Below are 69,278 nucleotides of genomic sequence, written 5' to 3'. Positions count from 1 at the left end.
CGCCTATGATTGGCTACTGCTGCTGTGATTCACAGGGGTTTGAGGGGCGTGTTATCTGCCCCATCCAGAGAAGATGGCCATGCTTTAATAAAACAATATACTTTGATTAAACCCAGGTGTATAATACAAAATTAAAGTTGACTGTACAATTATTTATATATATATATATATATATATATATATATATATATATATATATATATATATATATATATATATATATATATATATACAGTACAGACCAAAAGTTTGGACACACCTTCTCATTCAAAGAGTTTTCTTTATTTTCATGACTATGAAAATTGTAGATTCACACTGAAGGCATCAAAACTATGAATTAACACTAACATGTGGAATTATATATGGAATTATATACATAACAAAAAAGTGTGAAACAACTGAAAAATGTCATATTGTAGGTTCTTCAAAGTAGCCACCTTTTGCTTTGATTACTGCTTTGCACACTCTTGGCATTCTCTTGATGAGCTTCAAGAGGTAGTCACCTGAAATGGTCTTCCAACAGTCTTGAAGGAGTTCCCCGAGAGATGCTTGGCACTTGTTGGCCCTTTTGCCTTCACTCTGCAGTCCAGCTCACCCCTAAACCATCTCGATTGGGTTCAGGTCCGGTGACTGTGGAGGCCAGGTCATCTGGCGCAGCACCACATCACTCTCCTTCTTGGTCAAATAGCCCTTGATGCCTTCAGTGTGACTCTACAATTTTCATAGTCATGAAAATAAAGAAAACTCTTTGAATGAGAAGGTGTGTCCAAACTTTTGGTCTGTACTGTATATATATACAGTGGGTACGGAAAGTATTCAGACCCCCTTAAATTTTTCACTTTTTGTTATATTGCAGCCATTTGCTAAAATCATTTAAGTTCATTTCTTTTCCTCATGAATGTACACATAGCACCCCATACTGACAGAAAAACACAGAATTGTTGACCTTTTTGCAGATTTATTAAAAAAGAAAAACTGAAATATCACATGGTCCTAAGTATTCAGACCCTTTGCTGTGACACTCAAATATTTAACTCAGGTGCTCTCCATTTCTTCTGATCATCCTTGAGATGGTTCTACACCTTCATTTGAGTCCAGAAATTTTTTATTATACTGATTGGACTTGATTGGGAAAGCCACACACCTGTTTATATAAGACCTTACAGATCACAATGCATGTCAGAGCAAATGAGAATCATTAAGGTCAAAGGAACTGCCTGAAGAGCTCAGAGACAGAATTGTGGCAAGGCACAGATCTGGCCAAGGTTCCAAAAATTTTTTTGCTGCACTTAAGGTTCCTAAGAGCACAGTGGCCTCCATAATCCTCAAATGGAAGATGTTTGGGACGACCAGAACCATTCCTAGAGCTGGCCGTCCGGCCAAACTGAGCTATCGGGGGAGAAGAGCCTTGGTGAGAGAGGTAAAGAAGAACCCAAAGATCACTGTGGCTGAGCTCCAGAGATGCAGTCGGGAGATGGAAGAAAGTTGTAGAAAGTCAACCATCACTGCAGCCCTTCACCAGTGGGGCTTTATAGCAGAGTGGCCCGACGGAAGCCTCTCCTCAGTGCAGGACACATGAAAACCCGCATGGAGTTCTCCAAGATGGTGAGAAATAAGATTCTCTGGTCTGATGAGACCAAGATAGAACTTTTTGGCCTTAATTCTAAGCGGTATGTGTGGAGAAAACCAGGCACTGCTCATCACCTGTCCAGTATAGTCTCAACAATGAAGCATGGTGGTGGCACATCATGCTGTAGGGGTGTTTTTCAGCTGCAGGGACAGGACGACTGGTTGCAATCAAGGGAAAGATGAATGCGGCCAAGCACAGGGATATCCTGGACGAAAACCTTCTCCAGAGTGCTCTGGACCTCAGACTGGGCTGAAGGTTTACCTTCCAACAAGACAATGACCCTAAGCACACAGCTAAAATAACGATGGAGTGGCTTCACAACAACTCCGTGACTGTTCTTGAATGGCCCAGCCAGAGCCCTGACTTAAACCCAATTGAGCATCTCTGGAGAGACCTAAAAATAGCTGTCCACCAACGTTTACCGTCCAACCTGACAGAACTGGAGAGGATCTGCAAGGAGGAATGGCAGAGGATCCCTGAATCCAGGTGTGAAAAACTTGTTGCAGCCTTCCCAAAAAGACTCATGGCTGTATTAGATCAAAAGGGGGCTTCTACTTAATACTGAGCAAAGGGTCTAAATACTTAGGACCATGTGATATTTCAGTTTTTCTTTTTTAATAAATCTGCAACAGTGTCAACAATTCTGTGTTTTTCTGTCAATATAGGGTGCTATGTGTACATTCATGAGGAAAAGAAATGAACTTAAATGATTTTAGCAAATGGCTGCAAAATAAAAGAGTGAAAAATTTAAGGGGGTCTGAATACTTTCCGTACCCACTGTATATATATATATATATATATATATATATATATATATATATATATATATATATATATATATATATATATATATATATATGTGTGTGTGTGTGTGTGTGTGTGTGTGTGTATTAAAACTGGAACAAAATGCTGGAATATAATTCCTAATGCTGACATGGTGTGAGACTCTAGACTCCAGTGTTATCTATAGAAAGTCGACTGCTGACACGTAAACACCAAATATTTATTATCATTATCAGGGCAAAGGGCTGTTGTCCCTTACACAGTCTAATCCCTGTGTCACTGATGACAGTGATGATAAATGCGAGCGACTGATAAACGCACTTAAACACACACAAACACACACACGCGCATGCATGTGTATAAACATGTGCCGTCTCCTTCCAGTGTGAACGTGTAGGTGAGATTACTGAAAAGCGCTTGTTATTTTTTTCTAGAATCAACTCTCTGGAGAGATAAAATTGTAGAACAGAGAAAGGCATTGCACAATCTAACAGAGGGAAAACAAGTTCCACTCTGTCACGCTGAAAGTGTCCACGTGAGTCTGCGCGTGTGTGCGCGTGAGTGTGTATTATCATTTGTGCAGGCTTACGTGGAATTTCTTGACGTTTTTATGAAGCAATACAAAACTCTCCTCTAAATAACACCACTCTGTTAGAGACAAAGTCAGCATTTTCACTGAGTAACCACACACAAACACACAGACAGAGGGGGGAAGAAAGAGAGAGAGATTTTCATTGAAACTAGCCCAGAGGTCGTATATTTCTTTCTTTTTCTTCTTTTTTATAAGACCAAAGTAACATTCCTTTTATTTTATAATAAGTGTATATTTTTTATTAAAAAACAAGGGTTTAATGAAAGTATATTGGATTACTATTAAAGTGTTGTTATTATTGGTCATAATCTCTGGGTGGGGCTGTGAATCACTGCAGCAGTAGCCAATCGTAGACATCCATGAGCTCATGTATGTAGAAAAGGGCGATAGCACAAGTGTCTTAATGTGTTAGAGGTGATTCGGTGTAAAATTCTGCATTTAACAAACACACACACAAACACACACACACACACACACACACACACACACACACACACACACACACACACACACATACACACACACATACACATACACATACACACATACACACTCTTACTCACAAGCAGAAGTTGAAGAAGTGTTAGAGTCTGGCATTTCCCCAGGAGACCCAGGAATCTGTGGCCAGAGATAGAAAAGTCTAGACTAACCTTCTCAGCCTGCTCCCACATTAACAATGGGTCAGGACTGCTACTACTGATATATATAGATGTGTGTGTGTGTGTGTGTGTGTGTGTGTGTGTGTGTGTGTGTGTGTTCATTAGTATAAATGAACAAATCATCAATCCAGCCACACATAATTTCTTAACCATTTATATATGAGTATGAGTTATATAACAGTATTTCAGTCATGTATCAATCAGACACTATTACTGGCTCCAGTACTGACCCTAATTGCTACACGGATACCGAATTAGATCTGAAAAAGTCAAATCCGTATTTCATACCATCAAACCAGGTTATTCTTGACACAAATGACACGTCTTCCATTATTACCACAGGACACAAATCGTCATAAAGCACACAACAGTCATGCCTCACGTTATGTTATGCAAACCCTGGGAATAGAGCTTGACCTGAGAATCCTGAATTACTCGCTTGCCAAAAGGATTTCAAGAAGAGTTAAGGATCAGGTATCAGTGAAGGTTCTGACCTCTGATGACCTTATCTAATGATATATAGACATAAAATTATAATAATAATAAATACAATTAAGAAATACAAATAAAAAAACAGGATTAGTGCAAGATTAGGGAGTGTTTTGTAACTGGATTAGGATATACCTGTATTCGTCCCACAGTCAGGAAATTTCTGAAATACCACTGACCACAAATCAAAAATCAGATACCAGATTAGACACCAAAGTTTAAACAAATTCCTGATTATTTCTGGGGGTTTTTTTTTTTTTTTTTCAGACTGTCATCTGACTTCTGTTTTTCATGTTTTCCTTTTGGTTTTCATCATTCGATTTACATTTATTGATAAATTTAATCTATATTATGTCTATTTTAAACTGTAGTTAGAAAAAATAAAAATAAATTATATATATTTCTAGTTATTTAATTCAATACTTTTTCCCTTATCATTCCTAACCTAAGAAGACATCAGATGTTCACAACATATTTTGTATTTGATATTTAACACAATATTTTACATTTTCACATTAAAATGAAATGCAAAGTATGTAACACAACATCAAAAACTGTTTTTTTTTTTAGGTTAAGTCAAGTGGGCAAATGTATTCATTAGACATATATATATATATATATATATATATATATATATATATATATATATATATATATATATATATATAGAGAGAGAGAGAGAGAGAGAGAGAGAGAGAGAGAGAGAGAGAGAGAGAGAGAGAGAGAGAGAGAGAGATGAATTATCTATTTGTTTGTTTGTTTGTTTTTTCGTTTTTACAGATTTTATGTATATATATATATATATATATATATATATATATATATATATATATATATATATATATATATATATGTTTCAATTAGAGAAAGTTGTGACTGCAATCAAGACCCAAGAACCTCATCTTTACCTTCTCCAGATCTAAAATCACCCTTGTCCTTTAAACAACATTTAAATCTCCATATTATTATCACTCTTCCAAAGTAAGTGACCATTTATTCCAACACTACAGGTGAATAATAGGATTTAGGAATATGAGATCAGCAGACAGACAGACAGACAGACAGACAGACAGACAGACAGTTTTAACTATTTAAATGAAAATAAAACACACAATTTTATATATTTAAAAAAAAAAAATGTGTTGTGATGTGAGAAAGAATGGATCTCTGCTTACCGTCTCCGGGCTGTGATTCCGACGCCTGCCTGTGAGCTCTACAGCTGATCCACTGGGAGTCTCGCACTGACTCACTGCCATGCTGTCACAAGCCACGCCCACTGCGTGTAAACAGGAAGTGCGTCACGGTTTCACATCTGGGCGTGATGGGATTATATGAATCAGTAGGGTTTATTATTTCTTTAATTCGCATTCTATTGAAAAATATAAATCCAGCAAAATGTTATTTTATGATACAAACTTTCGAGACTTACTATAATCCAGCAGCTGTGGGCGGTACCTGGAGTCACGTGTCCTAAATAAACTAGTGATTGAGAAAAGTGATTTAAAACTCCAACTCCGATGGTGTTAAAACCAGGATTTCGTGCTGTTTTTGTATACTTAATCTTTAATGTGTAATGTTTGAAGTTCTCCGGTTGATACTCTTCTATTTTCGTTTTCTTCTATTTAAGTTTCCTCTTCTTCTTCTTCTTCTTCTTCTTCTTCTTCTTCTTCTTCTTCTTTCGGCTGCTCCCATTAGGGGTCGCCACAGCGGATCATCTGTCTCATACTGTCATGTCACGCTGCCATACCACCCTGTCCTCTACATCTGCCTCTTTCACACCAACTACCTGCATGTCTTCCCTCACCACATCCATGAACCTCCTCCTTGGCCTTCCTCTTTTCCTCCTACCTGGTGGCTCCATCTTCAGCATTTTTCTACCAATATAATTCATGTCCCTTCTCTGCACATGTCCAAACCATCTCAATCTCGCCTCCCTCACCTTGTCACCAAAACATCCTACATGTGCTGTCCCTCTAATAAACTCATTTCTAATCTTGTCCATCGTCGTCACTCCCAACGAAAACCTCAACATCTTCAGCTCTGCTACCTCCAGCTCCACCTCCTGTCTTTTACTCAATGCCACTGTCTCTAATCCATACAACATTGCAGGTCTCACCACAGTCCTATAAACTTTCCCTTTCATTCTTGCAGATACCCTACTATCACAAATCACTCCTGTCACTCTTCTCCACCCACTCCACCCTGCCTGCACTCTTTTCTTCACTTCTCTAACACACTCTCCATTACTTTGCACTGTTGACCCCAGGTACCTGAACTCCTCCACCTTCTCCACCTCTTCTCCCTGCAACCGCATCACTCCACTGCCCTCCCTCTCATTCACACACATGTACTCTGTCTTACTCCTACTGACTTTCATTCCCCTTCTCTCCAGCGCATATCTCCACCTCTCCAGGCTCTTCTCAACCTGCTCTCTACTCTCACCACAAATCACAATATCAATTTAAGTTTCCTATTTCTTGATATATAATATACATAGGAATCGACTCTTGAGTCGACTCTTCCTTCTCCCAATGAGTCGACTCATCCGACTCCTAAACGGCTTAAATTTATATTTATTAATATATAAAAATTGTACATTAAATACGTTATGATTTTCACTTATAATTTAATAATACATTTCCAGAAAAGCTGTATTGTATTAGGCTAGAAGGAAAAAAGTCAAGAAGGCAGCTGTTTTAGAGACTTGACTTATGGCTAATGATAAAAAAAACACTATATATTTGATTCATTTGTTCGAGAATGATTCAACTGTTTTCGGATGTGTGCAAGATGGTAAACCAGTGACCCAATAAATTGATCTGGTGGATCATAAAAAATGCAGATGCTAACGGATTCATGCGAGCAATCTAGGCTGCCCTGGAAAAACTTGACCTCTCTACAGCGGAAAGCCAAGACACACTTTTAGCTTGTTGATGGTGCTGTATATTTGACACTAAAATACTTTTTAAGACACATGTGGTTCTTTCCCAAACTGTTACCGCAAAGATGCAGGCACACGATTGTATAGGATGTCCTTGAGCATGAACTTTCCCTTCACTTGAACTCGTAGACCCAAACCTGTTCGAGCATGACGATGCCCTGTGCACAAAGCCAGCTCCATCACGGTATAGTTTACATGGAGTGGCTTGGAAGCTTTGACCTCAATCCTTTTAAACACCTTTGGAATGGATTGAAACTCTAACTGCACCCCAGGCCTCCTAACCTCAACCTAGCACGTTTTTACTAACACCCTTGTAGCTGAATAAGCACAAATTTCCACAAGCACACTCCAAAATCTCATGGAAAATATTCTTAAGAGTGGAGGGAATTATACCAAAAATGGGGACTAAATGTGGAATGGACTTTTCAAAAAGCATTTAATCCTATATGTCAGGTGTCCACAGATTTTTGTCCTTGTAGTGTATGGTATTCTCCTGTACTTAGACAAAAAGTAATCGCTGATTCCTTTTAGATAGAAGCTGCAGAAGCAAAATGGAAAGCTGGTGTACATGTTTTCAGGATTTATATACCAGTTGTACGAATACATCCCCCCCCCCCCCTTTAGCCTGGATCTTTACTCCATCATCAGAGCTGCCTGTTAGTGGAAATCCAAAGTGAATAGCAAACGGTATGGTAAAGGGAAACTACAGCCACATTGGCATCACTCAGCCACATTTGTGGAACAATCTATTAAGTAGAGTCAGAGATACACCATGTAGCACAGCGAGGGCAATCCGTAGCCTTCGGAAAATGTGAAAGGAGCATGTTCTATCGTTATTTACTGCATCGATCCGTCCATCCTTGTCAGTATTTGTGTACAAATTGCAGAAAATGTCCCAGTAATTCCAAACACCCCAAAGCAAAGTTTAGACCTTTTATTCCAGTTTAGTTCTACATTTATATATTCAAACACATTCTTAAACATCTTATACTGTATATGGACTCATATGTTCCATATACAGATGCCTTCCTGTTTTGATGAGTTCTTCAAGTCAATAGTTCAATTATATGTGCATAGTGATCCATCCAGAGATCCACACGCAGCTCAGAGCAGCACCATCTACAGATTGAGAATAGAAACTCTTTTCTCTAAATTAAATATTTCCAAGAAATCCAATCTAAATCTGATTACAGTTTATCTGACAAAAGGTATCCCTCTTCCTCTACAGTGTACAGTTAATTGTAATGATCTCCAATCCAACAGTTTCACTCATTTTCATTATTCAGCCCATTTACTTAGCTAATGCTTTATTTGATCTCATTTAAAATCAGAGTAAAATTTTCCAGGCTACTTTTTATCAACCTTTTATCCTGTTATTATATCACTTATCATAATGAGAGAAATTGCATTTTCACTTTCAGCTCGGTCTGCGTCACTGCCATTTGTCTTGCCTGTCTCCATATTTCTTTCTTGTGATTTTTGTCCTTCCATTAACCATTTAGTGCAGTAGTTTCTGGGGGTCTATATATAGTTTTTTCTCTGTATTGAATATCATTTAAAATGTATTTAAGTACAATACTTCAAAACAATACATACTTATAAGTAAAATTACAGATTTTAAAAACTACTTTAAAAAGTAGAAGCACATACACACAAAAAAAAAAAAAAAAAAAAAACTTACTTTCCCCCTTTCGACCAACTCTTGGCAAGGCCCGACCTCAGGCTCTGCATCGAAGGAGGAGATTGTTGAAGGGATCGATAATCATATCTATTCGACTTTGTTCCAAATTCAAGACATTAAGTAAAATACCTTGTTTATTTATTTAGTTCTGAACTTGATTGGGATCTTCAGATAAATACAAAGCTGTACCATTGCCTATTTATTTTAAATACTGATCAACAGTGGTGTATTAGTCTACCATCGCTGTGATGAGTTTTTGTGATAACCCACATATCTCCAGTAAACACTTTCTCCTGGTCAGTAGATGTAAAGCCAACGGAGGAAGTACCCATTGAGCGCATTCATCCCAGGACACCATACACACACACACACACACACACACACACACTAACACCTAAAGGGCAATTTAGAGCCTCCTGCTTGCATCTAAATATATATTATTACAAAATCAACCTGAAGTGTGGATCCAGACAAAAAAAAAAAAAAAAAAAAAAAAAAAAAAAAAAAAATGCACATTTATCTACAGATAGAAAAAAAAACTTTATTCCTTGTAAAGGTGTACAAAACTTTATATCGAAATTAAGACCGACAACAAAAATCCGTTCCACGAAATGGTGCCGCACAGAGGGATGTACAGGACTCTGACGTTTTAGCAAATGACAGACGATAAGCACAAACTAAACAGTCTCTCAGGTTCTGTAGTGAAAAGCTCACTCAGTTTACCTCAGGAGGATCTTAATGCATTTATTGCATATCAAATAAAAGGTTAAAATACTAAAAAGTCAGAGTTCCCGTCTCCGCTGGATGATGTAGATGTATTGGGGTACAAACTCAAGATATATATTTCAGGCTTGCTTTTATTTTGATAGAAACCTGCTAGATCGTTAGTTTCCAGTGGAGGTTATGCTGGCATGAGCATATGGTTTCCTTTTTGATTGAGCTGTAAAGCGCTAACGCTGCAGCCTCGTCCTCGTAACTTATGAATTTCACTCAACATCTAGGCTACTGCTTTTTCTCAAAATAACATCTTTTCCATATCCCGAAATAAAATATGGTGGCTTTATATAGTTGCTTCTGTTCAGTGTCCAGACCGAGGTTTGGATGCTCCACCAGCTGTTCTATTTGGGATGGTGGTGGGGACGTAGGGAGGATCCCAAGAACAGATGAAAAACCTCACTGAGGCATTAGATGCCTTACGTTGTATTTGGACGTGTCGTTGTATTGAGTCATGGGTTTGTCTGCGATCCCACACGTACCCACGCCAACTTTTCCGTTCACGCTCTCCGGTGAGGCAAATATACTGCGTTTTACCTAAGGGGAAAAAAGGAAAAAGAAATAATGGACAGAGTGAGTAAAAAATGAGCATTAATAATTGGCAACAAACTTTTTTTTTTTTTTTTACATTTTTTATGCATCGGTTACTTACTTGCCCCTTCTTGTTCTTTGAATAAGCTTTATTGTTGAACATTTGCCATTTGGATTTCTGGTCTTCTCTTTCTTGTTCTAGCTCTTTTATCCGCTGCACTTTCTTCTGTGCTTTTTTCTTCTTGTATTCCCTTTGCTCTGCCTGCAGCTCCTTCCTGGAAAGGTTAAAACACACGAGGAGCGCGAACGCATTATTTGACACTGACATGCATTTACACAAACCACTTTTCAAAAATCCTTCTTTTTTTTTTTAAACTAAATTTTAATGAACAAAATTCCAAAGCTAAAATTATTCTGAATATTCGAGCTTCCTGGTCAGGTCTCTTTGGCAAGAGGGATGGAAAAAGTTTGTGGACACATAGGCAAAAGATTTATTTATTTTTTTTTATTTATTTTTTTTTTTTAACAGCCCATCCCACATTTTGCAGTGCAGTTGTAATAATTGCTGCTCATTTTGCATTGCACTTGTGATGATTGCTGCTCATTCAGTCACAAGGCTTGTTAGTAAAATCAGGTACTGATGTAGTTGGAGGAGGAACAGCAGAACGACACAAAGCAGGATGCAGAGTTTTGGTCACCTGCCTCCCATTCTTTCCTCCCTAAACCCAAAATCTCTCTACAGTTCCCCTATCTTTTCTCTCCATATAAATTAAATCTTAATAATAGAATTACACACTGATTTTTTTTAAACACCAGAAAAAAAATGTATGGTACTAGAAGTCCTCTACCTATGAAGAAGCCAGATGAGACAAGACCAGAAAAAACCCAGACAATGCAAGGATTTAAACCCAACTCACTTGGACTTGGGTTTTCTTCCTTCGTCCATGCTGCTCTTGGCCTGCTCGGCTGCTTTGAGCATGTGCAGAGGCACCACCTCGGCATTGCCGTAGCCGGTGAAGGTGATGGCGGCCGTGCCATTCTCGCTGTCGATCTCCTCTATCTCTGCCTCGTACTGCCTGCAAAGGACAAAGCACTGTAAGCGCATGAGTACGGGCATATCAAAGCACACGCTCACAACAATTCACAGCTAAAACACAATTCAGACCTCGCAGAACGACCACAGTGTGATGTAAAGAAAGGAGAAAGAACAGATACTTACAGGCATTTTTTCCCCTCCTGTCAAAAAAATGTAATGCGAGTGTGCGTGCATGAGATACTCACTGTCCGTCCTGGTTCCACACGGCCATGCAACTGTCTCCTACTTTCCAGCTGTGTTTGAGTGGCACTGCATCTGAGCTGTTGCTACTAGCAACGCCCTCTGCTGGCTGAGCCGCCAACAAGTCTTTTGTCAACTCGATGACCTCCTAAAAAAATTTTTATTTCACATTGTTACTCAGCGCTTAAAGTGCAGACTCTTTATTTATTTATTTATTTTTTTAAAGTTAAACAAACCTGCCATTTCCTAAAGTGTCACCATAACATCTATTACATATTAAACAGAGTTAAACAGAGCCATGCACAAATATTAGCACCCAAAATGAACCCCGACTTAAACCACATAGAAAACCTGTGAAGTGAACTGAAGCGAAATAATGGACCTCAGAATCTGAAGAATCTGGAGAGATTTTGTATAGAAGAATGGTTTAGATGCCTTGTATTCTTCAACCTCGACGGGCATTATAGCACTCAGCAGCACAAAAAATAGTGCCGAGAAGGCTTCCAATGATTGTAGCATTTATTTTATTGTTTTTGTATTATTATTATATTTTTTTTATAAAACCGTTGACTATACAGTGGCTACTAACGATGAGGCTTGGATTATGTAGCTCATATATAAATGCCGTAGAAGATTCTGCGATTCGTGACTATGGAAATGCACTACAGGGTGAACATTAGTATTAAACTGTGACATTTATCCTGCATTATGTTTTTTTTTTTTTTTAAGCTTGAACCACGCTGACTGACATGATGGACAATGCTGCACCTCTCACCTGAAGGTCTTTCTGTAACTTTAACAGATCTTCATTTTCAGGGTCTGTGGAGAGCGCCGCTTCCACCTGCTGCAGCTGAGCCCTGTAGCTGCTCAACTGCTTCAACAACTCGTCCGACATCTGAAAACAATATGAGCAGAATTAAAAAGAAGGCCGCTCTGCCCGGTGCACACCACACACCGATTTCATAAATAAATTGCAGGCGTTCCAAAGATCAAGTCTGGCGAACTCTGACTTGTGAACTCTTCTAATGGGAAGACCCCTGTAACCGTAGCGCAGAGTCACAAATCAACACTACTGGTTTGCTTAAAGTCGCTCCAGTTAATCGTGATCCATGCGATTGAGCAACACAAAGAAAGCCTGGCATTCAATTTTTATTTAACTGCAATATAATTGCAAAACATGTGCTACAAAGTATCACTCATTTCGTTATTAAAAGATTATAGTTAGTTAAGGTCTACATTTGGACAATATGTGATAGTTTTGTGCGCCTAAACTGTAGAGCAGTGAATTAACATACAGTTTATGTATAAATGACTGCACTCGCTATTTGTGCATGTTCTATGCTTGTGTATTTGTCTGGTTTATGCATTTTCTGTATGACTATTGTACATCTAACACCATACAGTAATGTGTCCGCCTTTTTAGGATTTAAAACATTCAAGCTGTACTAGGTTTAGAGATTTGATCGTGTGGTGCGATTCTTGCAGTCACCTGCTAGCTCCTGTTCGGTAGGTTGCGTGATGTAGAATGATGGCTGATGCTCAGTGTTCTGGCGTGTTAAGCTCTTGGTAGAGAGCAGTGTAAAAGTGTACTGTGACGCTACAGAGACAACTTATCATGAATGAAAGTCTGTGAATCTCCCCCTAGTGGTGAAGCGTGGAAATACAACCGAAGGGGAATGCGTTCCTACACTAATATTTCCTACAACATTCAAAACATTACTACAAACGTAAAATCCGTGTGGTGCTAACGAATATAATTTGTGTATGTATGTGTATATACTTAATTTAATTCACACAGTAATGACCCCTACGATTGACTGATAAAACAGGAGAAGACTGATCGAGCCCAGCAGTAGAAAAGAGCAGTACAGACAGATCACACCAGAGCCAGTCTTAGAATTAACTCAGTAAACAATATTTGAACTGGACCAACACTTACAACCAGACACACACTGCCAAATTAGTTCTATTCACAATTATGCTATTACATGGTCACTTCAAGTGACCTCGAGTCTGCAGGTGAATCAGCAATGTCCAAAAGATTTCCCACACTACTCTACTACCACATGACCCTCTCACTGTATCTGTTTCTTCTTAAAATCCTTATACATACACATATCGTATACCTATAAATCTATTATCGATATATTCATACAATTAAATTGCTTTAGTAAATATTTTACGCCGTACTGCTGCAATCAATCAATAAAAGGATCAAGACATCTATTTCACCCATATGAGGATGGGTTCCCCTTTGAGTCTGGTTCCTCTCAAGGTTTCTTCCTCATATCATCTAAGGGAGTTTTTCCTTGCCACTGTCGCCACGGCTGCTCATCAGGGACAAACGCACACCATTCACCTTCACTGTTGTTTTCTGTAAAGCTGCTTTGAGACAATGTCTGTTGTGAAAAGCGCTATACAAATAAACTTGACTTGACTTGACTCTATTCTTCTCCCTTATGTTGGGTCCTACTAGAACAGCAGCTTCATATTCGGGGACTTGGTTTTGTTTCCATGTGTATTATATGTAGTTAGAATGACATTCAAAGCTTACTTGACTTACGGCCTTGGTTGTCAAACTCAATCATAGAGGGTGCCAAAGTTAAATACTGTGTCTAAGTAGAGGGCCAAAAAAGGTAAACATTCAATAAACGACGAAGTCAGATAGAATACAGAATAAGGTGTGAAAATAAAACACCAAATAAAAGCAGTACATTCTGCTCTTATGCACGATTGCCCGAACATGGCTGTCGGTTCATTAATGTTTGGGGTTTTGGTTCTGAACTGGGGCAACTCTCAGGGTAGAGTAAAGGTGTGCATCATTGAGATGACTCCTAGGTAGGATGACTCCATCTTCAAAACAGAGAAAAGATGTTAACACATATGTTCGAACAGCCTGTAAGTAGAGACGGGGCATCTTTTTTTAGGAATGAGTGCCAATAGCCAAATATAATGGATCGATGGGCTGGAAGTGGAACAGGGGTCTTAAGTTTGACATGTCTGACTTATTGTTGTGTTTGGTGGTTTTTGCCTCTTTATTTATTTATTTTTTTTTTAGCTAAAGTGACTTTTTCTTACACAAATACGTGCGCGTTCAATCCCTCCTGCACACTCTTACTACCTCCAACAACTCCAAAATCCCTCAAGGCTATCAACCCAATTTTATATTAATGTATTTCTCACCTGCCATTGTTGTGTACGAGAACACAACACCCGCCCCCTGCACCGTGAGTGACAGCAGGACTAACCAATCAGCGCGCAGATCGCCTTTACAACCTTTCTTGTGGCAGTACTATCACCCATTATACTTTTCCCCCTTCTTTATTAACAACACACCGTTGTTTTATATATTTCATAAGAAATTCGTGCAATTTTCCGATTATAAATATAGCTGCTATATATATATATATATATATATATATATAAGAAAACTAATATATAATATAAGAAATATAAATTAGCAGCTGAGACGGAGAAATGCTAACACGCCGCATTACAGCATTAAGCGCAGGCCCGCGGAAGGGAACAGAATCACGGGCTTACCGGGGTATTTCCCCCCTTTCACAATTCTTATTTCATTCGCAAAGCTCTTACCTTTCAATATAAACCAAAACACCACTATCCGAAATATTATTGTGCCGCTAGAGTCGCTCCGAATCGCCCATGTACTCGTTCAACCAGGAAAAATGGACGCGTCCGCGGTGCGCCGTCTCTCTCCCTCTACAACAAACGAAAACGCTATGAACAACCGGAAGTGACGTTTTTACCCCCTCACTTTTTTTTCCTCTCTCTCGTCGACACCGAGTTCTCGCGATGGCGGCGAGGACGAGACAAAATGGCGGCGAAAAAAACAAAACACATCAACAGCTATAAAATATAATGACCATGATAAATATAATATATACTAACATAGAACTATGTACACAGAAACCATACCAAAGATAAAATAAAGGAAAAGGTCATACCAAGGAAGTAAACAACTTGTCCTAAAGCATTTACAGTGATGCAATTTTAAGAGCACGCAGTTTTCAAAACAAAACATTGACCAACACGTATTTTTAAGTTAAGCTCAAACAGAACAGTTAAGATATTTATAAAAGATTAAAAAAAAGTAAAACAAATGCTTAGTGATTAAATTTTTTTTTATTTAAAATGTATTTTAGATCCAAATGAAGAAAGGATGACGTAAATAAATGTGTTGCGTTGAAGGTTTTAATTTCTCCTTTTATATTTATTTCTTTATTTTTTATAAAAATGGTCACCGAAATGTGCTCTGCGTTAACCGCACGGTAATAAAATTTGTGCCACTAAAATTAATTAGTGTTAACCTCGTTATTAACACGGTACTTTTGACAGCCCTACTTAAATAATAATGTTTTGGCAGTTTGGGCATTGAGATAACGGGCTTTTGCTTGTACTGGTGGTTTCATTACATTAAATACTATTTCTGCTGAATCTTCTGGATTATTTTTTATAATATTTAATGCAACAGTTCTTTTAAAGTGAACTCTATTACCAAAATAAACATTTGAGGTCTCTCTTATGACTATTAGAAGGGGTGACAAGGGAAAGAAAAACAATACCAGAGAGGCAGGAAACAGAAGAAAATCTCTCTATAGGATGTCAAGTAAGGAATACTAATCTTCTTTTGTTATATTAAATTTAGAATTATAATTTAGTAGACATTGAACATGAGCGAGTGCATTCAGAGTCTTTTGTGATTGGACAATGATTGCTTTTAAGTATTGCACTACTGCAACATGGTGATGAATGTGGTAATGAAAAGGAGAATCAGGTTGATAAAAAAAAAAAACAATAAGAAAAAAAACGTTTATACTTTTGATTGTGGCAAATAAAATAAAAAATCATCAACAATATCATCTGTATTTCCCATTTTCTTCCTGATGTGGCTGCTTTTCTATGGAGTACACATAAAAAGCACAAATAACAGAATACATTCAAATGTTATATCGTTTATTCCTCAAGAAAAAAAAAGAAAGCAATTCCATCACTCAATTTTGTATAATAAATATATACGTTTTGTTCGGAAGAAATCCTTTATCGGATATTAGCAGTTTTTCGTGTGCTTGTTGAGATATGTGCTCATTTAGACACCGGGGTGTTAGTAAAGCCAGATACTGATGTAGGTGAGACGAGAAGGCCTGTGGTAAAGTGTTCCAATTCATCCCAAAGGTGTTTATTAGGGCTCAATAGCAGGAGATCTTTTACTTCGACCCATTTAAAGCCATATAGTCATGCTTTGTGCACAGGGGTATTGTCAATCTGGAACAAGTTTGGGTCTCCTAGTTCAAGTGAAGGGAAATATCTGCAGATATCCTATATAATTGTGCGTTTTCAATTCTAACCACATATGGCTTGATAAATCCCAATACTTTTGTCCATATAGTGTTTTTTTCTGACTTTAAAGCAGCGATTTATGAAAAGATGTCCAGTAACATCACAGCAATTTAAAGCTTTTAAATCACACAAAATCTCACATAGTGCACTTTTAACTTCAATTGATTGGCATTAACAAAATATACACTTTTGTATTATAAAAAAATAATCCCTGTTTTCCCCAATGGTTACACAGCTTTATTTCTCTACAAACATTTTACATTTACCCCAACATATACACACCCTGAGACACTGTATAAAACACAAAGTGCAGCAACCCCTCAACAGCTACCTGACGTCACAAAAAAAAAAGCTTTGAGAAGGAAATGAAACGTTTTCTCCCATAGTCCTATAATACAAAAAGGTATATAAAATATAATTAATTACTCATAAGTTGCAATAATACAACAAAATTACATTTAAAAGCATTAAACTGCGATGGCTTTTAACTTGGAACACTGGAACGAAAAACCCAGAGATGTAAAATCAGTGTGGTCGCTTTATGAAATTGACCTTTTAAAGACAAAATCATTTGGGGTTTTTTGGCCTAATTGGATTCGGCATGGCTTATCAAGTGAAACTTGTGATTCCAGCAAGTAGCTGGTGGCTGTGAAGCGCACCACATGAGCACCGTACACTGCAGTTAAATAGGAAAAATGATTTGAATTGGATCATTTTATAACTGTGATCATGCTCAGGTTTTTGGTGTCGGATATAAGTACAAACAAGAGGAAGTATTCAACTCAAAGCTCCAGAAAGCTGGAGCGAATAAAGGACTAAAGCACCGCTGCATCGCGGTCATCAAGGGAAACCAATTTTCGCTGGTGCTGCTACAAGAAGGTAGTCGCCATTTTTAGGTGATGTAGTGAAAATAGTGGCAATAGAACAATAAACAATTTGAGAGAAGATTAAACCATCAACAAATAAACATTCTTGGATCCTTTTGACGTTAAATATAAAGACTATGATGCAGCATTTTTCCTTCAATCAAAAGATTAAAACAAAGACTGAAAACAAAAGGCCTAAATGACTATTCACAACCTTTTACACTGCAGGCGTACGGCATTATGCGCCATCGTCATCTGAAAACTTGTATTTTGCATAGACGATGAGCATGACTATTGCCATGATAATGCAGAGAGAACCCATCACAAGGTACGCGATGCCCAGGAACTGATTCTTTCCTCCCATCCAGGAAACGTTGGAGAACACCACTTTCTTCGTGCCCCCAAAGCTCTGAACAGGGTAGCCTAGGTTGCGGGTTAAGGATCGAAGCACACAGTGTAAAACCTTTAACACACACATGACCAGCATAAACTAGTGGCGGTTAATGGTAATGATATTGAAATAATTACTTTTTCACATTCACCAGTAAAATGAGAATGGAAAAACCTTCTGTCCATCTACACTGTTTTACTTCCAACTCTTATCACTCTTTCTCTTCCTCTAGTTTTTTTTTTTTATTTGCTTACGCCCAACAAGACTAACCTGTCTGTGTGCATTTGTAGCTGACAGAGTTTCACCTAACACAAAGAAAATTCTTGCACCATCTGAATACTTGACAAAAAAAAAAACCCTAGACATGCAAAGACCCCCAGAGAAATGTAGCGACAAGTAAAGAGACCCACAAAAATACACACAGACATGTACAGAGATATGTACACTCACACAGATTCACAGACGCACAGTCACACAGATGCACAACAGGCGTACAGAGATACTTAGTCACACAGATGCACAACAGACACGCAAAGATACACAACAAAGACAAGCGCAGACACACAACAGACACACACCGAGATGAGCACAGTCAAACAGACACACAACAGACATGTACAGAGATATACACAGACACACAACAGACACGTACATAGATAAGCAGAGATGCATACACAGAAGAGACACGTACAGAGAAATGCACACACACACGCACGCGCTCAGAGATATGCACAAACGTATACACAGACACACACTATGAGAAGAGGCTTGGTGTGTTAATTGCACCCTATTGAAGGATACTGTAGTTGATCTGTAATGTATAGTTGCCAGCAGGTAAGCCATTCGCATACGCTCCCTCTCTGATTCGCCCGTACAACTTCCTGAAGTTAGGAAGTGCTGCACGCCTCATCCACACCAGGAAGTCCTGGTTCAGGAAGCCGTTATTGGCTGGGTCATTCTCGTCAAGTTCGTATACTGGCTTGGACCAGTTAATGGGCTTTGTAGTCCCTGAGAGAGGAAAAAACAAATTAAATTTATTCGTGTGCATATTTTTTATCTTATATTACACACGGGCACGTGCGCACACAATCCCTGAGTGATTCGATAAAAAAAAATTATCTGCCGTACTTTTTATTAATTTACAGCTACATATAACACTCATGAAACAGGATATCTCCTCTTTTAGCTTTTGTAATAGAGGATATAATAGTCTCTCAATGTACACTCTTCTGTCCTAAAGACTCTCCCATGATCAAAAATTAAAGTAGCAATACCTCTGTAATGTAAATCAGGATTTCGTTGTCTAATCTGTACTTAGTAAAATCTGACAGGTTTCGCTCGCTCAGTCGGTAACAACCACTCCAGAGATTATACAAAAGTAAGAAAGTAATATAGATAAATACCCGAAAAAGCTAGAGCTAAGGAACCATTGACGGGAGCAGGATTCCTGTATTTGATGTTGTAATCTGTCCACCATGCGATTCCTTTTCTGTCAAACGGAACCCGCGTTTGCTGCCCATTGATGATCTGGTACAGCGTGAAGGAGTCTATTCAGAAGAGATAAGGTAAAAATGTGTGTGTGTGTGTGTTTGTGTGTGTGTGTGTGTGTGGTGGGGATTATGAAACACAGGCAGAAATGTGTGAAAGAGCCTACAATGATTGATTTTGGTTTTAAGGCTAGTGTTGTGAAATCATTAGATAGCGGCGTAATCCAAAACATATCCTCAAGATGAATGAAATGAGCTGTTCAATGAAGACAAAAGAAATGGCACCCTAGAACAGGAGGAACTGTTATAACAGCACATCAGCTGCCTTAAACACGCTGTTATGCAAATAAGATTTGCATTGCTTTTTAAATCCCATTCCACATTTAGTCCCGATATGCTGTTATAATAACCTCCACTCTTCTGAGATTATGTTCCATGTGCTCATTCAGCCACAGAATGTAATACAGTCTAGTACTACAGTTCGAGGTCTGTCTGGAAATCTCAACTTTAAAGACATTATTTTTTGGCATGGTGGAATTTTTCAAGTTCGCTTAGACCGAGTAGGATTCGGGAGCAGTGGGATGCGATACCGGTGAACATGCTGTTGGCGATGGATCCGCAGGGGACGATCGGCGTCCCGGTGGAAACGTTCTGATAAGGAGAGCAGCTGCTATCTGGAGACTGTAAAGGTTTTCGAAGAAAAAGAATTGAACGGAATTAAACAAATAAATAATACAATAAAAATTCAACAATTAGGAAAGACAAGCCAGAAAGGAAAGACTATACCAGAAAGTATGCCGTGTCTCCCACTAGTTGGTAGGGGTCGACGGACACTCCGTACGTTCTGTAGTTCTGATAGTAATTCGAGAGGCCGTAGTAGAAAAATATAGGGCCCTAGAAAACAGCAATGTTACCAATCCCAGCAATATTTAGATGGGTCCAAAAAAAAAAAAAAATAAAAAATAAAAAAAATAAATCACCATACCTCGAAAAGCTCACTGAAGGAGAACTTGACTTCGCATACGCAGTCTTTTTTATTCGGGTCCATGCACTTTCCACAGGAGGAGTCGTCTGTAACACCTGTGTAATCTCTCTGTTACACAATAAAAAAAAAAAGTCTAATTGAGTCCCATATTCACTATAGCTCAGTGTTTTCCTTTCGTTGCATTGATGTCAATGGTGTTAGAGCACAACATTGGACATGACACAGCATCCTGGGAGCAAGAAAGAGTTACACTGGCAGCTTGGCAATACTGAGGCTAAAACCCTTGAGCTTTTTATTAAAACCTTTACTGATCAAATTACTACGGCTGTAATGGTACACTTATTCCTACCGGACCGATTGGGTACATGTGCACCAAACACAATCATTTTTAACGTGTGAAACATAGTTGAAATCTGAGTTCCCTTACAAATGTATTTAGATATACCTTTATTCTTTTCAGCAAAGGGAGCCGCTGCAACAGACTGCCACTTGGGCGGCGCCACATGCACGCTTTTTTTATTATAGGGGTACATATTCGGTCCTACCTCCAGCACTTTGATGTTTTGCGAGGTGACGAAGAGCGCTACGCCGATGCCGATGAAGGCCAGACCGATGAGAGTGAAGCCGGGGATAACTATACCAGCGGACAGAATGGGCTGCCATGCGGGAAGCCGCTGCTGCGTGAACGCCGTGTTATCCGGCCTATTCTCCATCGAGCCCTCTGTCTTCATCCTTACGGTGCCTAAAAACAGGAGAACACCACAATCTTTCAGGCTATTTGTTCGTTTTAAGCATTTATTTCACCTCCCTCGCTCTAGTCCTGCGGAATTCAACTGTAATGCAAACGTATCCATCTTATTGTAAGCAAAAGAGCATTTCTGGAAAGAGACATATAAAAGCTAGTAATATACGTTTTTAAAACGAGTGAAAATTGAATACATTTGGATGAAATGCCCAGCTCATTATGATGCCACATGCACGCATAGTCAGGGTCCTTGAGTAATAGAATTGCTCCGAATCTCTTGTACATTTTGTCTCGGGTACAAGTGCCCAGACTGTTAATCCAGTCTTCCTCATTAGCAACATTGATGCACACTATATGGAAAAAAGTTTGTAGATAACTGTGCATAAGATTCTTGGTCACTTTTTAAACAGCCCCATCTCACAATTGCTCTTAATCTCCACTCTTCAGGGAAGATGTTTTACTAGATCTTGAACTGTTTGTGAGATTTGTGCTCATTCACACACAAAAGCATTAGGGGTGCAGTCAGCGTTCCAGTTCACCCCAAAGGTGTTCAATAGGGTTGAGGTCAGAGCTCTATAGCAGAAGATCTTCCACTCCAAAGTTTGAAATTTTAAATCAAACAAAATACCACCCCACCTTCACGATAAGCCCCCAAATTTAGAGAACAACCTGGCATAACTGGAATAATACAATTTGATTTACATTTGAACACAAATCAATTTTTGCTAGACTAAGATTATGTGGTGTTTTAACACAAACAATGTGGTTCATTATATATATAATATTAGTATACACACACACACACACACACACACACACACACACACACACAGTAATAATTCAGAATGTAAATAAATGTCTGTATTTTCTTAAAGTTGCTTCTTAAAAATATTCAACATTATTTCATTTACTTCAGCAGTTTCCTGTTACAATTAACAAGTCCCAGCTATTCATTATGTTATAGCAGCAATAAACAGTCTTTCCTTCTGGATTCTTGCATATTTTTTCACAAAAAAACAATACAAAAACAATAGAAAAAAAACCCCAGATTTTAGTTTTACTGAAATTAGAGACTCCTTTCAAATTATAAATGCATTATACATACAGGATACTGCAACTATATGTTGTTTTCCCTTTCTGTGACGCCCTATACATTATTTCCTTATTATAAAGTGTATTATTAGGCATTATTCCACATTTTGTTCTCTCTCTCACACTCACACTCACTCACACACACACACACACACACACACACACACACACACACACACACACACACACACACACACACACACACAAAATATTATACTACACATTATACTACACACACATATATATTATAAAGAAGACTTCCCTAACAATAAGTTTAAGCCCAACAAGCCCAGAAATGATAATAAGAATATTCTCTAAAGCTTTTTTCTCCTGACTTCTACTTCCCTTGATGACGACCAAGAATAAATAAAAGTATTTAGTGTGAACTTACGTTTGTTTATTTGTTTCTTTTCTTTATTTTTAAATAAAGTCGTCGACGACGAGAGAACGCCCTAAATCTCACCTGGAGATTTACCTGAACCAGGAACTAACTTCCTGTGGGCGGGGTTTCGGGGTTTCCCATACAGCATAAGTGATTCATAATATATTATTTAATACATTAATATATTCTTTCAAAAATTAATATCATATAAAATTATCATAACTGCTTAAATCGTGTAATGTCATCAGGGCATTCACAAACAATTTGTAAAATATTACAATCTGGAAGATACAAAAAAAATAAAAGAAAAACAGGTCCGAAATTATTTATTATTGTTTCATTATTATTATTATATTTATTATTATTATTATTATTATTATTATTATTATTATTATTTTTATTATAACAAGTCACTATATACTATCCAAAACTGTAAAAATCGCTTTAGGTTTGATTGATAGATTTTCTCACCAATCAAAGCTCGAAAATTGTCTGTCCCGCCCATTCAGTCTTTACCCGAGTTATCTGATTGGTCCGTTTCTGGAGCTGCGCTCACACATCTGCTTCCTTTGTGCTGGACGGTAGCTCATCTGAGGTAAATAAAAGATTTATTACAAAAATATTAGTTCTAATGTATAAAATTTGCTTTATTGGACGTTCCGTGTTCAGGTATTAATAATTGCGTCTGAATAGCAGCTTTACGTTGGGCAGATTTCAACCGTTGGCGGTTTAGCGCTCGCACCGCGGTTAGAGCTAAAGCTTCATAACGAGCTAGCGTTATGCGGCTGGAGTTTTTTTGAACGCACCCGTTTTTCGAGAAGAGTCCCGCCCCGCTCGGCGATTGATTGGTGGTTCTTATGAGAATAAGCGCTCTTTCAGCCAATCGCGTTACAGGATCTGGATGGAACTGACCAATTATTATGGAGGATGAGTGAGATAATAGAATACGAGTGGGAAAGAAAATATCGCATGCTAGTGTGCTTATTGTATTGTTGTATTGTGGCTAGCTCGATGTGGTGTATTGTTTAAACCGTTGTTGATTGTCTATTTTTTTCTCGATTAATTAGAAAAAAAATAATCAAAAATGAGCAGCTGAGGAAATTGAGATATTAAAAGCGTCCAGGTAAAGATTGTTCGTTCATTAAGTCGAATGTATGAGGTTTGTGTGAACAATAATAGAAAACGTTAATTAAAACGAAGCAAAACGTTGTAGAATTTGAGATAATTTTATTGTAATGTTAGGGACTTCAATATGTAGGACAAAATAATTTTTTACCCCCTAAATTGTCAGTTATTTATATAAGAAGTATAAACGCTGTTTTCTGATGACTCATCCTGTCCCGATCTTGTGTTCGTCCAATAAAATACTGTCGAGAGTCTGTAAGTCCCGCCCCCAGGAGCAGAGTAGCAGCCAGGACGATTGTAATTTTTTCAGCCATCATATTATTTAAGGTTTGTTTGTAATTTGTGTGAGCTTAAGCACAGCGACTCTTCGAGCTACCCAGCGTTATTCCGCCTCCTGGAGACAATAAGACGTGTTATCCCGTCATTTAGGATGTAATTTGTGAACAGATCAAAAACAGATCAAAAACAGAAAAAAACACCAGCAGGTCGGTGTTTAAAATAGGGAATAAAGGAAGTACGTTGAACGCTACAAACCCGCTGTGTTCGTAACTACGATTATTACGTGTTTCAAAAGTGAATACACCTGCATACAGAATCAAATTCTTTGATTTGGGAATGTACATAACAGTGACATTATAACATTATGAGCAGTGACGTGAATAACACTAATTATCTCTTCATCATGGCACCTGTTAGTAAGGATTTATTAAGGAGCAAGAATATTTTGTCCTCAAAGTTGGCGTGTTAGAAGCAGGAAAAATGGGCTAGCGTAAGGATTTGAGCATGTCTGACAAATTGTGACGTCTAGACGTCTGGGTCGGAGCGTCTCCAAAACTGCAGCTCTTGTGGCTGTTCCAGGTCTGCTGTGCTCAGTATCTCAAAAGTGGTCCAAGGAAGGAACAGTGGTGAACCGGCGATAGGGTCATTGATGCACGTAGGGAGTGAAGGCTGGGGCGTGTGGTCCGATCCAACAGACTCTGTAGCTCAATCTGCTGAAGAAGTTCATTGATGTTAATGCTCGAAGAGTCAGAGCTGTTTTGGCAGCAAAAGGGGGCCGACACAATATTAGGCAGGTGGTCATAATGTTGAGCCTATTCTGTGTAAGTACGCTATATGGTCAAAAGTATTAGGACACTTTTCTTAGGCTTTTCCGGCCATATGGGGTTCTTTCTCAAACTGTTACCACATTGTGTTGGAGGTGCCCAGTTTTAATGGATGTAACATGAAAGTTTCCCTTCACCTAAACGGAGACCCAAACCTGTTCTAGCATGACTAAGTCAACTCTATGAAGATATGCTTTCTATAGGTTGAGAGTGGAAGATCTCCTGTCATAGAGCTCTTTAACCCTATTGGAACACTGACTGCACCCCAGGCCTCCTCATTCTCCATCTTTACCTGACTTTGACTTTACTAACACCCATGTAGCTGAATAAGCACTAATCTCCACCAGCATACTCCAAACTCTAGTGGAACACTTAGTGGGGGTTATTATAACAGCAAATGGCTACTAAACGTGGGATGGACTGTTTAAATAGCACATACTGATCTTATACTCAGGTGTCCACATATTTTTGTCCGTATAGTGTTACGTTTACCTGAGAAGCTGGAAAACTAACCAAGAGATCCATAGCAATTTGTATTGATGCGACAGGATGTTATTTTTGGTTGACCACTCTTTATCGTGAATGATAGCACGTAATTTGGGTGCTGGTGGACCACTCTTACGTCTCAACTTTTTCTGGCACAATATTCACAATATTTATTTTATTTAACTATAATATATTCTGTCCCAACAGCCCCCATTTCCCCCTTTTCTTGTTGTAGTTGCACCCTTTCCTGCTCCTCACCTTTTGTCTGTTTTATTCTGCCTTTATTTCCCAGTGATTGAATGGATATTTCCCGGTGCACCGAGAAATGGGTAAAACAAAACAAGGTTACTGTAATGTGCACTTGATGTGAATTTGCCCTCATTTGCCATAAAACACCCTCCAGCACATTCACACATCATCTCATGTCATGTTAGGAGCACGTCAAAGAGGTGGGCTCGAACCTTCAGAGCAGTCGCTCACGCAGGCCGGGGGGAAACGATCCAGATCAGTGCGCAGAGAACGCCAGGTCATACTGCTGAGTCACGGCATCCGCATGCGTGATCCTAATCATTACTTCCCAGCAGATTTCGAGACACGTGCCTTTATACCAGGGGAGGGCAAATCGCTAGTGCGAAATTCATAGTTGCTCAATAGACAAGAGGTTCTTCTCTTTTATTCTGAGCTTGTGAATCAACCTTTTTAGGGATTATGATCTGGTCTTTTTTTTTTAGAGAGCTCATTTTAAATTCTGATAAATGAATACCGTAAATGGTTAGCAGTATTTTTTATTAAATAATAGATAAACAAATCCGATCCTGATAGTATTTTTTTTTAAAACTTTTTTATTGCTTTACCATACATTATTACGGTTATTTCTAATTGTTTTCAGGCAGCCAAAACAAAGGACTGTGTGTACGTGCGTGTGTACGTGTGTGTGTACGTGTCGGTGTGTGTGTTTTGAGTGTTTTAGGCTGCTGTCCATCCTGTGTCAATCGGTCAACCAACATCAAACATCTCTTACACGTCACCCCTCATTTTTTTTATTTTATTTTTTTTTAAATGTATTAATTTATTTTATTTACTTGTCTTCAAAAAAAAAAAAAATACCATATCCATCGTGTTTCAGGAGAGGCCTCTGTCTTCCTCCATCATGCTGTCGAATAAGAAAGACCCAGGCTCGTCCTCGTCCTCATCCTCTTCCTCAGGAGGAAACGGGGTCGAAAGGGCCACAGAGACGTCTGCGGGTCCGCAGTCGGGAGCCGCGACCGGTTCTGCTTCTTCTGCAGACGTGAAGAAGAAGGAAAGGGCGTCTCCGAGCGGAGAAGCGAGCGGAGCACCGCTGCCTCACCTCCCCGGCTCTGCTGGAGCAGATCAGGACTCGGCCGAAGGCCGCAGGACCAGCCGGCGCAAGCGAGCCAAAGTGAACACCTAAATTTTTTAGTCATTAGCACCAGGCGTGTTAGGTGCGATGTTGATGTGTCGCTTATAGGAAATCAAATTAAAACACTGTTTCTCCATTGCCTCTTTATGGTCTCTTGTCCAGAGTCTGGTGTACTACGAAGCCTGTTGTGTCTCCAAGCACAATATTATTGTGGAGAACACCAAAAATTACGTAAAACCAAGTTCTGAGTAGCAGCTAAGAAGCCATCAGGATTGTGAGTTATTGAAAATGACAAAGGAGCCAGAAGTCACGGTGGTTATGAACACTTGTGATGTTTATGTCAGGTTAACGAAATATTGATTAGCCTAAGTAGCACTCAAATCTTTTTTTTGCAATGTACACTATGTGGACAAGTTTTGGGACACCTGACTTTTCCAGCTAAGTCTGTGGAAGAACCATGTGTTTCTTCCTCAGACACATACCACAAATTTGAAGGCACACAATTGCATAGATTTTTTATTTTGAGTATTATTCTTTTTTTTTATTTATTTAAACTTGACTTGAACTTGGAGACCTAAACGTGTTTCAGCATGACCCCTGTGCACAATGCCAACTCCCTGGAGATATGGTTGACATGGTTTGGTGTGGAGCTCTGACCTTAACCCTCTTGAACACATTTGAGCGCTGACTGCACCCCAGGCCTCCTCACAAATTTGCAACCAAAATCTGTAGAAACATCTTCCCAGAAGAGTGGAAGTTATCACTCGAATAAACACTTCCGAATCTTATGGTCACGTGTCCACAAACGTTTGTCCATATAGAGTATTTTTGCACTCGTAGTGGAGAGAGGCGTATCTGCTCCGTCTCCGTGAGCCGGTTGTAAGGAAGATTGTGCATGTGACCCATGCTGCAGGTGGAGTACAGGGAGATGGACGAGAGCCTGGCGAACCTGTCGGAGGACGAATACTACTCGGAGGAGGAGAGAAACGCTAAAGCCGAGAAAGAGCGAAAGCAGGTGGTTCCTCCGCCCGCACCCCCTGTCGAGGAGGAAAACGACAGCGAGCCAGAGGAACCCTCGGGTGAGGAGGGCGTAACCGCTCGGTTTTTGTGTGTATATTCTGTCTTTTTATTATTTTTTTTTTTTTTTTGGCAGCACCCTACCACATACACACAGGTGTGATTATACGAATTACTTAAATGCCAGCTATATGCTTTTACACGCTTTATGCACTACAGTGCAATCGTGTCTCGCTCACTCCAGCTGATATTGTTGGCTATTTTTTTGGCATTTCTGTCAGGTTTAGAGGGTGCAGCTTTTCAGAGTCGCCTTCCGCATGACCGAATGACCTCGCAAGAAGCGGCGTGTTTTCCTGACATCATCAGCGGGCCGCAGCAGACGCAGAAGGTCTTCCTGTACATCAGAAACCGCACGGTAAAGCCTGGATTTTAGTGCACAATTTCGGATTGGAGCAGTGCAGCATGTAGTGGAAAACTTGCAGTCTAATATCCATGGTGACATTTAGACTAGTATTGTGAGGCGCCAATAGATGGCAGCACAAGGTTGCACACACAGTCACAGGGAGCACTGAGCTGGGAGCACTGTATTGCTGTGCAAGGGAACTATTTTGCAGGTTATAGTGTGTAAACATAGATCAGTAAAGTACTTTCTTGTGCTTAGAGCCAGTCTCAATATCACCTCGTATACAGGATGCAGGATATTTTGTTTAAGTGTGTAATTCATCATCCAATGTATTATTTTTTTTTAACCGAGCTAACAATGTAAATAGAAAGTACAGAACTGTGATGGTACAACAATATAAAATACCTAAACAAAAAAAAAAAAAACAGCAGTTCATAGTTGCATAAGTATTTACACCCTCAGCCAGTATTTGTTATATTCACTTCAGGTTTCCGGAACAGGTATTTCTACCTGGAATACTCCCTTATCCATTCTTTAATCAGTTTCCATGTTTCCATGAAACACTTTGAAAAACACCTATGCTCTGTTTTAAGGGTAGTGTTCTCAGTTTGGTTTTAGACTAAATGTAGGCCACAAAATTCAGTTTTGTCCTTATGAGTGTAGTAAAGCATTTTTTCCCCCTTTAAAAACCTTTCAGCAAACGTCTATTGCCTTTTTTTATTCCTTCTCTCCAGAATGGCTTTCTTCTAACCACTCTGTCCTGAAGCTAGATTTGTGTAGTGTCTGATCAGCTTCTTATCTGAGCTTCAGATTGTTTTCCTCACCAATGACTCACTTAATTACTCAGCGACAGGTTGGATAAACAAGAATAATCTTGTTTTTGTCTTTTCAGCTCCAGCTCTGGTTGGATAACCCTAAGATCCAGCTGACATTTGAGTCGACGGTGCAACAGCTGGAGGCACCTTATAACAGTAAGATCATTACCCCTACTGAGATTCACCTGTTTCGATGTTTTTTTTAAGCGCATTGTTCCGTCTCATGAGATTTTTATTTCGCCATCATGTAGTAAGAAGTACAGAATAACCAACCTATCTTTTTAAAATGGATACTGGATTAAAAAAAAAACCAAACGAACAAAGATTACATTCCATGTAAAATACAGAATTGAATATGTCACTTTTTATGCACTTCGCGTTCTCCATGCAGCAAGCAGTCTCACGTGTAAAAGCAAAGCGTACGTGGTGTCAGGGATTCGCCTCTAGAGGCCGCTCTCGTAATAGCAGCAAACTGGAATTCAGTATGAATTTTTGCTAGTAGTTCCAGCACTCAACTAATCAGCAAACTGATATCGGTCGACCTCTAGTATGTAAAAATGATTTTACTACTTAAAAGAAAAAAATATTTGAATTGTAAATTAATAGCCATATTGTACATAGTTTTAGGTTTTGAGCATTTTTTTTTGGCAAACAAACGTGTGTCTGTTTATCCTCCAGGCGATGCCATCCTAGTCCACAGAATCCATAGCTACTTGGAAAGACATGGACTCATCAACTTTGGGATCTACAAGAGGGTCAAACCTTTACCAAGTAAGCATGTGTTCTTTTTACTCGGCGATGATCAGCAGAAGGTGATTTGGTGAGGAATTGTCGAATATGCAATGCTCTGTGTGTGCAGGTAAGAAGACTGGGAAGGTGATTGTAATTGGCGGAGGAGTGTCTGGCCTGGGGGCTGCGAGGCAGCTGCAGAGCTTCGGGATGGACGTCACCGTGCTGGAAGCCAGGGTGAGACAAACACATCAGTTACACATTATGAGTGCAGGTCTGGACAAATCATAAATTCATTTATTTAGCCCACCAGAACCAGAGGGGAAATCATCATCATCATCATCATCTGGACACTCAATATAGATCCATTATTGTTGAGCGTATCAACTGATCACTGATGTAGACTTGACTGCAGAACTGTTTGACCGTTTTTGGTCTTATGCCAAAGTAGCAAACTGTTCATATTAATTAGGGTTCAAATTTATCATCATGGTATTTTTCTTTATAGTTATACTTTAATATTATTATTTATATTTTATTTCTTTCTATTTCTCTTGATTGTTGGATAGTCGTAAAAAAAAAAACATGACGAATACAATTAGATTTATTAAGTTTCTTTCACTTATTTTAGCAGACCAGCTGTTTGTCCTACAGTTCCTCGTGCCGTCCTTTACCGCTTAATTGTTTATTCGAAGAAATTAATGTATCGTCGTAGTGTTGGGGTTTTTTTTTTTTTTTTTCATCAGCTCATCTGATTGAGCCAGCTATAGTCACTTAAAAGGTGTAAATCTTTTTTTTAGTTTTTACTGGTCTGTGTTTTGAAAAGAGTTTGGTTTTCTGTTGCTCTAATTGACAGGATCGTGTCGGAGGACGAGTAGCCACCTTTCGTAAAGGCAATTACGTGGCGGACCTGGGAGCGATGGTGGTAACAGGCCTAGGTGAGAGCTATTCCCATTTAAATAAAGACTGGTCTTCTGTTCATTCTGTAACATTTCTCTCACCATCATTTCTTCTGCTTTCTCTCAGGTGGAAACCCCATGGCTGTTATCAGCAAGCAAGTGAACATGGAGCTGGCCAAGATCAAACAGAAGTGCCCCCTTTATGAGGCCAATGGCCAGGCTGTGAGTATGCGTGCGCACACACACACACACACACACACACACACACACACACACACACACACACACACACACACACACACACCTGAAGACACAGAGCTATGTCTCATGCAGCACTACAAGGGGTCTTCGATTCAGTTCTGGTTAATTAAATCCTTTGCACAATTTATATATTTATTATTCTTCCATCCTGTAAGACCACTGATTCACTTCGAGCTGCTTTAAGAGCTGAACCAGACGTGTTTAGTGTTCACGATTTGGAACGTCAGTGTTCAGGAAGCGTGCACTGTTTGAAAAACATTCTCTTGGTTTAGATCTGTTGGTGCTGCAGCCTAAATTTGTGAGACTCAGCGGCAAGAGCTTGATGAGGCATTGGGTACACATTAAACACACACACACAGTCATTCACCTCATGCAGACTGAGCATAGCTAAACCTAAAGGTCGACATTGTCTTGTTTTCTCTTTCCTGTACCCCCATTGATTGTTATATTTTCTTGTTTTTTTTTCTTTTCTCTAACAGGGAGAGCGATGCACAAGTGTGAGTATTAAATTCATGGCGTATTTCACCCTAAAAGTGTAAATCAACCCCACAGCGGTGCTTACCAGAACATTCTATCGAACGTAGCATAATAGATGCACGCCGTTATCAGTATGTAGGTTTAGTACCATGTTATTACTCAGCAATCACTTTCTGATCTTTCGATAAGTGTTGTTATAAGAGAGATACGATAAGACATACCTTTATTTGTCTCACAGTGGGAAAATTTCCATGTTCCAGCAGCAAAAAAATGTGTTGAGTAAATATAAAACAGAGACACAGTACAAATATATACAGTAGTGTATATAAATACAAAAAAGAAAAAGGTGCCTATTATGTCCCTATTGCTAATTTGCTTTGTGCGTGTAGGTTCCTAAGGAGAAGGATGAGATGGTGGAGCAAGAGTTTAACAGGCTTCTGGAGGCCACATCCTACCTCAGCCATCAACTTGATTTCAACTTCCTCAATAATAAGCCAGTTTCTCTTGGCCAAGCTTTGGAAGTGGTCATACAGTAAGTGTATTGGGTGTATATATATATATGCATAGTATATTCAGTAACTTTTTTAGTAACACTTTTAGCATAGACCTACATCGGGTTATTACCCAGTAGAAATAGTGGGAATTGTCGGGGCATCATTAAAAGACGTAAGATAATTGTGGGGAGAGCGTTGGTTTAGGGGAAGAGGAAAATGAGAGGCAGCCATCGGGTTTCAGAAAAAAAAAAGCACACACGTACCTGAACACACAAACTGATCTATGTGTCCCGCTCGCTCTCTCTTTCTCTCTCTCTCTCTCTTTCTCTCTCTCTCTCTCTCTCTCTCTCTCTCTTTCTCTCTCTCCCTCCCCCCCTTTTGGCTCTTCCCTTTTTTATCTCTTTAGCTGCACTCTGAAACATAGAACACTCTTTAGTACAAATAAGCACAAACAAGCAGGTGTGTGATCCTTACCATTCAATTCCCCCTCCATTCACAAACCAGCACTTGACCATGTCCCTGCTGCCACAATGACAACTACTAATAAAAATAAATAAATCAGGGTTACAGCAAAGCTAGTTTTCTGCCATAAGCTACACTATATCAACAGCAGGCTCATATATTGACCATATCACACATTTTGCACGTGTATAAACACAGGGAAGGCGGCCAAAAAAACTCCCAAAGATTTGCAAAGATCGTTCATTAATTACGGACTTGTGTGTATGTACATCAAGGCTGCAAGAGAAACATGTAAAGGACGAGCAGATCGAGCACTGGAAAAAGATCGTAAAGACACAGGAGGAGCTCAAAGATCTTCTTAATAAGGTACAGTAATATTCGAGCCTCATGCACGCACAGCGGCACACAGTCTAGTCGATATTTTAATTGCTGATCTGTCTTTGTTAGATGGTGTCCACTAAGGAGAAAGTGAAGGAGCTGCATCAACAGTATAAAGAGGCAAATGAGGTGAAGCCTCCAAGAGACATCACAGCCGAGTTCCTGGTCAAGAGCAAACATCGTGATCTTACCGCTCTCTGCAAGGTCTCGCACGCGTACACGCGTTATACACACACAATTTATGTCATTGTTAAATTTCATTACATCTGAAACATGAAAAGGCTGGAAACATATGCTGCTAAACAAAATGACCATTTATTACGGGTGAAACGGTACACAAAATTCACGGTTCGGTATGTACCTCGGTTTTAAGTGTGTGTGTGTGTTTTAATGCGAATACAAATTAATGCAATACACTTTATAATTGTATTAGTTAAATTAAGTATTCTATTAACTTGATTACATAAAACAATAGAACAAGAAGTTACACCCCTACCATTTATATGCAGGAGTAAGGATGACTACTAATTGTATAGCATAAACATGTAACGTTGTGTGTGTGTGTGTGTGTGTGTGTGTGTGTGTGTGTGTGTGTGTGTGTGTGTGTGTGTGTGTGTGTGTGTGTGTGTGTGTGTGTGTGTGTGTGTGTGTGTGGATTGTCTGTAGGAATATGATGCATTGTCTGAGCAGCAGGTGAAACTCGAGGAAAGATTGCAAGAGCTGGAGGCCAATCCACCCAGGTATATACACACACACACATACACGCCTAAGTATCTGCTTTATATTTTCACACACACCTTTAGATTTAATCACATATTTACTTACCCTCAGACTTCCTGTCCCACACTAATCTTTGCATCCTGTAGAGCTGTGCTGTTGATATTACATGTGATATTTCTCCTTTTTTTTATTTCTCAGTGATGTATATTTATCCTCAAGAGACAGACAGATTTTGGACTGGCACTTTGCAAACCTGGAGTTTGCCAATGCCACACCTCTGTCTACACTCTCTCTCAAACACTGGGATCAGGTAATTTGCGTGTGTGTGCTCGTGCCTCCCGTTCGGTGCTTTTTTTTTCTATCTAACGTTTGCGCGCGCGTGTGTGTGTGTGTGTGTGTAGGACGACGATTTCGAGTTCACGGGGAGTCACCTGACCGTGAGAAACGGCTACTCGTGCGTTCCAGTGGCCCTGGCAGAGGGATTGGACATCAAACTGAACACGGCAGTGCGCCAGGTGCGCTACACCTCCTCAGGTGAGTCCCATACCTGCAGGGTTCAAATCTGAGCAGTTGAGTGTGTTGCAGTTACAATAAAAATAAAATAAATAATAAATGTGTTATTATTTTTACGTGTTCAATCCTATCATTATTTCCATTTGCTCAAAGATTTGTGCCTCTTTCTCACGTTTCTTCTCCAGGCTGTGAGGTGATCGCCGTGAACACACGCTCAACCACGCAGACCTTCATCTATAAATGTGATGCTGTGCTGTGTACTCTTCCCCTGGGAGTGATGAAGCAGCAGCCACCCGCAGTGCAGTTTGTGCCTCCGCTCCCTGAGTGGAAGACGTCTGCTATTCAAAGGATGGGCTTCGGCAACCTCAACAAGGTGTGTATGTGTTTCAGGATGCTTTTTTTGTTTGTTTTTCTAATAAATATTTTTTGTATTAATGATGAGATTACCTGGAGCTGACACAAAGGCTCCACTGCCCCTGGAGACCACCCTTTACAAATATAGTGAAAAGAATGGCAGAAGGTACGAGGTGGAATAACAGTTTCGAGACTACCTCTGTTTACAAGAAAAGACTATATTTATCTACATTTACACACCATCACCTTCTAAATAGTCTTCTTGCACACTAGCACAGGGCTCCCAGTCTTTTGAAAATATGACCTAGAGCTCTGCAGTGGTGTCAAAACGGTGACCCCTGAGCTGAAGCTTCATCCTCAGGAAGATGACGAAGTCCGCAGGTGGCAAATCTGGCGAGTAGGGGGCTGCGGAAGTGAGATCATGTTGTTTCCCGGCAAGAAACTCACAATGAAGGATGGCTCTGTAACAGATTGCGCACGTGGTCAGAATAGCACGAGTTACGCATCTCCATCTGTACACAGGACACCGGGAGATTTTTTTTCTTTTCTTTTTTTTTTTACCTGTATGAGATCGATCTTCTGCAATTTGCTGCCGGCGAATGATTGTCTGATTTGAATAATCGGATTGATTCTGGATTACAGTTCTTACAGTGTTCTAGAAGAACGGAGACCGTGCACACAGTTCCAAATGTGTCACAAATAAATACATCAAAAAATACACAAATCTATTTTGCACTTTCAAGATGCTTTACATCATCTGTAAAATTGTATGTTTTGTGGCAACACCAGTCTTTTGGAGTTCAGTGCTGATTTAGAAAAAGTTCACCAACCCATTTTGTTGAGCTTAAATGTAGCATTCTTTTGAGAAAACTCCAGAAAAAAATGGCTGCGCGTCCTTGGAACAAGGTTACCTTGGTTTCCTGCTGGCTGAACCAGAGCTTTGATTTCAACACTCCCCTCCTCCCCTTTTCTGTCCTACGTGATCTTACCGTCATACACTGCAGTGAATCTCCACTTTTCAGCAGCAACAGAAATGCTGCAGTGTTATGCAACATCCTGCTGCTGAGTTTCCTCTACAGACCAGCAGGGGGTGCAGTGTGCTTGTGCTGTATATACACCATTAGCAGCGTCCTGCCTGTACAGGCCTGCAGTGTGTTGCAGGCCGAGGCCGGTTGGGGGGGCTAGGGGCGGGGTGCTCGGGAGCTTCACTGGCATGCACAATCCTCTAGTTCACTAGCTCATAAGTTAATTATATCTCGGCATAGTGTTTAGGGGTTCATGGTGGGTTTTAGGGAATTCCGTGTCTGAGATCTATTTATTAAATTTTTTGTCCTGGGCTACTTGTATATCAGCGGTATATGTTCAAGCATCAATTTTTTATATTCTTTTTTTATATTCACAGGTGGTGCTGTGTTTCGACCGTGTGTTTTGGGACCCGAGCGTGAACTTGTTCGGTCATGTAGGAAGCACCACAGCCAGCCGCGGGGAGCTCTTCCTTTTCTGGAACCTCTACAAAGGTAAACCACTTGCCCTTAAATTTATAGCATTGAAAAAATTCTTAATAAATAAATTCTACTTAAGACTCTGGGTTCTGCCTGAACCTGTGTTGTGATAACAGCATTAAACGTTCTCACGTAGTTGTTAGAGACTGATCTGATTATGCTTCCCGATTGACATCTTTCTACGTTCGTTCTTGTTAGCCCCCATTCTGCTGGCGCTGATGGCCGGGGAAGCCGCGGGCATTATGGAGAATATCAGTGATGATGTCATCGTCGGCCGTTGCCTAGCAATCCTAAAGGGAATCTTTGGTAGCAGTGCAGTTCCTCAGGTAAACAAACACATGTTTTTTAGAAATATTGGGGGTGTAACGGTACACGTATTCGTACCAAACGTTTTAAGGTACAGGTCTTGCGGTTCGGTGCACGTGTGTCCAGTTTCAAAGATTTCTCTTAAAAGGGGAAAATCCTGACAAATGTGCATATCGAGGGAGTGAATGAATGAAGGATGGAAGGAATAAAGACATCTGTTAAAATTTATGATCAAATGTAAAACACACACTTATTTAAACATTTGTAATATACACATGGGGTCAAACATATGCAAAAAATTTCCATTAATTCAATTCAATTGAATCAATTTCATTTGTGAAATTTTCAATTGAATCGACTACTCAATTTAATCAATATAATAAAAATGTATTGCATTCTTTCGATTTATTCTATAAAATATTTAACTAAGCAGGAATTTGCATCTCTTTCCCCGAATTTGCAACTCTTCAGAATTTTGTGTACCGTTACACTTCTAATACATATTACATAACCATCATACCAACCTTCAGTCTTAGAAGCAGGATATTTTCAATTCTTTAACTTTTTTTATATTTGTTTGAATTTGTAATGGATTTATAGGATGTAATATAAATGTATAAATATAAAAATTGCCTGTTATCCTCGAACGTGATCCCAGGACAGAAAGAGAGGAAATGTACACCAGCCTCATTTAGGCTCTATTACAACACCAGTGTAATTGATGGGAGGTTTTTGTGTGTTGCCATGGTAGCCGAAAGAGACGGTGGTGACGAGATGGCGTGCGGACCCCTGGGCTCGTGGCTCATACTCATACGTGGCAGCTGGTTCCTCCGGCAACGACTATGACCTCATGGCTCAGCCAATCACGCCCGGACCTGCCATACCTGGGGCTTCACAGGTGAGACATGCTTACTCAAACACACACACAGCCAACAAAGCTGCTTTGTTAGAGTCTAGGATTCATCACAGCATATTAACCTGAATGCAGGGCTGGATAATGTTCCGAATATTTGACATTCACGATTTGGATTTTTCTTAAAAACCTTAACATTCTCTTTGTTAGTAATGTAAACATTTAAAACAACTAAAATGAACGAATCTCAGCAATGAATTAAAAGATCCGGAAACACAACATAAAACGAAGCAATTCTTTTGAGTAAAATAAGAAAAAACTACATGCCTCAATTGAACGTTCTCGCACGTAAGAGGTGAATCAGGCGCGCCCTCGGGCGGTATTCGTCTCTTATTTATTGTGGCATCGGTGCGACGACGGCGTATCTGTTCGGATGCGTGCGCCAGCGTTTTTTTACTTAAAATCACGATACCTCGATTTAAGAAGAAATAAAGTCTCGAAACATACTTTTCAAATAAAAAACAAAACAACTCCCAGCCCTACCTGAATGGTACTGGATTAGACTTTAATCGAGTCATATTGGAGATGAAGGGAAACATGAATTCAAGTGCATAGATTTGGTTCTTGTGAGCTCAAAAAAAACATGAAAACGGTTATAAGGCACGATGAGGTATACGCCAGCTTTAGTTAGTTAGGGATTTTTTTGAAGATGAAAAGTAAACGGAGTGAATGAGCACATTCTATGCTCCAGGTTCACATTCTATGCTACGTGATTGCGTACGTAATCGGTATGTCTTGGGCCGGTTTCATGCTGGGAATGTTATCAAATGAAACATGAACAAGCAAAGACCTGTAGCGCTGTAGGCCTCTTACCTCAACAGAACATCTTAATAATATCATTCTCGGGTCGTGAGCTATGGGAAGGCTTGGGAATGATGTCACCGGGAACGAGGCGATAGTAAACGCGTGCTGTCTATCAGTGCAGCTGTATTGCCTTTATATGGTAATGTATATGTTCGAGCGTGTGTTTTTTTTTTTTTCTTTTTTTCATTTGTGCGTTTGTGTGCTTTACAGCCCGTTCCTCGACTCTTCTTTGCCGGAGAGCACACGATCCGTAACTATCCGGCGACGGTACACGGAGCTCTGCTGAGCGGCCTCAGAGAGGCAGGACGCATAGCCGATCAATTCCTCGGAGCAATTTACACAATGCCCAGGCAGAACACACCTGCTGCCAACCCCCAGCCATCTCCCAGTGTGTAGATGCGCGCGCGCGCACACACACACACACACACACACACACACACACACACACACACACACACACACACACACACACACACAGGTCCTGTTCAGCATGTAGGAGCTCACTTATATATATTCTCTTGTCCAGTTTACAGGAGGAAACACACACACACACACACACACACACACACACACACATCTATAGCCCAGAACAGAACCACCCTACACTTGTCTTTGTGTAACACATCCAATCAGAAAGAAGGACATGAAAGGCGAGGAGAAAATTAAATATAAAGTGCAAAGATAAAGTCTATTGTCTAAATGGGACCTTCAGAAAGTGTGTGTGTGTGTGTGTGTGTGTGTGTGTGTATATTTGCTAATTACCGGTCTCTGAATGAAACTAAAGTTTAAAGGAAGCTCTACCTCTTCCTGAGGATCAGTGCTTGAAAAGCGTTAACCCCCCACCCCCCACCCTCTTTGTTAACTTCACAGAATTTCCTGGAATGTAACAACAATTTTCAGGAATAATTTTTACCATAATCAACAAACAACAATCCGGGAATCACACAACAACAAAAAAAACCAGAGGCCGCAGCTTGAATTCATGAAACTCACACGCGCACACACGCGCACACACGCGCACACACGCCACCGTAACCTGTCTGTCCGAGGATTAAAACAAGCGGACTTCATGCCGGACGCAAACAGGACACACTCGTCCGAATACGCCACACGGTCCTGCAAAGGTCAGAACCGACCGTCGCGATTCCAGAAGATCAGCGTCTACTTGTTTTATCCGGCTATTTGTTGTCGAAGTTTCTCCAAACCGACGTTCTGGCGTTCAACAGAATGCAGTTCAGTTCATCAGAGCATTAACAGTATCACGTGTGAGGAAGAATAGCTTCCCAAACACAAATACAGACCGGAATCGGAAATCCTTTGCACTGATTTTCACCCAATGTTCCATTTTTGTTTTATATATATATATTATTATTATTATTTTTATTCAGATCCATGTGAATGCTTGATCGCTTCCACCGTTCTACATGATCTTTGTCGACCCGTTAGTCAAGTAAAGAGAAAAAAAATAGCTTGAAGTGTGTAGCTGCTATTATACTTTTTTTTTTTTTTTTTTTTTTTTGGTTGAAATATGAAACGTTTTTTTTATGAATTTCATGAAGCAGCTAAGATTTTTGTTTGTTTTTTTGTTTTTATTTTCTATAATTGTCCTCACAGTCTAGGTTTTATATCTCATCAGAATTTGGTATTAAATGAAGAAAAGAAATGGCGAGTCATATATTTTTTGTGTGTGTGTGTGTGTGTTCAATATGTCATGGCTGTTTGTCAAACTATTTGGACAAAAGTTTGCGGACACTTCATTGTTAGATCCGTATGTGTCTTTTGTACATCCCATTCCACCATTAGTCCCCACTCTTCTGGGAAGATGTTCCACTAGATTGTGGAGTGTGCTAGTGGAGATATTTGCACATACAGCAACACGGGTGTTGGTTTTCCCAGGGTCCTAAAGTCTAAAATTTAACAAAATCTATATTTTATGCCTTAAAAAGTCTTCGCTGTTTTAGGTCTTGTTCCCGCAGCATTTTAGAACGTTTATGTTTTAGTTTTCGTGATGATGATTTTTCTTTTGCTGGTCCAAATATAATTCGCTGTATTATGACTACAAATAAGATGCAACAGCTTTCTGTTATTGGTGCGAATCCATGAAACCTGCAAAAACCCAGGAGGCCTGGGGTGCCGTCAGAGTTCCAATTCATCCCAAGGGTGTTCAGTATGGTTGAGATCAGGGCTTTATAGCAATCTAATCAAGATCTTAAACTCCAACCCATGTAACGTATATCTTCATGGAGCTGGCTTTGTGCACATGATGGAACAGATTTGTGTCTCGTAGTTCAAGTGAAGGCAAAATTTCATTCTATGCATCCAAAGACATCCTATACAATGGTGTACCTCCAATTTTGCGGGTAACTGGAGAAGAACCACATCTGGCTGTTCCAATATGTTTGTCTAGATCATGTAGCTTTGATTTTACACACACACACACACACACACACACACACACACACACACACACACACACCTCTTCCCAATATGTTTGTTTATACACGGTTTCTACCTGCCATGCTAGATGTACAACAGGTTTGTAAACAAACATACCTAAATGTTACCTCATACACACCAACCTTCTATAGATTATGATGCAGCTCTTAGACACACATGAACAGATGTCACAGTTTGAAGTTAAAACGTGTGCACACACTTACATCCTCGGACACAATGGTACATTAAACATGCTTCATCTATTGGAAAAGCATGCGCTTTTATACCACAAGGGGCTTCGATTTCTCGGTGATTCTTCACTGCTAGAACCTTCATCCTGGAAATCGTACTCCAGCCCATAATATTCTTCAATCGGTAGAATAATCATCCAGGTAGCAACTTTTTACTTAAGTACAAGTCAGAGCCCAAACTTCTTTCCACTCTTTCACTCAGGTTAAAGTGGTCAGTACTTCAACTTTTACCAGAGTCTTTGAAAACATGAGTATCTGTACTTCTGCTTGAGAGAATGATGTCTGTACTTTTGCCACCTCTGACCATATGTACTCTAAATTCAAGTGAGTTCTCAGAATTCCTATGATAAAATGACCTGTCTAGGAATGAAAAATTGATAACCTTGGCTGAAGCAGACAAGGAACAAAGAGTGCAAAAAAAAAAAAAAAGGGGAGCTTAAGGAAATCTGACTGACCTTCCCTTCCTCTTAGACTTAGAGCCAGAAAACATTATATATCCAGGACTCAGTAAAATGGTTCACCAATCCTCTATCACCAGTCACAGATGAAGTGATCAGAAAGACATCAGGAAAACCAAATTGAGGATGCTGTATTTCCTCAAAGGATTTCTAAAAAAAATAAATAATAATCTCTGGCATGCCTTTAATTATAAGAAGATGATCCATGAAATCAGCTCACGACTTAATGTTCTGCATCTTATCCAAAGTGTCCCTTTTAAGGAGATAGAACTATACCCTCGTACCAGGGGACTCTCTGGCAGAAGGTAAACAACTGAAAAAAGATTTTGGATTCGGAGGTTTTCAAACCCAACATCAGTCTTGTGAGATTGTGAGAAAGTGGCAAATGAAATGAGAAGTTCGTGGGTAAATAAATAAAAATAAAAACTGCATGAAATCAATCCTGTTATTGGCAGAGTACTTGATTTAAACTCGGCGGTTTAGTCCGTGTACCCAAGATGCCGCATAAGTTAATCAAGTCGAACACATCTGGTTTTGTTATTAGGTAACGAGCAGAGGTGGGAAGTAACGGAGTACAAATACTTCGTTACTGTACTTAAGTAGATTTTTTGGTATCAGTACTTTACTCCACAACTTTTAACTTTTACTCATTACATTTTTACACAAATATCTGTACTTTTTACTTTTTACATTTTCAAAACCGGCTCGTTACTTTAGTTTTAATCCATTGATTTGGTGAAATATTTTTTTTATTTTCACTGCGCGCCGATTTCAGCCGAACAACCGATTTCCTGTCATTGTGTGTCTTTTTCAATCCACTGGTGTATAAAGTCCTGACCCTCACTCACCACAGATGTAGACTAGTTTACGGAGCTAAGAATCAGCAGGCAGAAGGCAGTAAGAAGTTTGGGGTTAATGTGGATGAGACAGAGGGAGTCAGTGATGTAAACATGACTGAGAATAGACACATTCCTGATCATCATCATCTTTTCTCTGCTTGTGTTCTATATGTGGATCTTCAGCCTGGACACATTCATTAGGTAACAACATGTTTAATTCGTTTTGTATTAATATATATATATATATATATATATATATATATATATATATATATATATATATATATATATATATATATATATATATATATATATGCATGTATGTATGTATGTATATATATATATATGTATATTTGGCTGTCAAAATTAAAATTATTGTAAACGGCACTAAATTTTATTAACGCGCTATCAATTCAGTCCTTTCTTAGATATAAAATAAATAAATAAACTCCAGATAAAAATATTTTTAATCACTAAACTCTTGTTTTATTTCTGCGCCAAGTCTTAAATCAAACACCAAATCCGCCATGTTTTACACAATTAACCCTCTGGGTGGCGTTTTGTGGGTTTTTCCCTCATAATGGCGACACAAACTTAAATTACTGTTTTAATTGATCGTACAGATAAAAACAATACATCATTCAAATCTGTAAAATGTCTATAATTTTCTATATATAAGCTTCCTGACTTGACTTGAAGAGGTGCAGTTTCTCCGGTATCACCTCATTAACTGTCCGTGTGGAAACATAGCAAAGGCTCTTAATGATGTCCACACATCTCTGCACTGATATAGCCCTTATATTTAATCACTGTACATATGATTACATACATATCACATGCTGTAAATATGATACATGTTTAACACCTCCAAGCTGCCAGTTTTGGGCAAATGAGCAAGCACTTAACTCACTAATGCTCATTTAGTAAATGAGATCATTAAGAGTCGCTCGGGACAAACACTTCCAACAGGAAGTGGCTATATCTCACTATCTTTGTCTCTCTATTTTCTCTATCAAATTGTCTCTGTTTCTCTTTTAGTAAATGTCTCTGTCTCACTGTATATGGCTCTCTCTTGCTGTCTCTATTTGTTTCTCACTCTTTCTAAAGCTGTGTCTGTGTCTCTTTGTCTTTGTCTCTGTCTTTCCTGCTTATTTACATGTCTAACAAAGTTTTGAGTTTTGAAGTAATGCCATTAGCGATCTATGATGAAAGACTTTCCTAGTTTGATTCTTACCTCTAGTTTCATATTGAACATTATAAGAAGTTTTTAAAAACAGAACAATAAAAGGTCAATAAAATTGGTTGCTGGTAAATCATGGTATATCAGTGGTGCAGGTGTTGGAGATGTGGTTCTTGTACCAGAGTCACTTCTCATAGACTTCGAGTAACTGAGAGAATGAACAGGAAGGAGAAGTTTTGACCCTCTACATGATCTAAGAGAAAACAGCGGTCTCTTAACTATAGAAAAAGCAAGAGTCCAATAAGCAAAGCCTTGTTTGGCACCCCTCTGGTAGTGTAGTGGTTAGTGATGCGGCCTCTGCTATCTGACTCACCCAGTTCAATTCCTACCCCTTTGCTTTCCTTTAAAATGTTTAAAAAGTTTTATAAAAGAACCAAAAAAGGTCCTAAAAATCAGGTTCTTGCAGGAGATCCTGTGGCTCAATTGGAAGCGCTTTACCTCTAGGTTGAGAGGTTGCTGGTTCAAACCCCGGCCAGGGCTCAAAGTTATCAGTGCGGAAGGTTCCGGTGACCGTAGTTCACGCTTGAAGTTTTACTTTAGTTCCTGGCAGAAATTTATTTAAAAGAATTTTCCCCCTAAATGCAAAACATTCATTTATTCTGAGGCTGTAACCCAGCAGGTCTTCACAACCTTCATTCACAGTCACCCACTCTATTGCTCACTACACACAGTGTGGGGACAAGCCAGAGTTGAACCAGCAACCTCTGAACTCAGAGGCAAGGCTTTTACTACAAAGCCATAAAGTCCCACAACTCACTTTTTTTTTTGGGGGGGGGGTTAATCCTTCGTTTCATGCTTCAAAGCAAGCAATTCAGACCAGAAAGAAACACAGAAAGCAGGATTTGAACACTGAACCCCACCAACAGCAAAATACCAGTCTTAACCCACTGAGCCATCAGGAAGGACAGGCTGTGCCACTTGTTAGAGCGGGTCTATCTTTTCTTTCAAACCATCAACACAAGAAAATAATGCTAAAGACAGACTAAGGAAGTAAACCCATATCGTGACTAGCAGGGACAATGCAGGATTTGAACCCTGATTCACGCGGCACCAGCATTAACCCACTGAATCAACAGGAAGGACAAGCTGGGAAGCTTGTTTAGAGCAGGTCTATCTTTCTTTTTAACCCATTAAAAACAAAAATATATCGCTAAAGAAAGATGTAGGAAGTGAATTTCTGATCGTGACTGGCAGGCAGAAAGCAGGATTCGAACCCTTAACCCCACCAAAAGCAAGACGCCTGATTTAACCCACTGAACCATCAGAGAAGACAGGCCAGGAAGTTCGTTTAGAGCAGGTCTATCTACCTTTAAACCATCAACACAAGCCTTTAAAGCTAAAGAAAGATTTAGGAAGCAGGAACATAACCAACATCGCAACTAGCCGGATTCAAACCCTGATCCTTACCACCAGTGAGACACCAGCCTTAATCCGATGAACCATGGAAGAGATCCCAGAGAGCCCAGTGTCTCAGTAGGTTAGTGGTGAGAGCTCTTGGTGCTGCCAATGTGTTTTGTTAATGCTGTGGCTCAGGTTTAAATTCCTGGTTGAATTTTTATATATTTGAACCTCAAGTAGAAAAGTTGGATCACAATTCATCAAGATTTTAAACATTGGACTTTAAGGATAAACAACCTCTTAATCAAGACTCAAAATTCTACATATGCTGTTTCTCCATTATTGAATATTTAAATTTTTTGGCATGGAGTAGATGGTGTTCTACAGGGTGGGCCATGGAAAAGTAGCCCGCCTCAAATACCTAATTTATGAGCTTCTCAGGAACACCTGGTTCCACATCTCCAACCGACAATAAAAGACTGTTTTGTAATGTTTTAATGATTTATAATCACACTCTTGATGTTCTCTTCTATGGATTCTTAAATTTGGACGTTTATCTGAGCCTTTTATTTAGACAAAAATCCAATAAGCTAGTATGCTAGCAGTCCTGCAAGGGGGTAGTGGTGAGCATCATGGTCTCTGACATCCCTGGTTTGAGTCTGTCTTATTTGGTATCCTATTTTAAGTATAGAAAAATTAATAGTTCCTTAAAACCTCCTGCTTGCATTAGATCCTGTGGCTCAGTTTGTTAGGCTCTGAATGGTGAGGTTGCTAGTTCAAATCCTAGCCAGGTCTCCGGGAAACAAGTGCGGAAGGTTCCGGAAACAGTTGCGTGGAATGTTCAGAATGGTGAAAGGGGTCACAGGAGTGGGACCTGGAAAACCGCCAAATGGGAAAAAAACAACTTGTTCTTAGCTTTGCACATCGAATTTCTATATGCAAGGCTAAGCCCCACTTTTATCATGCAACCAGGAATCTGTCAAGCCCTTGGACACCTTCAACAGTTCCTCTATCCAGCCATTCATTTGCCTACACACTGCAAAAACATTGTTCTCTACTTCTTTTTAGGCTCCTCTTTTCTTCTCAGTGCACCAGCTTGTTGCTAGCCCCTCACAGGTTTGTGAAGTTTTACTCTTCACAACCCCTTCATTTGGGACACACCTTTCTACATGCAACTCACCATGCATGTGAACCCCACTGTCATTTTGCCTTGCTTTTACCACCCCAATGGATTTGAACCAGCAACCGCTTAGCTCAGAGGTAAAGTTTTTACCACAAGCCCCCTAGATCTGCTCCTTTGTGCCATTTTTGTGGGGTGTTTGTTCGTTATATACTCACTTAGACACAAATTATGAAGATTATATATATAGAAGATTTAATGGGCCAGCTTTCATTTCTATTGATAACGAAACACACAGCATGATTGTGTGGTTACATCTTAAGTGTTAGGACATGCTGGACTTAAAGCAGCAGCTTCTAAGCTTTCATTTTTTGTTGTTCTGTATCTGTTGGATCTGTTGTTTTGTACTGAGAGAGAAATTAGTAATCAAGAAAAACACAAAGCAAGACATGCTTGCAATATCCGGGCCAGGATTAAAAATATGATTAGGACCCTCAAATGCATACCTTCCTTAACCCACTGAGCCACTGTTCCAGACAAACACACACGCTTTAAAAAAGAAAGTGTCTAGTTTTTTTTTGTTTTATTTAAAAGTAACATTTTCACCATTTTCATTGCAACTTATGACTGGAACTCTATGAGGTGTAAAAGCCTAGAAGCCTTTTGTCACTGAGCCATTCAGGCAGATGGAGCTCATATTTTTATGGGTTAGCGCTGATAAAGAAAGACACAGCCTAATTGTAGTCACTTCGGGAAGAAAAGCAGGGTTGTGGGGCAACTTTTTTTTTTTTTTAAATATAGAAACATGCGATTGTGAAGTGTCATGTCTGCAGTGACTATTTCACAAACCTGAGACAAGCCAGATTTCCTTTATCACTTTTTTTCATTATTTACAATCCTACCCTGATGCTCCTTTCAGGACTTGTAATGAGGTTCATAATTGTGACAGGTACAAAATGTGATTTATACCAGAGACATATTGATGTTTAACCCACTGAACCATCTGAGGTTAGAGACAGGTGTTTTTAAAGTGTTTATCATTCATTTTGCACTTCTAGCCGTACCCCTACTGGTGATGGATGACACAATTACAGATTCGAGTTCCTGCTGCTCCTCACTGGCCTTGAACTGAGGCATACGGTCAGGCCAACGAGCCACCAGAGTTTTTAGATGATAAACATTACTGCTTTGAAGCCCTGACCAATTGTCTTTGTAGTATTTCTGCAGACATTTAGGTGTATTGATTGTGAGATCAGTGCGAGAACCTTATGGGAGTTTGTGGATGATTCATTCTAATTTAAACATTTATTTATTCAGAGAAAATAGATATGAAATGTTTTTAAATATTTAATGTATGTAAAATGTATCAACCTTTTTTTTCCCCAGATGAATTCAATTGATTCTTAAACCACAAATCTTGAGTTTTAGAAACAACTTGAAAATTGTCAGACTGCTCCTTGTTGAGCAACCAATACAGGTGTTTAACCCACTGAGCCGTCAGAGCAGACAAGCAGGGTTCATCTTTTATTTTTAAATCTCAACCAGCTGAGAAAGAAAATGTATTGATAAAGAATGGAATTCTGTTAGGAAACTTGTACATGAAATGAACCAGAGTGTGGGGTTCAACCCACTCAGCCATTAATGGACCACGGTGAAGCCCTTTTACCTTCATGGTTTAACACTTTTACCAACTAAAAGAGATATTATTAAGAAAGATTGACAGTTTACATCACCTGAAACAGGACTTAAACCCTGAGAAAGCCACTTTAACCCACTGAGCCATTAACAACAACCTGTTGAGCATTCACCCTTTACAAGATCATATAAATAGCTATTTTCCTGAGTGTTCCCAAGTCCTGATTGTGGAACCACTAAAGATTTATTTTTTTTATATCCTAGACACTCAAAAACGTACAAACAAACAAAAGATTTTGTTTGCTGATGGTCAAGAAACAAAGCTCAAAACTTCTCAAAACACACATGCACACTTACCTATCCTGGTTTAATAGCTTTAACTCCGCCAGGAACCCGACCACAAATAGCAGCTCATTCCATCTAAAATAAAAGCTCATAGCACAACGCCAAGCACCCAGACTTAATGAGCTGCTCATTCACTGGTGCATTGTAGCATACGTTGCACAAAAACCCTTTTGAAACCTTTGATTTCGACTGGAGTCAAACTGGAGTCCAAATATGGTGAAGATTGGACAAAGGAGGAATAGCAGCAATAATCAAAGCAAGTAGGCTTTTACTATCGTTCCAAACAATTCCGATAACGTCAGTCAGACTTGAGCATGTTTAACCCGTTATTGTTACTTTGGAGGAGTAGGTGTCATAATTAAAGCACCATGTTAATCATCTGAACCAGGAGAAAAGACTGAAAGGGGGTGAGGGGCCCAGGTATCGTGAAAAGCGTTAAAAAAAAAAAAAAAAAAAACACACACAAACATATAAATAAACCCCAAATCAGATGTTAGATCATGTTACAAACATGTTTTATTACTTAATTTGGAATACATAATCTGCTGTTGAGTCGGCAGCCTGAAGAGAGATCTCTAGTGACATGCACAATGTGCTCGGCTTAAACATGCACAAAAAAAACCAACAACGTTAAAATAGATTAGGAACAGCCGAGACCCTGCCCTGTGTGTGTATATGTATTTGTATGTGTGTATATACTCTTACTCTCGCACACACCTTAGACAATGAGGACTAAGCCACACCCACAGACACTGCTTTAGCAAAGATACTGAATAAAAGCCTTCCTTGGTTGACTGTTAGGACTGATTAGTGTGTATGTCTATATGAGTGCGTGTGTGAGAGTGTGTATGTGTGTGTAAAGCCCAGGACTACTCTCTAAGTCTGTCTATCTTTGGCAACATGAACAAAAAACACACTTTAGGAGAATGGAGGTCTGAGTAAGGAACAGCAGTTATGAACCTGAAATCCACCTTAATGACACATTTAAGCATTATGATTTACACTATATGTACGTTATTATAATTGCAGAATTATATCAAACAAAAAACACGATGGATTTCTTTCATTCTTTATAAAATGACTGGCATAGATAGATGAATAAACCACAAAGGTAATTGTGTTCAAATTATTAAAAAATAATAATAATAATGAAGACACTAATAATAAACGTAACTCTCCAGGAGCGTACAATGGAAAGATACAAACAATAAAAAAAAATTTGTAAAAAAATTGAAGAGAAAAAAAAAAAAGGGAATAAAATTAGAGATCAACAGGCCTGAATCTTTACAAAATGACACGATATTTTAAATATATCTTGTATGCGATACAAGAATCCTAAATAAGGATCTTTTTCATAAACAAAAACAACAAAAAACTGGTACACACAAAAAAATTAAAATAAAATAAAAATAGGAGAGAATGAAAGAATTTAGAATTCATTTAAATTATTTACCCTTTCATTCCTGCCCTGCGATCCTCAGGTCTTTTTTTGCCCTCTATGTAAACTATTATTTAAAAAAAGATAAGAAAACGGAGCGCAAGCGCGGACACACACACACACACACACGCACACACACCCCTTGGAATGATAATGGCACAAAGCAAATGACAGAATCCTCAGGACTTTTGCATATTTTTCTCTCTTCTCCATACTTGGTTTTGGTGTTGGGTAAAAAAAAAATTATAATAATGAAATATATACACACTTCTCTCTATGGCTGTAAATTCGCTTAAAAGGAAAAAATATATTGTATTTTTTTCCAACGAGAAGAGAAACAGCGGAGTGCAATGAGTGTGGTTAAGGGCAGATTTGTAAAAATATGAATATGAATATGAATATTCAATCAAAAACACCTGAGTGTTTTAGCATGACCTTTAGAGCTCTGTACAGTTTACAAAATTTATGCTACATAAAATACCGTGGGACAATTTTTTGTTGTACCTCAGACTTTAAACAAACATGAGTTTAACGAAAAAATGTTTACAGCAGCCATTTCACAGTCGCTGATCGATTCGTTATTGCTTTCCTTCGTATAGTATGTGGTCATGAACGTGTTCGTAATGAGTGTGGGAAGGAGAGAAAGAAGGAGAGGGAGACAAAGAGAACGACAGAGAGGAGGAGAGAGACGGTCAGGGAGACAGAAGGAGAGAAAGACAGAAAGGGAGACCGAGGGAGAAAGGGCAGAGCGGGAGAAGGGAGAGAAAGAAAGACAGCAAGGGAGACAGAGGGAGAGAAAGACAGCGAGGAGGAGAGAGACGGTCAGGAAGACAGAAGCAGAGAAAGACAGAAAGGGAGACAGAGGGAGAGAAAGACAGTGAAGGAGACAGAAGGTGAGAAAGATAGTGTGAGAGAAAAAGACACGTGGCTGAGAGGGAAACAGAGAGACAAAGAGGTTTATAAAAAAAAAAAAAAAAAAAAAAAAAAAAAAAAAAAAAAAAAAAAGCAGAAAATACAGACCGTGAGACCAAGGAACAAAAAGAGTGAGACACAGAGAAATAGAAAGACGGAGACAGACAGTGATCGTGAGAAGGAGACAGAAAAAAGGGAAGCCAGAAAGCGACACAGAGAGAGGGTTCTTTTCACTTTATTTCTGTACTTATTTGTTAGTTGTTCTATAACTCTGTAGCCAAGCCAAGAGAGACAGAGAGAGACAAACAGAGACAGAGAGAGACAAAAAGCACAGCAGCGAATCAACCGAAATGTTTAAAATGTCCAATGTCCGAATCGCATCGAATAAGGACAGTGAAGAACGCCGACATTTTACATCATTAACGTGTTCGTCTCACGTCATCCCCTTCTTCATCGAACTACTGTTAGGGCCGTGTTTCCAACAACAACAACAAAAAATGCTAAGACAAATAAAAGCACGTCTTCGTTGGAGATTTCAGAAATACAGTGGAAGGTGAGGAAAAAAATATATACTTCTGCAGAAAACTCTAATGTATGGAGCTGGTCTCTGGTCTGATGAGCTGCCTTCACCTGAACGCTGTACATAAACGCATGCGAGTATCTGCAACAAGCTCCGACAGGATCGTCTTTTCACGGTTCACCGAATGAATAGGAAACAATAAAACGCACCTTCGAGTTTCAGGGGAAAAAAAAAATCCAGTTTTTAGAACAAGACTGGAGATACGAGTAACACTGTTCAGTGAAATTCGATTTATACGTTTATTTCTAATTCTCCTACATTTATTTTTAGGCTAACGGTTTTATATTGTTAATATTGTTCAAAGCCAGTAAGGATGACGTGATCGTGTGTAAAATAGAATTAGGACGCCTCTGTTTACGCTTATCTTCAGTCATGACTGCATGGATTGAGTATGTTTTACTTTGTAATGCTGTTCCTTGGGGAAGAATACAATAATCTCTAATTCTAGTGCAAAAATGAATGGAGAAAAATAAGTTTTCCCTGCCTGTGTCCAATTACAGGAGGTGGGCTATGGATGAAGACGATGAATAATCAGGTACAGCATTAAGATCACTACAGCACTGAGATTAGTGACCCCAGTGCTCTAATTCTGCCCCCTACATACCATTTTAAAGCTCGATTCATCATCATCATCCAGCATCCTTTTTTTAAACAACAAACTTCATCCGACCTGGCTCTGGATCCCCCGCCGACCAATTCGAGCTCGACAGCCTTGATCTCCCTTTCTAAATGGTGCCCCCAGCATAAAAAAAAAAAATGGAAAGAAAAATACAAAAGGTTTGTAACGCCTAGAATGACACGTTTAGCTGCAGTGCTGAGCTTGTGCAAATCATGGCGCTATTCATCAGCCAGGAAAATTACCTTGAGAACACTGCTGTGGGTTTTTTGGAGGTGACTGGCTGTGTACAGTCTGGGGGTGGGGTGGTGGGGGCGTTTAAATGTCTTGCGGCAACTAGAAAAGACGAACGCAGGAAGTGGAGTCTGGCAGCGGGGTGGAATTTTTGAGAACGTGTCCAAACGTGTTGGGGCCACACACACACACACACACACACACACACACTCTTACAAACTTGATGCAATCGAAGGGGAAATTAACTTTTCTCCTATTTTTTTTTTAATAAAATTGGAAATGTAGCTAATCTTTTTTTTTTTTTTTTTTTTGTTTAAGTGCAACATACGTCTAGACGAAGCCCGTCTGCGTGAAGGCGATGGAATGCGCTCATGATCGACGGACGCTAAGGGCATGAACTGGGTTCCTCTTGAAGAGGTACAATGATGAAAACTTGTACACACACAGCAAGGCAGGACGGTACTTTAAAAAACTGTTAGACAGACAGACGGATAGACGGACAGTTGAAAAAGACAGATCTTGTGAATCCAGTGAAATCTGGATTGGCTCTGCAGGGACTAGAGAAGAGTGGACCCACAAATGCCATCATTTATTCTGAGTTTGGTTACAAGACGCATGTTTATAACAGCATATCGGTATGTTTAAAAGAAAAGAAAAAAAAAAGGGAATAATAGTAATCCGGAGCTGAAGAAGACTACAACAAACCTGATCAGTGCTCATTTTTAGAGTACATGCCCTGCCCAATCACAGTAGCTGCTGTAATAATCAGACTCTCTTGGTGTCTGTGTAGAGCTCGGGAATTGTGATATCACTGCAAACCTTTTCAGCAGGAAACGTGCAAAGATGCAGATGGATTGCTTTTTTTTTTTCTCCACCCCCCATTCGTGGTGCCTGAGCGCTGTCCAGTTCCTGCAGCAATGCACCATGGGAGCAAAGTGGTTCCGTCGGTTTCAGCCACATTCCACTTTTTTCTTTATGCCTTGTTCCTGCCTGTGCAAAGCGTGCAAGTGTGTGTGTGTGTGAGAGTGTGTGTGTGAGTGTGTACAAGTTCCACTTGCTTCCAACCGATCAAGTTTCTTACATAGATTTATCTACATACTAATGATTGGACCATGATCCTGTTCCGTTATCCAGCGCTGTTCAAGAAGCAGCTTGTCTTAAAAAAAAAAAAAAAAAAAAAAGGAATAATTAAAAATAATAATAAGTCATGCATTTAATGCTGGTTGCCATTTTCGGATGTGCAATTTCATAACCAGTGACAACACGAGGACAAACAGAAGTGAGCAAGAAAAACAAAAAAAGGACACTTTGGCACTTTAAAGGTTGATACGTTGGGCGTAAAAGGTCATTGAAGAGCACGGAACAGGCCTCCGTTTTCCTGCTGGATTTGTTGAAGACGTGCAAAGCTGTGCGTTTGCATGATGATCCTGGGTTTGTGCAAGAATGCGCCTAAATTCCTGATCATGAAAACTATTTATTTGTTTTTTTAATCGCTAAAGGCATAGATTCTATAGAGATACGGGATGCTCCTGGATGTAACACGTCCAAAACGTCCCGAAAGTCAGGTGTCCAGCATCACTTTCCAGAGTAGAGATGATACAGGGATCAGCCCTTCCACTCCAATGGTCCTCCATTTCCCCATTCCTCTCTTCAAGCATGCATCCGGTCTTGGGCACACGAGGGCAGCTGTGGGTGGGGGTGTCCGGGGAAGGGGCAGGTGAGGGGAGGTGTGGGCGGAGCTAGGAAAGTTCAAAGTGCAGCTTGTAGATGTCTTGAGTACTGAGATGCAGAGAAACGCTAAAACGGCGTCTCACACGGGACCTGTGCAGAACGAATCCAGTCACACAAGAGCATTTAAAATCCAATTGTAAATATGTGTCACAATATCACCAGGTTATTAATATCACAAACTTTAACGTGCCCAAAAAGAGCAGAAATGCTTAGGACCTTTAAATTAAGTGAATAGGAAGTGAAGGTGTAGCAGACGAGCGCCTGGTCAGCGTATCCTTACGAAAGCAAACCATAGCAATTCATAAATCATCAAATTAGCGCTTCTCTCTGGCAAGTTCTCCATCAACATGCATGAAAGCCATTTGCTTACTGAGTATAAAGCTGATAAAAGCGACTTTGGCAGCAACGTAGTTGGAAACTTTCCTGTGTAAAAAGATCAACAAACACGCACCTCTGTGGAAGATCGACGGAGCACACGTTTAGTTGTCATACTGACGGCCGCTCCAGTGGCGACTCCCATCTCCGATATTGGCCTTGCCTGTCCACGCCCCTCGACCTCTTACCCGCTCAGACGAGCTCACGTCTCCTGCTGACGGTCTCTTCCACGAGGCAGATGACGACTCGCTCTCATCACCAACCTGGACGAACAACCAGACAGCAGATAAGGTTGATTCTACCACCCTTTAAATCCAATACAATATTGCCTTTGGTAGGAACAGAAATTGGTTTTTTTAATGGTATTAACCCCAATACATGTATGTACTTGCCCCTAAACCCCCATAGGAGACACAAATTAAGTCACACCTATTAGTCCATTTACCAAGTCCAAATATGGGCAGGATTTAGGTTAATCCCCTGGAAAATGCTCTGAACAGCTATATAATAATAAGCCCGAGAAATCCACGGCCCACCCGATCATTTACACAAGGAACCAGTGTGTGCCAGGATCTCCAGTCATCTGGTCCAGATCTGCAATCATCGCACATAACAGGCCCTGAGGCTGATGCGATGGGAAAGCAGGAGGGGCAGATGGGGCACAGGAAACCGGTTACGACGCGGTGGCTGCCAAATGGGAAGGCGCAACTGGGCAACTTCCTGTCGGACACAGGAAGGACTGGGAGCAGGAAATGACTGAAGCTGGCATTGAAAGAAGGCTGTGCAGTTTGGGTGACAGCCATTTGCCCCTCACCCCACTCCAAACCCAGTGCTGACCTCATTTCAGACCATCACACATCTCTCCTCCTAAAGATTATCCCTGGACTAAACCGTGTCTGGATGCGCTTTAGATGTGGCCTTTTTTTGTGAACAATCAAAACCAGGAGACAAGAGAACACAGGGCTGCTTGGAAATACAGACAAGCAATCTACTATCTAATGCAGCTGATCAATCCCGCTAAACACTGACGTCTTTCCCAAATCAAAAAACGATTACAACAATAGCCGCCCAATTTTTTTATTTAGTTATAGCTTTGTTCTGCTGCAAAAAGAGCAGGCAATCTTGTATGAATTTTTCCCCCAATAACGATTGATAATTTAAAAGCATAAAAAAAAGACGCCTACAATGTCTTGATTATATTTTGGAAACACCAGCAGAGAGACGCTGCTTAGACGCTGGTTCTTCCCGGAACTGTTACCACAAAGTTAAGGGGAACACAGTTGTATAGGATGTCTTTAGGTGTGGTAGCATAAAATTTTCCCTTCACTTGAACTAGGAGATTCAAATCCGTTCCACCATCACAATGCACAAAGCTCCATGAAGATATGTTGAACATAGGCTGGAGCAGAAGATCTTGAGCGGCATGCTAACGAGTGCTGACTTCAACCCTACTGAACACCTTTGAGGCTTCCTCGTCTCGCCATCCTCATTACCTGATTTTAACACCCTTGTGACTATTTATAAACACAATTTTTTCAAAATCTAGTGAAACATCTGCCTAGAAGTGTGAAGGTTACCTGAAATCCCTGAATTTCACATACTGCTAGAGGTTTGTCTAGTTCATTCGGTCAAATTTCAGTGCAAAAACATCCAATGATTCATTGCCAACGAGAGGCTCGAACATATTCTTATTTAAGTCCAGGTTAATGTATAACTTTTTACCTAAAAAAATTTAAAATAAAAAGGAAGAGCAAAGTCTATTAAACCCAACACAAATTTTTCAAGCTTAATAAATAACACAAATGTCTTGCTCCATTTAGTTTAAACTGAACACTGCTGCTCTACAATTACCCTGTATCCGAACAAGCATACCATTCTGGCAGGCTGTATTTTCTCCATAAGCTTCAACGGGAGCACAAAGCCGGATCTGTAGTTCCCCTTGGAATTTTTTTCCTAAATTTTTCACTCCCACCCCCCTTCTTTTCTTTTTTCTTTTTCTTTTTTTTTTTTTTTTTTTTTAAACCCTCTGTCTTTTTTTCCTGCTTCGCTTGTCATGGTGCCAGAACATCTGTAATGTGGCAGTGGTTCTATTTCAGCTATGTTGTAAGAGGAATATTAAGTGTAGTCAGCATGTACAGTATTTTAAGAAATGCATGCAAAATCTGTAAACTAGTGTATAGACAAAAAGTTTGTGCACTCCAGGGCAAGATTGGTATGTTCTTTTTGAATATTCATTACACATTTAGCTCCCATTTGCATCTTTCAATACCCTTCACTCTTCTGGGAAGATGTTCCACTAGATTTGTTTGGAGTTTACTTGCGCTTATCAGCCACAAGGGCGTTAGTAAAGTCAGGCAGGTTGAGGAGGCCTACAGTGCAGTCAGTGTTCCAATTTACCCAATGTTCAATAGGGTTATGGTTAGAGTTCTATAGCAGGCCACTCAAGATTTTCCAATCCAAACCATGTAAACCATATCTTCATGATATATACCCCCATATGATTAAATTAAGTGGATCATTGGTTATTTGCTAAGAGGGATTAAAAATGTTTTTTCTACTTCATTTAGGTATAAAAAATAAAAAAAAAGCAAGTAATGTAGTCAAATATTAAACTAAGAGCAAGTGTATATACATTAAGTGTTTCAGCCTGTGGCTCAACTTCAACCCTACTGAGCACCTTTAGGATGATTTGGAACACTAACTTCACCCAGGCCTCCTCATCTCACCGACATCAGAACCTGACTTTATTAACACCCTTGTAGAATGGGCCCTAAAAGTGCACGCAAATCAGGTGGAACATCTTTCCAGAAGAGTGAAGGTTATTTTAACAGGAAAATGGGACGAAATGTGAAATGACAACATGAACCCTATGATCTGCTGTCCACAATCTTTTGTCCAAATAGTGATTATAAAGTATCTCACAAAAGTGAGTACAACCCCTCATCATCTATATCTTCTCAAAGGACAATACTATAGAAATTAAACATATATAATGTAATTTATATACGATAAATTTGATAGTAGCTGATGTGCAGCTCAGCCTGTATAGCAGTACAGATTGACCGTTCTCTGAAAAAATCTCAACATACAGCCATCATTGTCAAATTTGCTGTCAACAAAAGTGAGTGCACACTAATTGAACAAAACTGTGTCCAAAATGTCAACATTTGGTGGGAGCACCATTGTTATCCAGTCCTGTCTTAATCCTCCTGGGCATGGAATTCACCAGAGCTGCACAGGTTGTTGCTGGGATCCTCTTCCACTCCTCCATAAGGACATCACCAGTACCAGCAGCACTCATGCAGCCCAAGAACATGATGCTACCACCGCCACCATGCGTGGCTGTAGGCAAGACTCAAATGTCCTGGTACTTCTGACCAGGGCGCCACACATGCTCGAAATCATCTTGGCCAAACAAGTTTATCTTAGTCTCATCAGACCACAGGACATGGTTCCAAGAATTTGTGCTCTTGGACAGGTTGTCTCCAGCAAACTGTTTGGGGGTTTTCTTGTAACCCAGTTTCAGAAGAGTCTACTTCTGGGATGATGGCCATGCAAACTGACTTGCTGCAGTGTGTGGCGTACGGTCTGACCACTGACAAACCAACCATCAGCTTCTGCAACCTCTAAAGAAATGCTGCAGTACTCATGAGTCTGTATTTTGAAGCAGCTTCTGCACCTGACACACAGCACGAGGACTCGACTTCTTTTATTGACCCTTGCGAGACCTGTTCCGAGTGTAACCCGTCTAGGAAAACCTCTGTACTGTAACTCAGTTTCAGGGTGTTACAGATCTAATTATAGCCTCGGCCATCTTTGTGGGCAAAAATTCTAATTCTGAAATCCTCAGAGAGTCTTTATCATAAGGTGCCATGGTGAACATCCAGTGGTCAGTATGAGAAAATTGTACTCAATGCACCAAGTTTTAACTGCTCTAATACAAGAAACACACATTTGTATAGCCCTGTCAAGCAGACAAAAACAAGAACTTGATGAATAGAACATGTGGCTTTGCATAGTTAAGCGACATACAGCTGATAATAAGGGTGCACTTACTTATGTTTCTAGTTATTTAGAAAATCATGGCTGTATGTTGGTATTTTAAGAGGACAGTAAATCTATACTGCTATATAGCTGCACATTGACTACTCAAGATATATCCAAGTTTCATTTTAATAGTATGGTCCCTTGAGAAGATATACTAAAATGGTTGAAGCAGGTCTTTGAAGCTAGGAAAAAAAAAAAAAAAAAAAACAGGCCATGAAAAAACATCTCTAGGGGAATCAAATCCCCATAAAGCCTGGTTTACTAGATGAAAACACCTAAACTATTTACAGTCTGAGCCCAAGCACTCTTAGGCTTTTAGAAAAAATAATAATCATAAAAGATACTTACAGGAGGTTCTTTCCGCATTCTCGGTTGCAGCTGCTGGGCACAGACAGGCTCATGAGGGATGACCCTTTGAAGACTGCTGTCGACTGGGGACACGCTCTTGCTCTTGCGTGCCAACTCTAAAGAATCTTTACCGGTATTTCCACTGCTGATCCTACGCATGTATCTCTCTGCTGGAGTGGGCTTTCCACCTCGCGTGATGACATTAGGAGACGTCAAATTCTCCTCTGTGTCCAATATAGCAGTAGCTCTGTATGCCCTCCATGTTGTACTGGGTTCCATATCATCCTCAAAACCATCATGTCTTAGTCCCTGACCAAGTTGGTCCACAGATACTGCCCCTCGAGTCCTCCATGCACTTCGGACAGTCACGTTTTTCATCTCTGGCACATTATCGCCCTGGGAGGTACAGTGGTCATTGTTGTGGCTTCTCCGGCTAGCAAGAGTAGTTGTAGTAGAAATGCTCTCAAAGCTGTTGTTCATCTCTGAGCCTATTTCTGGGGACTGAAAGTTCAAACTGCTCCGAGACAGAACCGCTGTTTCTATATGGGCTGTCTCGAGGACATCAGGAAGATCCGAATCGTCATTATCGTCCTCGCCCGACCTTAGAGTGAGCTCGCTCTTGGGAATGGATATTTCGTACGGGATGGTGATGCTGCCTCGAAGCTCAGGGTTCGGCCCGATGACAATGTTGCTGGTAGTAGTGTGCCGTTCCTTGGATGCAGGCTCACTCGAAACACTACTGCTTCGACTGCTGGTTCGGGAAGAGCTGGGGTCATTGGGATAGAAAGTAATGCTGCTGGTCATCTTGTTCGGCTTGGTGGCTATTTTCGGTTTTTCGTTGCCATGCGTCGCCTCCATGCCTCCTCCTGACATAATTTCCTTTCTGTCGTACTCTATGATGGCTGGCTTGATGAGTACCTTCGAGCACAGAGCCTCCCGCGGACTGCACACACGCTGGATTTCAATTCCAGAGGATGTTTGAAAAGGTTCACCTTCCGTCATTAGGGCTTTGTACTGCTCCTCATCATAAGAGCTCCTTGTCGATGAGCCACCCGAATGGGACTCCTGCAATCGTGAGTACCTTGAATACCTAGAATCTGTTGTTCTGCCACTTGCTAAGGATATTCCAGATGCAGGGCTTTCTTGCTCACCCGCCGAGCGCTTCGATCCGACAGATTCCGTTTCAGAGGCTACTGAGTGACCTTCAGATCCGTGATCAGTTGGTGTTACGTGGGATCTGTATGCAGTGTATGAGCCATTTGCTTGGGAAAGGCTTAACATTGTAGTTACCTCCTGTGGACAGGAAGATTCAGTTTCAGTTAATCTGTCTTTTTCGAGGGAAGACACAACTCTACTTGCTTTCTTGCTGTCGGTGTTACATGACTTAACTGACACCTTGCCAGGTTTTTGGTCACTGGCAGCAGGAGGGTAACGGCTAAGCACAGAATATTTTTTATCACTCAGTGCAATGGAGGCGGACTGAACGGCACTTCCATGTTTCTCCTCAACGCTGTTGCCGTCTTTTAGCCCGCTGTCGGCAGTATGAGAGGATCCGGTTCTCAACACCGTTTTCTTGGGCCTATGGGCGGGACTTAGAGCCCTCCTTGTTGGGGATTTCTCTGCTGATTGGCTGAGCTCTTTACTCTTAGGTTTCATTTGCTGTGGGGAATTGTCTCTTTTTTTATACTTCGTGTTGACCTCAGTGGCAGCCAAAATCTTTCCCTTCTTCTCTTGCCTAAAGCCTCCACGTACATTGATTTCCTCATTTTCAGCTTTGCCATTCTCAAGAACGTTTGTTGTACTGGAACCAACCAGGTTTCCATTACTTCTATTACTGTTCAAAAGCTGAAACTTTAGCTGCTCCAACTGGTCACTCAGCACTTGATTGCGGCTCTTTTCTTGCAGAAATTTTTCTTCGAGTTCAGCATTCTTCAATGCTGTGTTCTTTAGGTCCTCTTGTACCATCTCCAGCTGCTTCAGATGGCTCTTTAGACTCTCTACTTCTTGTGTAAGGTCTTTGATTTTGTTGTCTTCCTCATTTTTCTCATTCTCTGATTTGTTTCTCAAGCCAAGATCCTGCGAGAGTTTCTTTTTACGTGCCAGTTTGCTGCTAAGGCCTGCTGAGAGGTCTGCATCATCGATAATAAAGCCATGGGACTCATTGAAGCTGTGGTCAAACGAACCAACCTTGCTCTTCTCAAGCTTTTCGGTTAATTTTAGAATGGTTTTCTCATCCTCTCTCTGTTTTTCTAGGAGCTTTTTACGCTCCACAATGAATGTCTGAGTGAGGCTTTTTAGTTTCTCCATCTCTGAGGTTAAGGCCTGCTCCGCCCGGCTCAGAGCTGCCTCAGAGGAATCCACTTCTTTTACTTTGGCCTTTAGGGCCTCGAGCTCAGCTGAGAGCTTCTTGGTAAGATTTTTTTCCTCGTTAAGGCTCAGGCAAAGTTGTGTGCAGTCTGATTTGCTCTTCCCAAATGCATCCTCTAGCTTTTCCAGTTCAGTCATTCTGAGTTGAAGATGCTCAATCTCTGCTTTAAGATCCCTAGTCAGATTATCTTCTTCTTCTAGTTTCTCCTTTATCGATCTGCAAAGATCTTCCGCTTTCCTCACCTCCTCATCCTTCCCCTCAATCTTAAGAACTCTTTTTCGAAGTGCTTCAATGTCACTAAGCAAGGAGGAGTTACTTCCTTCGGCTTGTATGATTTTGTCTTGGAGGTCCAGAAGCTCATCCTCAGCCTTTTGGAGCTTACTCGTGGCCTCCTCGAGCTCATCCAACCGGCGTCCCAGACTTTGAAGTTTGTGCCTGAGATGGCGGTTGGTTGTGTCTTTGAACTCCGTCATACTGATATATGATACTACACTACTGAAAGATTGATATGCTGCCTTGTGGAAAGGTACACATTTGTGTATTCAAGTCTTATTTCTCCAGAAGGCCTACAGAGAAACGACAGGAATTCAGTGCCTTCGAGCTCTAAGGAGTGCAGACTTTAGTGCTGCTTGATATTCCGGTTGTTCCAACTTCACTGCTTTTTGATCCTTGCAAGTGTGCTGGGGGAGACCTTGCCTGCAAGACAAAAAAGAAATTTTTTTTAGTTAAAACATATGGTTCATACACAATCCAGGTGGAATCAGGAATCAGGCCACAAACAAACCAAAGGCATCAAATTTGACAGGCACACAAAAAATATAACAAAAGTCAACGGATGGTAAAATGTTTACGTTTTTCGACCACCTGTGCACCAGGTCACTGAGCTCTCCTCACACGTAAGTTTCTAGCCGAAAACAACATGATATCACCTCTGTGCCCACCCTTCTTGCTAGACTTGGCTAGAGGGTGCCATTCCAGAAGTGGCAGGAACACTGGGTGCGCTGTATTGTTGCGCATGGGGACTATTTTGAAGGTGATTGTGTGTAAATGTAAATAAATGAAGTACTTTCTTGTAAACAGAGCCAGTCTCTAAACTTTCTGATACCACCTCGTATTGACTGGAGCTTTCCTTATGTAGTTATATCTACTAGGTTACATTCAGGTTCACACCTGAAGAACAATCGAATGCAATACTGTTATATTTGCACTGGGTAAAGCAAAACTTCTTCCCCATCATTTAAAAAAGGTCCATAGGTCCTAATTTAGCACACCATCATCTACAGCAGTTGGCAGGTATCCCTGGTCTCTAGATCAGGGATCGGAACCCGTGACCTTCCTATCTAGAGTCCAGTGATTGGAACCCGAAACCTTCCTATCTAGAGTCCAGTGATCGGAACCCGAGCCCTTCCGATCTAGATTCCAGTGATCGGAACCCGAGCCCTTCCGATCTAGAGTCCAGTGATCGGAACCCGGAACCTTCCTATCTAGAGTCCAGTGATCGGAAAACGAGACCTTCCGATCTAGAGTCCAGTGCCTTAACCACTGAACTACAACCTCCGCAAATATCTTACTTACATGAGGTTTGGTTACCATAACATTTCACATTAACGCTCTTATCCAGAGAGACTTGCAATAATCCTCTTAATACATGATTAAGGGCCTTCCTCAAGGGTCCAGCAGTGACTGGTTGATTTGTACTCACGACCTTCCGATCAGCAGTCCATCATCTTTACCACTGAGCTACCAACTCTTGGTAGTATTAGTCGTCACCCTTAGAAACTGTTATGTTTAAACCATTATAACAATAATACATTCACACATTTCAATGTAATTCGAAGTAATGTTTGAATGTTTCCATAAAAATTTGAAGTAGTGAAACCTAACAGAAGAGATGAAATAGTTTGCGAGGCAGATCCATCGCAGCATGGATCTGCCTCGCAAACTATTTCATCTGTTCTGTTAGGTTTCACTACTTCAGCTTTTTGAATCCCAAGGGTCCGTAAGAAAAGAGGAGGTGCTCACAGAGCCCGGAGCCAACTCTGCTTAATGCCTGCAATAAAACAGCATTGATTCTTCCTCCTGCATTTTTACCGACATCAGCACATCTCAATGATACTGCCCCACCACCCCCTTCACAGCTGCTATTGCAGCAAGCACTGGTCAGGTTTGCGGCTTTCGTTAGCACCATTCCCCCTGCATGAGCAGAATAAGAATATCCCTGAAACCAACACGTGGACATGGAAACACATCGCTATACATAGAGCGCTGGAAATAATGTTACATAAGCACTGTACGGATATGAAACCGAAGACGCTGAGGCTCCTGGGGTCTTTTAGAGGTTACAGAGGGTGAGCCACGTTCAGTAACCAGAGAGGTGAATATACAGTTTGGCACGATGTGTAATTCTAATCTGTCTTTCGTTCATGGGCCCAGGGACAATTGGTAATAAGAATCTTGGACAAATGCACAGACATACGAAATGCTATGAAAATGGGTTTGAGTTCCTGACCATTACAGTGCAGGCAACATCTCTGTATGTCCAACACAGAGAGGGTTATTAAAAAGACAAACTTGCGTTTTTTTTTATAGCGTCAAACGAGGCTCTCGGACACACAACCCGGCACACACATATATCCTATTGTGAGAGAGGAAACTGTCGACCCAGTGGGTCTGAAAGCATTACTGAAACTCCAGAGAAAGCGGGTATTGGTCTCACACAGTTAGTCAAGCATTCTAAAGTGACGTGCAACACACACACACACACACACACACACACACACACACACACACACACACACACACACACACACACACACACAAGCCATCAGAGTTTCTGCCTGTATTTAAGCTCTTCATTAGGCAGGAATGAAGGACGAAATGGACAATTTGCACACATGGCTGCTCGTTCACAATGAGCAGTTACATACCCTCAATGCTTTCTCAAACACACACACACACACACACACACACACACACACACACACACACACACACACACACACACACACACGTGCTCCTCCTCCTGCAATCTGTTCACCAGCATCATAAAATTCTGCAGTCAGGCTTGTAGAATCATTTGCAAAGTACTGATTGACGAAACAAGGATTAATGCATGAATTTAGGATGTAGATGCCAAATTCTGATCCTAAAATCCGTGTGTTGCAGCAGAAATCAGGATTCATCAGACCTTGGGTGAGTCCGTCTTCACTGTAGGAACTTTCTGGTCTTGGCTGACAGATGTGGAATCTGACACAAGCTCTTCTGGCTCATCCGCCTCAATGTTGTGCGTTCTGAGTGACTTGCTGAGCTTTTGTCAGCTCGAGCCGATCCATGCTCCGTTAATCTTTTTTTTCTGCAGAATTGCTGCTCCCTGGACGAGTTTTCTTTCTTGCACCATTCTGAATAAACTCTTCAGACTGTCGTACATGAAAATCCAAGGAGATTAGCAGTTACAAAAATACTCAAACCAACCCGTCTGGCACAGAAATCCTGCCACAGTTAAAATCACAGAGAACGCACTTTTTTTTTTTTCATGGTTGATGTGAACATTACCCTGAAACTGCACGCTTTCACGCACCGCACATCTGCCGTTCAACTCGCTGCTTTAAAAACTTGCAAGACTGACTAGGTGCAGAAGCATTCCTAATAAAGTGCTCAAAAAGCGTGCTTTTGTAGCTCGGCTTCGTCACGGTCAAGGACATCTCACCTCCAAAGAATTTGAAGTGAACAAAATAAGCAAGTCCTATAAATAAAAGCTTTTGATCCCAGGATTAGGTTTTCACAAGTTATATTTAAAAGCCCCCACAGACATATAAAAAATTTTGTTTTGCAGAGTGAAAAAGAAAAGAGAAGAACAAGGACTGAAGGGACTCGAGAGAAAGGAAGCGAACACTTGTTGTATGGATTGCAGAACATCATTGAGGTAATAATGGATAAGTGAAGAAAAAAATATATATATTTTTTCCCTTGCTTCATTCCTAGTTTTTTTCCACTCTCTCGGCAAAAAAGTTCCAATCAGAAACCGTATCATTACGGCGTTACCACATTCATCCTGGCTCTGGCATTCTGAACATTCTGTCCCCTCAGAACAGAGGAACACACACACACACACACACACACTTTCTTTTGTGCTCGAGATCAGTTTGGACATGCATTATAAGGGCTCTGTTATCCATAAATGCAAAGTTTCAATGTAAATTTATACATGCTGGTTCCTGATCGGATGCATCCAATTAGGACGCAGCCAATCATTATGCGCCCTGTTAGCAAGCTTCCAATCAGGAAGCGGTCTGTTAAATCCATATATGCTGGATGCGGCCAATCAAAAACCAATCAGGACGCAGCCAATCGGTATGCGCCCTGTTAGCAAGCCTCCAATCAGGAAGCGGCCTGTTAAATCCATATATGCTGGATGCGGCCAAACAAGAACCAATCAGGATGCAGCCAATCAGTATGCGCCCTGTTAGCAAGCCTCCAATCAGGAAGCGGTCTGTTAAATCTATATACGCTGGATGCGGCCAATCGAGAACCAATCAGGATGCGCCCAGTCAGAAACAACCAATCAGGAAGCAATCAGTTACAACCTACACATCCTCAGTGGTGAAACAGAAAGGCTGTAAACCCCGAATGAATGAGAGAAATAGAGAGAGTTTCTCAGAGTCCTGGCAGAAAACTCGATGCTTAAGTTGCAATTTTCTTCCCCATTTTTTCCAAGAAACACAAAACCACCCCGGGCACATCAGAAGCTCTCGGTTCAAATTAGCGGTCGACAAGAAATCCAGCACTGATATTTCCGTTTGCATCGTCTTTGACCAATAAAGATGCCGATATTGGTAAAAAAAAAAAAAAAAAAAAAAAGAGAGAGAAAAAAAAAAAAAAGACAACCATGAATTTAGAAAATTAAGTACTGCGGAAGGATTGATTTTTAATTATACATAATTAAATTAATTATAAATGATAGATTTTTCCATGAAGACGTTGCTGTTCTGCATGAGTAACTATTCACTTAAAATAGAATAGAATATACATATAATATCATATATAAAAATCATACAACTACATGCTGAAAACACAACTGGAAGGTTTGTCTCAAGATGCTACATTTCAGGGTTGCCAGGTGTCAGTAAAACCTGCAGCCTGACTAATATATATATATATATATATATATATATATATATATATATATATATATATATATATATATACAGTGGGTACGGAAAGTATTCAGACCCCCTTAAATATTTCACTCTTTTTTTATTTTGCAGCCATTTGCTAAAATCATTTAGGTTCATTTCTTTTCCTCATTTATGTACACATAGCACCCCATACTGACAGAAAAACACAGAATTGTTGACACTGTTGCAGATTTCTTAAAAAAGAAAAACTAAAATATCACATGGTCCTAAGTATTCAGACCCTTTGCTCAGTATTTAGTAGAAGCCCCCTTTTGATCTAATACAGCCATGAGTCTTTTTGGGAAAGATGCAACAAGTTTTTCACACCTGGATTCAGGGATCCTCTGCCATTCCTCCTTGCAGGTCCTCTCCAGTTCTGTCAGATTGGACGGTAAACGTTGGTGGACAGCCATTTTTAGGTCTCTCCAGAGATGCTCAATTGGGTTTAAGTCAGGGCTCTGGCTGGGCCATTTAAGAACAGTCACGGAGTTGTTGTGAAGCCACTCCTTCGTTATTTTAGCTGTGTGCTTAGGGTCATTGTCTTGTTGGAAGGTAAACCTTCAGCCCAGTCTGAGGTCCAAAGCACTCTGGAGAAGGTTTTCGTCCAGGATATCCCTGTGCTTGGCCGCATTCATCTTTCCCTTGATTGCAACCAGTCGTCCTGTCCCTGCAGCTGAAAAACACCCCCACAGCATGATGCTGCCACCACCATGCTTCATTGTTGAGACTGTACTGGACAGGTGATGAGCAGTGCCTGGTTTTCTCCACACATACCGCTTGGAATTAAGGCCAAAAAGTTATATCTTGGTCTCATCAGACCAGAGAATCTTATTTCTCACCATCTTGGAGAACTCCATGCGGGTTTTCATGTGTCCTGCACTGAGGAGAGGCTTCCGTCGGGCCACTCTGCTATAAAGCCCCACTGGTGAAGGGCTGCAGTGATGGTTGACTTTCTAAAACTTTCTCCCATCTCCTGACTGCATCTCTGGAGCTCAGCCACAGTGATCTTTGGGTTCTTCTTTACCTCTCTCACCAAGGCTCTTCTCCCCCGATAGCTCAGTTTGGCCGGTCGGCCAGCTCTAGGAATGGTTCTGGTCGTCCCAAACGTCTTCCATTTGAGGATTATGGAGGCCACTGTGCTCTTAGGAACCTTAAGTGCAGCAGAAATTTTTTTGTAACCTTGGCCAGATCTGTGCCTTGCCACAATTCTGTCTCTGAGCTCTTCAGGCAGTTCCTTTGACCTTAATGATTCTCATTTGCAGTGACATGCATTGTGATCTGGAAGGTCTTATATAAACAGGTGTGTGGCTTTCCTAATCAAGTCCAATCAGTATAATCAAAAATTTCTGGACTCAAATGAAGGTGTAGAACCATCTCAAGGATGATCAGAAGAAATGGAGAGCACCTGAGTTAAATATATGAGTGTCACAGCAAAGGGTCTGAATACTTAGGACCATGTGATATTTCAGTTTTTCTTTTTTAATAAATCTGCAAAAAGGTCAACAATTCTGTGTTTTTCTGTCAGTATGGGGTGCTATGTGTACATTCATGAGGAAAAGAAATGAACTTAAATGATTTTAGCAAATGGCTCCAATATAACAAAAAGTGAAAAATTGAAGGTGGTCTGAATTCTTTCTGTACCCACTGTGTATATATATATATATATATATATATATATATATATATATATATATATATATATATATATATATATATATATATATTATATATATAAAAAAACATCAATATACCATCATTTTACACTCTCTGTAATCCTCATTTCCCTCTGCCAAGGCTTTCCTATAGCTTACATTAGAAATGTATGAGATTATTTGCTCATATATGACAATAGGGCATCCAACACATTTGTTGTAACTTTTTTTTTTAACCACTAAGTGCAAATTGACCGAAGCGGTTATGACGATGAATTTGTTCAGAATGTTGTAAACTGGCGAGTTCAATTTTTTATGATTTTTCAGATCGGTCCAGAAGCTGCAGATTTTCCCAGTAGCATAAGTCATGTTTCGCTCATGGTACATCTTCTAAATGTTCATATTAGAGGTTCTAAACCTTTTCTGTCATATCTATCAGAAGATAAATAACAGAATACCAAATCTATTGTTGCATTAGCTATTGCCCAGCTAGTTACAAAGACAAGCAATAGTTTAGAATGTCTTGGGATGTGGTCGCATTACATTTTACCCAAATCTGTTCCAGCATGACAAAGTTCCTGTGTACAAAGCCAGCTCTATGAACATCTGCTTTAAATTGGTTGGAGTGTTAGATCTTGAGTAGCCTGCTTTGACCTCCACACCTTTTGGATGGAACCTTTGGAACATCAGTAAATCAGTACCTGAATTGCATTTGAGCTGAATGAGCACAAATCTCCACAGCCACACACAAATCTAGTGGAACATCTTCCTGGTAGATTGGAGATTATAAGAGTATCCATTTATGGCATTTGGTAGACACTCTTATCCAGAGTGCCTTGATCAAATGCCATAAAAAAACACCACCAAGCTGCCGTTGGGATTTGAACGCGTGACCTTATTATCAGAAGTCCAACATCTTAACCACTAAACTCCCACCTTCTCAACTAACTAACTAACTAACTTGCAATTTGTTGAAACAAATTGCACAATTGAACATGTGCCTGTTTTTGTATGCCGCCCCAGTGCTACACAAATGCAGGTGTCTTACTCTTGTAGCAACACGCTATTCTTTTTGGAATGGTGTGCATTAGTAATGACAAACCTGTAAACTTTGGGAGGTGCAGTGTTTTTTGAGGCATGAATGTGCAAGTGTGTCTGTGCGTGCGTGTGCGTGTGTGTGTGTGTGTGTGTGTGTTTGCTTTTAAATGAGGTAAAGTTTTACAGATGATCTCATTGCCAAGCAGACACATGACCACATGGGCGGGAATGCAACTCTATCAACAACAGAATACAACATCCACTAAGGAGAGGGGAAATGTAGTTGGGGAAAAAAACACAGGGAAAAAGAGAGTGACAAAGACATTTTCTCAGTTGGTGAATAATAATAAAAAAATCTGGGGAACTATAAACTGTAGAGAAAATATGTGACATAGCAAAACCCTTTGTTAGCGCTGGGGAATTTCTGGTCTACATCCTTACAAACACAATGGAAAACAAAATCCATTCCAGCATCAGAAGCATACCACCTTTAAACTTTTAGAGCAATGGATGTTTCTGATTAAGAAGAGTCCAGAGTCTAGGTAGTGTCATCCATCCTTCTATCATCATCAACTTTCCATTCAATTTAATAAAATTTGTATAGTGCTTTTAGCAATGGACATTGGACTTAGCAGCTTTACAGAATTCAATATATTATGCATTATAAATTAGAACCCAGAATTTCATTCCTAACACCAGTGACAAGTGTGACAGTGGCAAGGAAAAACTCTGAGACTTCATTAAAAAGAAACTTGGAGAGGAACCACACTTAAAAGGAACCCATTCTCATCTGAGTGGCACCGAATGTACATCCATTATAGGTCCAGTATCATTGAGATGATCGACTGTTCACTGATGGATGCCTGAGCAGAAAAACTTTAGTACAAAATAGTCCAAATTCAACTTAAGTAATCTTATGGATCTTCAGGCTGTTCACGTGGAGCCTTCCTTAGCTGCAGCGAGTGGTTGCCAAATGAAGAAAACTCCAACCAGAAATAGGGCGTCAGGATGAATCAGGATGCATCCATACGCATACAGGACTGTAAGATCTTAAAATTCTTCAAACCCCGACATTCTCCACTCACACAAAATTAAGAGCACCAATAACAAAATCAGTATTCTAGAACAATCAGATTTCATGATTTCAGGGCTGCTTGGTACACAAATATGCTAGTTAGAGACAAAACACTGGCACTGAGACTAGTTGATATTTTGACAAACTTTATTCAAAGGGGATAATTTTTCATACACTCAATAATTTCACTAGACTGCCCCCGCCCCTTGTCCCGACTATTAGCT

At 40.1% G+C, this 69,278-nt stretch overlaps 5 protein-coding genes and 2 long non-coding RNA genes across 20 annotated transcripts in view; 3 read left to right on the top strand and 4 right to left on the bottom strand.

Annotated features, from left to right (window-relative positions):
• The window catches only part of LOC310731053 (sterile alpha motif domain containing 8), a 10,854-nt gene extending 5,393 nt beyond the window's left edge, over positions 1-5,461 (bottom strand). Inside the window, exons 1-2 of one of the 2 annotated variants that reach the window (XM_083550363.1) lie at positions 5,329-5,434; positions 4,082-4,173 (exon numbers count right to left, since the gene is read on the bottom strand). The gene's annotated coding sequence lies outside the window, so the exon portion shown is untranslated. Of the gene's footprint in view, positions 1-4,081; positions 4,174-5,328 lie in introns of both variants that reach the window. The other variant, XM_083550362.1, reaches the window with a different exon arrangement.
• Positions 5,462-9,296: 3,835 nt separating this feature from the next.
• Positions 9,297-15,115, bottom strand: smndc1 (survival motor neuron domain containing 1). Of its 3 annotated transcripts, XM_083550566.1 has the most exons (7): positions 14,071-14,209; positions 13,911-13,971; positions 12,132-12,251; positions 11,362-11,504; positions 10,998-11,156; positions 10,202-10,355; positions 9,297-10,086 (listed from the first exon to the last, which is right to left on the bottom strand). In XM_083550566.1, exons 3-7 carry the CDS (start codon positions 12,249-12,251, stop codon positions 9,949-9,951), a joined length of 714 nt encoding a protein of 237 aa, XP_083406692.1. In that variant the 5' UTR covers positions 13,911-13,971; positions 14,071-14,209; the 3' UTR covers positions 9,297-9,948. The 3 variants fall into 3 exon arrangements, with proteins under 3 accessions (XP_083406692.1, XP_083406690.1, XP_083406691.1); XM_083550564.1 differs by lacking the exons at positions 13,911-13,971; positions 14,071-14,209 and adding an exon at positions 14,951-15,115; XM_083550565.1 differs by having other exon boundaries at positions 12,132-13,579; positions 13,800-15,096.
• A 1,198-nt stretch (positions 15,116-16,313) lies between these two features.
• Positions 16,314-22,812, bottom strand: tmem30b (transmembrane protein 30B). Of its 2 annotated transcripts, XM_083550270.1 has the most exons (8): positions 22,672-22,812; positions 20,989-21,185; positions 20,444-20,551; positions 20,245-20,352; positions 20,049-20,139; positions 19,375-19,518; positions 18,773-18,979; positions 16,314-18,003 (listed from the first exon to the last, which is right to left on the bottom strand). In XM_083550270.1, exons 2-8 carry the CDS (start codon positions 21,172-21,174, stop codon positions 17,819-17,821), a joined length of 1,029 nt encoding a protein of 342 aa, XP_083406396.1. In that variant the 5' UTR covers positions 21,175-21,185; positions 22,672-22,812; the 3' UTR covers positions 16,314-17,818. The 2 variants fall into 2 exon arrangements, with proteins under 2 accessions (XP_083406396.1, XP_083406397.1); XM_083550271.1 differs by lacking the exon at positions 22,672-22,812 and having other exon boundaries at positions 20,989-21,201.
• A 340-nt stretch (positions 22,813-23,152) lies between these two features.
• kdm1a (lysine (K)-specific demethylase 1a) lies at positions 23,153-39,467 on the top strand. 8 transcript variants are annotated; one of them, XM_083550269.1, is made up of 21 exons: positions 23,153-23,257; positions 26,503-26,796; positions 27,671-27,836; positions 28,062-28,189; positions 29,070-29,148; positions 29,671-29,763; positions 29,852-29,958; positions 30,578-30,659; positions 30,748-30,842; positions 31,361-31,378; positions 31,748-31,890; positions 32,590-32,680; positions 32,762-32,896; positions 33,359-33,432; positions 33,611-33,722; positions 33,814-33,946; positions 34,111-34,298; positions 35,682-35,796; positions 35,980-36,107; positions 36,839-36,985; positions 38,015-39,467. In XM_083550269.1, exons 2-21 carry the CDS (start codon positions 26,527-26,529, stop codon positions 38,198-38,200), a joined length of 2,490 nt encoding a protein of 829 aa, XP_083406395.1. In that variant the 5' UTR covers positions 23,153-23,257; positions 26,503-26,526; the 3' UTR covers positions 38,201-39,467. The 8 variants fall into 8 exon arrangements, with proteins under 8 accessions (XP_083406395.1, XP_083406394.1, XP_083406393.1 ...); XM_083550268.1 differs by having other exon boundaries at positions 28,056-28,189; XM_083550267.1 differs by having other exon boundaries at positions 27,668-27,836; positions 28,056-28,189.
• On the top strand, positions 37,005-37,226 carry LOC310730995. Its single transcript, XR_014535044.1, has 2 exons — positions 37,005-37,149; positions 37,192-37,226. It is a non-coding gene; the product is annotated as an uncharacterized lncRNA (long non-coding RNA).
• A 12,349-nt stretch (positions 39,468-51,816) lies between the features above and the next one.
• The window catches only part of luzp1 (leucine zipper protein 1), a 51,028-nt gene continuing 33,566 nt past the window's right edge, over positions 51,817-69,278 (bottom strand). The window contains exons 3-5 of one of the 3 annotated variants that reach the window (XM_083550360.1): positions 57,748-60,795; positions 53,429-53,615; positions 51,817-53,067 (exon numbers count right to left, since the gene is read on the bottom strand). In XM_083550360.1, the coding sequence (XP_083406486.1) occupies positions 53,457-53,615; positions 57,748-60,588 (3,000 nt within the window). In that variant the 5' untranslated portion in view covers positions 60,589-60,795 and the 3' untranslated portion in view covers positions 51,817-53,067; positions 53,429-53,456. Of the gene's footprint in view, positions 53,068-53,428; positions 53,616-57,747; positions 60,812-69,278 lie in introns of all 3 variants that reach the window. The other 2 variants (XM_083550359.1, XM_083550361.1) reach the window with 2 other exon arrangements.
• Positions 58,523-64,296, top strand: LOC310731061. The gene is made up of 2 exons (XR_014535058.1): positions 58,523-61,984; positions 62,028-64,296. It is a non-coding gene; the product is annotated as an uncharacterized lncRNA (long non-coding RNA).

This window comes from Silurus aristotelis, assembly GCF_946808225.1.
Source record: "Silurus aristotelis genome assembly, chromosome: 9".
In the NCBI taxonomy this organism is placed as follows: Eukaryota; Metazoa; Chordata; class Actinopteri; order Siluriformes; family Siluridae; genus Silurus; species Silurus aristotelis.
The sequence above is the reverse complement of the archived record's forward strand: the minus strand, read 5'-3'. Positions and strand labels throughout refer to the sequence as shown.

What these genes read in the sequence shown, in the direction of transcription:
- smndc1 (XM_083550564.1), bottom strand. Translation starts at nt 12,251, where the DNA reads ATGTCGGACGAGTTGTTGAAGCAGTTGAGCAGCTACAGGGCTCAGCTG. An exon ending in GGAAGAAAACCCAAGTCCAA is followed by an intron (nt 10,356 to 10,997) that starts GTGAGTTGGGTT and finishes TAACCTTTCCAG; the next exon opens with GAAGGAGCTGCAGGCAGAGC. An exon ending in CAAAGAACAAGAAGGGGCAA is followed by an intron (nt 10,087 to 10,201) that starts GTAAGTAACCGA and finishes TTTTCCCCTTAG; the next exon opens with GTAAAACGCAGTATATTTGC.
- tmem30b (XM_083550270.1), bottom strand. Translation starts at nt 21,174, where the DNA reads ATGAAGACAGAGGGCTCGATGGAGAATAGGCCGGATAACACGGCGTTC. An exon ending in GAGACACGGCATACTTTCTG is followed by an intron (nt 20,140 to 20,244) that starts GTATAGTCTTTC and finishes AAACCTTTACAG; the next exon opens with TCTCCAGATAGCAGCTGCTC. An exon ending in CTTAGCTCTAGCTTTTTCGG is followed by an intron (nt 18,980 to 19,374) that starts GTATTTATCTAT and finishes TTCCTCTCTCAG; the next exon opens with GGACTACAAAGCCCATTAAC.
- kdm1a (XM_083550262.1), top strand. Translation starts at nt 25,676, where the DNA reads ATGGATATTTCCCGGTGCACCGAGAAATGGGTAAAACAAAACAAG. An exon ending in AATGGGTAAAACAAAACAAG is followed by an intron (nt 25,721 to 26,502) that starts GTTACTGTAATG and finishes ATCGTGTTTCAG; the next exon opens with GAGAGGCCTCTGTCTTCCTC. An exon ending in CCATACCTGGGGCTTCACAG is followed by an intron (nt 36,986 to 38,014) that starts GTGAGACATGCT and finishes TGTGCTTTACAG; the next exon opens with CCCGTTCCTCGACTCTTCTT.